Consider the following 72089-nt stretch of genomic DNA (forward strand, 5'->3'; position numbering starts at 1 on the left):
GTTGTTTGAGATTTTAGAGGTTAGCTTCTTGAGTTCTTTATATACTTTAGATATTAGCTGTCTATCAGATTTGGGGTTAGTCAGGATTTTTTTTCCCAATCTGTAGGTTGTAAATTTGTTGTGTTGGCTATGTCCTTTGCTTTACATAAGCTTTTCAGTTTCATGAGGTTCCGTTTGTCAATTTTTGACCTCAGAATTGTGTTTAGGAAATTTTGCCCCATGCCAATGAGTCCAGGGTTCTTTTCCAATTTGTCTTCTAATAGATTCAGTGTATCTTGTTTTATGTTGAGGTCCTTGATCCAGCTGGATATGTGCTGTGTACAACATTACAAATATAGATCTGTTTTCATTTTTCTACATACCGACTACCACTTAAACTAGCACCATTTACTGCAGATGCTTTTTTTTCCATTGTATATTTTTGGCTTCTTTGTCAAAGATCAATGATCCATAAGTGTGTGAAATTATTTCTGTGTCTTCAATTCTATTACATTGATCCATCTGCCTGTCTCTGTACCAATACAATGCTGAGAGAGCCCAGAATTCTACCAGATTTTCAAAGAAGAGATAATTCCAATACTTCTCAAACTATCCCACAAAATATAAACAGAAGGAATAGTGCCAAACTCTATGAGGCCACAGTCACGCCAATACCTAAAACACATAAAGAATCAACAAAGCAAATTTCAGACACATTTCCCTAATGGCCATTAATGCAAAATTATTCAAGAAAATACTTGCAAAGTGTATCTAAGAAAACATCAAAGAAAGCAACCACCATGATCAAGTAGGCTGTGTCCCAAGTATATAGGTGTGATTAAATACATGAAAATCCTTCAATAAATTGTAATCCACTAAAACAATTTGAAAGGAAAGAAACCCACATGATTATCTGCCTAGATGTCTAAAAAGCACCTGACAAACCAACACCCCTTCCTGATAAAAGTCTTGGAGAGAGCAGGAGCAAGGCCCAGAGGGCCAGGAGAATGAATGGAAATACATAGCTGCTGAGCCGGGATGGGGTTTGGGAGAGAGTTCTCTAGGAAGCTCCAGAGACCTGGGATAAGGAAGCTCCCAGGAGTCAGTGTAGGTGACCTTAGCAGAAATCCCCCACAGTAGGAATATGGAACCTGAAGCAACCACTTCCAGTAGCCAGACAGGACCCTCAGTGGAAGGTTGGGGACATCAACCCACTTGTAAAACGTTTGATCCCCAGATTGGTCCTATCTAAAAGAAATGCAGGCACAGAGATGGAGAAGAGATGAAAGGAATGGCTGACCAGTGACCTGCCTATTTTTGGACCCATTCTATGGTCAGGCACACTATTAGTGATGCTACAATGTGCTTGCAGACAGGAGTCTATCCTAGCAGCTCCTCTGAGAGGCTCTCCCCAGCACCTGAGACAGATGCAGATACTCACAAAACATTGGAAAACCTTGGATGGAGGTTGGGGACCCTTTAGAAGTGTTAGGGGAACGACTGCAGGATCTTAATGAAATGGCAACCCCACAGGAAGACGAACAGTGTCAACCAACTTGAACCCCTGGAAACTCCCAGAAGACTGAGCCACCAGCCAGGGTATACAGGGGCTGGTCCAAGGCCCCCAGCTTACATGTAGCAGAGGGCTGCATTATCTGGTCTCAGTGGGAGAGGGTGGGCCTAATCCTGCAGAGACTACAGGGGTGAGGGGATACTGGGACATGGGGGGAGAATGCTGCTGCCTCAAAGGCTAAAGGGAGGGGATGGGGAAGGGACTCTGTGAGCGATGATGGGGGCAGCATTTGGGATAAATAACTGAAAATAAAAAAGTCTTTAGTGTACCTGGGTAGATCTATAGGCTGATCTATAGGCTATTCCAAGACAGAATTATACAGAGAAACCCTGTTTGGGGCCAGGAGGGAGGCAACAGCTGTTTTATAAACACAATGGCAAGTAAGCTGCAGTTTAAAAAGTCAAATCACCCCACCTCAGTCTTCTTCCTCTTCCATCAGCCTGGCCTGGTGCAGCTTCCCTGACCGGCCTTGGCCCTTCAGTACCCGCCGCAGGTTCGGGCGGCCTGGACAATGGCCCTGGAGCAGCAAAGCCTGAGCTTTGCTAAGCTGCTCTGTCAGTGGCAGCAACTAAGTGGGGAGCAAGAAGAAACTGCTGCTCGAACATCTGTGACCACTGGACTCAACAACGAAGTGCTGCACAGGAAATCAACTGCTTGAAGACATAGAACCCTGTCACCTGAGGATCCAACTTCACAGTCTGACCATGCCCCTACAGAACCACCTTCACAGACCTGCCCCCCGCTCTGAGCCCCACCCCAAATAAGAAAGCTCTGCCCACTTGCCAAGTTCTTAAGCTCTGGGATCCTGTGAATAGGTGGTGATCACTAGCCAGGGCAGTGGCTCTGTGAAGGGTCTGCCTCCCAGGGACTATGCCTCCTACTGGAGGCAGACTAGCAATGTACAACTGAAGCTGCACTCCTGCAGGATCAGTTCTCCAGATTCCCAGATCTCAGCTGACAGGTAACTTCAGGCCTGGTGGTCCCAGGAGTCATTCGCCTAGCTGTTTGCCCCACGACTAAAACACATTGGCATCGACCTTTAAAAGCTGGGTTTAACCTGAGAATCTCTAGGCAGCCTCTGCAGCACTGTCTGTTTATTAATCTCCAACTGCAACAGGTCAACTGCTTAAACCACTACAGAAAATTATTCAGATCGCAGCTTAGTCTCATATATACATTAAAAATGAAAATATACTTCTTCTATGGACCACATGAAATATGGAACAGTGGTATACATAGCTATTTACACACACACACACACACAGAGAGAGAGAGAGAGAGAGAGAGAGAGAGAGAGAGAGAGAGAGAGAGAGAGAGAGAGAGAGAGAGGTGTATATGTATGCATATGTATATGTATAGATTTATACAAAATTCAACCTAGACAACACTAACCAAATTCTTAACTCTGGAATCATGTTCCCAAGCAGGAAGGGTTTCTCGTTTTGTTTTTTGTCTGAAGTGTGGCATAATAAATTCCCATTTGGGAGGAACACCAAAGAAATGACATCTCCACAGAGCATGCGTTAAACCCTCCTTGGAGTAAACTGATTGGCTGATTATTTTTTCTCTATCTAAAACAGCCATACAAAGTGTACATTTATCAGAAACAGCATAAATAGAATACCAACAGCATAGTTGTCTTTTGGGGACACACACATACATACAGTGAACATAACTGACAGGAATGTTCTCAAATTTTACCACTTTGACTATATCAGCCCGCTGCCTTCTGGCCTCCCAAATTCCTGATGGCAGGAGGATTTTGAGTTGAGATTTGCCTTCTCTTCATGTTCTTTTGCGTGTAGAGGTTCATGTCTGTGTTTCCAAGCTTTAGGGAGAATAAGTCAGGATTGCAGAAAGTTTTAGTCTAGCCTGCGCTAATAGCAAGTCCTTGTCTCAAATCAACATCAAACAATTCTTTTTGATTCTCCTCTTTCAGAGTTTGAATTTAGAGAGTATCAGGGTAGTGTTAATCCCACAGATGGGAGGAGAAAGACCATTGACCCAAATCATCATGGTTAAATTAATCAAAGCAGGCAATGGATTGGCCTGCGGATCACTAAGATGCCTGTTGCCAGGTGGCCTGCAGGAATGGGCACCTCTCAGTCAGTCACCCTGCACTCCCGAGTCCATCTGCAGCCTGTGAGCAGTGGGGCTCACAAGCTGCTGAGCCGCCTCTGAGGCCTGACTGTCAAGCTGTGCAGCTTTGCTCCCTGTGCCTCAGACAGGGTTCTGAGGAAGAATGAATGTCAGCAATATTGTCTGCCTGTATCTCTTAGGACTCGCCTTAATTATTGAACAAAGTGTTGCTCTTCTTTCCCACCAAATCGCACCTTTATAGTCAGAATGCCGAAGAAGGAATCCCTAAGAGTGCGGGGCTAACCTGGCACTGTGAACAGTGAACTTTGTAAGGAATCCTTAAGATTCCTTTCAATCCTGGCAGACAGTGGCAGGGCCCATCAACGCCTATACTTGAGTGACCTGGAAGGACGAAAGAAATGGGACTGTTGAACTCTAGTTTGGACAAAAACCAATGAGGTTTGTCCAATGTGGCCACCATACAGAGACATGTGACCTCATTTCCTATATGAACCAAGGGTAGGTTAATCCTGAAACTAAGCAATCGAGTGTCAGCCAATCACAGCAAGGAAATTCCAGCTGATCACAGAAATGGAGCCAATCACAGGCTGCCAGGGGATCACATGGAGCCCGGTGGCCCTGATGCCTACAGCCAATCAGGATATATCTGAAAGGTTTGCAGTTCTTCCGCTGTTTAACTGCCGGGTGTGCAGTGAATCTGGAGTAGAACAGATCTGGACCTTGTTAATGTATCTGCTGGAAGCTTTCCTGTAAGGATCCCTACCCAGGAACCAACAGAGAACCTGTGTCCCCCATGGCTTTTGGGGGGAATTCATAGGTGCTGGGGGTGCTGGGACTTGACTGTGGAGCTGACATGCCTGGCAATATTGAAACCATAGCATCCGGGGCAACTATTCTGCTCGAGATGACTTTGCCAACCTGAGAGCCTAGCCTGAGAGTCCTGCAGAGTCTGGCTTAGGAGGAGACAAGGAAGTCTTAGAGCAGGGCTGTGGAGACCAGAAAGGGGAGGCAATTTCTAGGGGAGTGCTGGAGGAATGTTTGGAAGGGGGAGGGAAGTGGGAGGAGCCCCTGGGAACTCAGGTCCTATACTGCTCCCTGTGGGCTAGAACAGGTGCAGGCCTCCAACTTCTCTTCCTCTTCATCCCAGGGACCTGTCTGGAAGAGGAAGGAACTACACCAACACAGGAAATGAAGGATTTCATATCAGAAGCCTCCACAGGTGTTGCAGGTGTGTGACGCACATATAATCAGACAGACAGATATGCATGCATTTGCACCTACATTAGGGGAAAGGTGACCTGTGTTTTCATAGTGGGAATCTCTGGAAGGCTTTAGAGCAGCCAAACAGGCTGCTCTTCTGTTTTGATGCATCTTTATGCCCAAGTGGACAGACCCTAGGACTTGAAGCTTGCCTCGAGTTGAGTGCTGCTTAGCCAGGGCCCTTCCTGACCTGCTCAGTGCCCAGGTAATTCCTGCACTTTGAACAAGCCCCTTCCTTTGTGTGAGCCAGTCCTGTAGGATAGCCATTGCCTGGCCTCCGGCTGGTCTCATGGGACAGCAAGTGCTGGAAATCCAGAAGGACTTGCTGTATGATCCCAGGTCATGCTCTCGATAGCATTAGGTACCCTCCTCTGCCCTGAGTGTAGTGTTAGTGCTTTGTGTATGTATAAACGTCACCAGGGTACAGAGTTCTTAGGTCTGGCTTTCACGTCAATCAGGAATTCATGCTTTCTGGGGTTAAAAGGGCTCTTAGGAAATATTATTTCCTGATTGAAGGGTCTGCTTGCTTTCAGAAGTGTGTGATGGAGCTGAGGTTTCTCCAGACTTATGGTTTAGGCCAAGAGCAAGGGTCACTGGGATGGTGTTAGAGAGAGAAATCTCAGAGCCAGTGGTCCCATCACTAGAGTTAGTGCTATGTCCTGTGAGGGCAGAGGCTTAATGCCCATGGACACCACGACTACACACATAGGCTTGTGAAGATGGAAAGCAGGAGAGCCCTTGTCAGAGTGATGCATCCCTCAAATGCCATTCATAGTCACCACACAGTGCAGGGATACAGGTTCAGTGTGGCATCTCCAAGGGGTCTTGGGGCAGGGAGGCAAACAATGACTGCTATTTCAGTTAGAGACACCATGGCAAAGCTTATAAAAGAAACATTTAATTGGAGCCAGCTTACAGTTGAGAGGGTTCGTCCATTATCCTGGTAAGAAGCATAGCAGCATTTAGGCAGACATGGTGCTGCAATGGTACCTGAGAGTTCTATTTCTGGGTCAGCAGGCAGCATGAAGGAAGACTGAAGTCACTAAGCCTGGCTTCAGCCTATGAGACATCAAAGCCTACCTCCACAGTGACACATTTCCTCTACCAAGGCCACACCTGCTCCAACAAGGACATCCCTCCTCTCCCTATTGGCCTATGGGAGCCATTTTTATTCAAACCACAACTGAGGAGGAAAACACTACTTTGTCACCCAGGCGAGCTGAGGGGCTGCAGGCTCAGCTCCCACAGGCTTCATCATGGAGAACTGGCTTCTGTCCTGGGGATTTCATTTTTTTCCAGGAAGCCTAGGGCACAGGAGACTAGCACAGCCCCAGCATTCCTCAGCCCTCCTTGTGATGGGTGAGATGCTGGGCCTTCTTATGCCTCTGTGTACCCATACCTACACCTGCACAAATGTAGAACCTAGCCAGAGGGTCAAGCTGGGCAAGTCCCTGAGGTGGGGTCCCTGGAGGGATGGTGTTTCTCCTCATATGTGAAGATGTTTTCTCTGGTACTTCGATGCTGAGTCGCACAGTATAGCTACGGAATATGGGTGAGTGTCAGTGTCATTGTCACTTCTCTGTGTGCCCTTTCCTTCTTGAAGCTTTTTCAAGGATGACCAAATCCATACCCTGCCTTGTGCCCAGCTCAGTGCAGAGAGAAGTCACTATACTGAGAGAGAAACATAACCAGGAAGCAGTCCCTGCCCTGAGAAGAAGCAGCCATTAGTACACAGAGGGTATGCTCACATAACAAGTAAAGATTTCCTCTGTGGGATATATTTTTATTGAAAAACATTTTTTCTGCTAACATGCATGAGAAGCATTGGGTTGATCAGATGTGGCACCTTACTGATTGATGCCTGATGGACATGGTAAAGGTGACCCAGAGTCATGTCTCCTATGGACTCTGTGTGAAGAGTCTCCTGGACACAGACTTTTTTCGCAGCAAGGTCTGATTGCTGTCCCTGTTTGTGATCACCTTGTTTTTCACTGGATGTCTGTGGCCTCTGGGGCTGATATGATTGATGGCCATGGCTTATGTCTCTCATCACTCTGCTTTGTTCTTTGCCATAATGACCCCCACTGTTGATAGGAGTAGCTGCCCTCAGAGGGCTGGGCATTCCTCAGCATGGCATCTTCATTATGATGGGCCTCTTTGTGTCAGAGCCTATCTTTTGCACTAGGCTGTCTCTAATGATGTCATGAGCATCCTTCTGTCCCATGTATAGGAAGAGATTCCTTTAGACTTAGATCCAGCTCTGGACAGTAGCTGCAGGGACATAACACTAACCTAAAAGTAATCCATTTCCTAGACAATGTCATTCACATACTTCAGAACATTTCCAATCCTTCCTTTAAAATGCCTTTCTGGGGGAGACTGTCACTTCTCTGATGGGCATAGGGAGGGCGTGCTCCCAACAGTACCCACCTAGTTTCCTGGGCTGAGCCCATGCTGTTTCCTTGCTGTTCTGCTCTGGGCCTCTGGTGGCCACCTCTCTCCTGGTTGTAGAAGTATCCTGCTGGGGCTCCTTCTGAAACCTTCTCTTTGGCAACATGCTCCTTCTGCTCTCTGCTGTACCTCAAGCTCATTCAGAGAGCAGAGAGTCACCAAAGTCTCCATGTTGCTTCTAGATGCTCTGGAAAATGCGGAGAGAGAAGGGGGGGGGAGAGGGGGAGGAGAAGGGGGAGGGGGCAATGAGTCCATCATAGGAAACACCACAGGAAGCTATAGGCACATGTTTGGCAGCAGATGGCATTGTAACAGGAGTAGAAACCATAGGCATTTGAAGCTAAGCTCTAAAAACCCAAACAACCTAATCAAAAAATGGGGTATGCAGCTAAACAGAGTTCAAAACAAAGGGACCTGGAATAGCCGAGAAGCACATAAGGAAATGTTCAAAGTCCTTAGTAATCAGGGAAATGCATATCAAAATGATTCTGAGATTCTGCCTTACACCAATCAGAATGGCTAAGATCATAAACTCGGTTGACAGGACATTCTGGGGAGAATGTGGAGAAAGTGAAAATCTCCACCATTGCTTATGAGATTTCAAACTGGTAGAACCACTCTGGAAATCATTCTGGATGTTCCTCAGAGAATTGGAAATAGATCTTCCTGAAGACCCAGCTATACCACTCTTGGGAATATACCTAAAGATTCCCCACCATGCCACTGGGACACCTCTTCCACTATGTTCATTGCAGCCTTGTTTGTTATACTCAGAAGCTGGAAACAACCCAGATGTCCCACAATGGAAAAATACATATAGAAAATATGGTTCATTTACAAAATGGACTATTATTCAGCTACTAAGAATGAGGACATCATGAGTTTTGCATGCAAATGGATGGAACTAGAAAATGTCATCCTGAATAAAGGAACTCAGACCCAAAAGGACATGCATGGTATATACTCACTAATAACTTGATATTAACCATAAAAGCACAAAATACATAAGTTACAATCCACAGAACTCAATAAGGTTAACAATCAGAAGATGCATCAATCCTGTTTGGAAGGGAGAAGAAAGCAATCTCAGGAATGAAGTGCAGAGAATGAGAGGGACTTGTGTGGGAGAGTAGACAGGGAAGGGAAAATGGAAACATGACCATAATTGAGGTGGGTATCAGGAAAGAGTAGTGAAGCCTAGAGGGCCAGCAGAAAGAATGGAAACAGGCAAACTCAGGAGATAGGAGGTGGGGGAACCCTCCAGAATGTACCAGAGACGTGGTAGATGAAAGACACTCAGGACTCAGATGGAGGGACCTTAGATGAAATTCTCAAAAGTAGGGAGAGGGAATTTGTAGAGTAACCTCTAGTAGCATACACGGCATCAAGTGGAAGAATGGGGTTGCCATCCCACAGTCAAAAACTGTGTCTCAGAATTCTCTCTGTCTAAAAGAAATAAAGGAATAAAAATGGAGAAAAGACTGAGCGAAAGGGCTGCCAGTGACCAGCCCAAATTGGTATACCGCTGAAGGGGACATTCCAAAGCCTGACACTATTACTGATGTTATGGTATGCTTACACACAGAAGAGAGCATGGCTGCCCTCTGAGAGGCCCAACAAGCAACTGAAAGTGTCAGATGCACTTACAGTGAACCAATGGACAGAAGCTGGGGCCCCTGTGGTTGAATTAGGGAAAGGCTGGAAGAAGCTGAGGAAGAGGGTAAGCACATAGGACCCCATAGGAAGACTAGCAGTCTCAAACAAACTGGGCCCCCCAAGATCTCTCAGACAACAAGGCACAAATTAGGCAGCATACACTAACTTATACATATACAGCAGAGGACTGCCTGGTCTGGCCTCAGTGAAAAAGATGTATCTAACCCCTAGACACTTGAGTCCCCATGGAGTGGGGTAGGCTGGGATGTTGTAATATCTTCATGGTGATTTGGAAGGAGGAATGGGGTGAGGAATTGTTAGAGGGCAGACTGAGAAGGGGATAACTACTGAATTGTAAAAATGATTAAGTACTAATACTAATACTTATAATAAATAAAAAACAAAGACACCATTACATTTGCAGGCAAATAGATGAAACTAGAAAATATCAACCTGAGTGATGTAACAGATTCAGAAAGACATGCATAGTTAGTAGTCACTAACAAGTGGACATTAACTACAAAATATAAAATAACTATTCCTCAATTAACAGTCAGAGGGACACTGCAGAACATGGAGGGCCCAAGAGAGGATGATTTAATCACATTCAGAAGAAGCAATCCAATAGACATCAGAGGTAGATGGAAGGAAAGAACTGGGTGGGAGAGGGGTTGGAGGAGCAGCAGACACAACTAGATGCAGACACACATAGCCCAATATTAGGCACGGCTTGGGGAGTATTGTGAAAGAGTTGGGGTAAGGATTGAGGATAAGGGTCAAGTTCACCACCAGATGACCTAGTTGACATAGTCAACTATCTGGGGCACATTGGGGCTCACAGAGATTGAATAACCAAAGAGCTTGCAGAGGTTGGAAATTGGTCCCGTACACATGTAGCAGGTGTGCAGCTTAGAGTACATGCAGGTACCTGAAAATATGAGCAGGAGTTGTCTCTGATTCTGTTGCCAGCTTTTGGATTCCCTTCCCTCAGCTGGACTGCCTGGACTGATTCAGTGGGACAGGATGCACTGCTTCCAGTTGATTGTTGAGGCTGGGTGGTACCCAAGGGGGTGGGGTTGTCTCCCCTCTCTGATGAGAAGGAAAGGGAGTAATGGTTGGAGCGATTTGTGAGGGTGGAACTGGAAGAAGGGACTACAATCAGGATGTAAAGTGAATAAAAATGTAATGGGAAAAAAGGAACTTGAATAGCACAGAAATGAGCCTAAAAACTGAAAACAGAATTACATGAAATTAAAAGGTCCTGTACAGAAAAAGAAGCTGACATCTCAGGTCTAGATGATCAGAGATCATCCCACCAATGAAATTCTGTGTGTGGCCTGAACATTTAGAATCTACAAACAATGGTGTTTACTAAACATCAAAAGTAAACCAATCACTAAAGGACTAAAGAATAGTTTTTAAAATGTAATACACAAAAGATGGTAATTATTCTACCAATATTTCAATATTCTTAGCTTTTCAGGTTAAGGTTTAGAATATATAAAAACTACAAGAAATGAGATAGCAACAGACAAAATAACCAAATCATATAATAAGGTACAGAGCATAATGGAGAATTCTCAACAGGGAATACTTCAGTATTTTTTGCCTTCAGGTAGTGAAGAGTATGGCAACACTGAGATAACATTTTACTTAATGACAATGGCTGACATCAAACAATGAGAAATTTTAGCAAAGATGAGGGAAGGGACATGTCAGAAGCTGCTATTGGGTGTGTAAACTGGTGTTTAAACAGCATGGTGAGAATTGGTACAGAGTCTCCTGAAAATAGAACTACCGTAGGCCCAGGTGTACCATTTCTGAGCATGGGCTCAAAGGATGCAGTCTGCAACCTGCCAAGGACATCCATGCACATCCATGGTGACTGTGGTATACTCCCAATGGCAAGACAATCAGGCATTTTAAAAATACCTAAATGAATTCTATCAGAGTTTGCTAATTTGAAAAAGTGAATATGTAAAGGAAAGTATCCAAACACCACTACTGAGCATTCAAACTATCATAGGTAGTTTAGTTCTTAATTAGCCACATGCATTCTTATGGTTAGGAAATGAATTCCATTTTTCTTACAATTCTGTACCCAAAGACAACAAAGGACATTAGTTTTGATTATATGAAATAATAACAAATCTAAATAAATGACAAAAGGAAGTTTTGTGTCTGACTTGAGACAATCTGTGATCACAGAATGAACAGACTGGGTTCTGCAGACAGAAGACAACCTGACAGTGACAATACCAAAGAAACAACTCAAGTTTCATCTAGAAGCTCACTTTGTCAAAAACTAAAAACCTGATCTACTCAAGTAGGTATCTTCTAGGAGACAAACATACAATGTAACTTTCTGGTTCACACCTGAAAGACTCCAGAAATAATGTTTGGCTGAAGCAGACACAGGTGAAAGAATGTTTCCTAGAAAAAGCAAGAAGGTAATCCCTCAACAAACCTAAAAAAAAGACAGTCACAAGCCCAGAATGCCAACTCTAAAAACAAAATAAAAGGAAGCAACAAATACTTTTCCTTAATATCTCTTAATATCAAAGGACTCAACTCCCCAATAAAAAGACATAGACTAACACGCTGGCTACACAAACAGGACCCAACATTTTGCTGCTTACAGGAAACTCATCTCAGGGAAAAAGACACTACCTCAGAATGAAAGGCTGGAAAACAATTTTCCAAGCAAATGGTAGGAAGAAACAAGCTGGAGTAGCCATCCTAATATCTAATAAAATCGACTTCCAACCCAAAGTCATCAAAAAAAGACAAGGAAGGGCACTTCATACTCATCAAAGGTAAAATCCTCCAAGAGGAACTATCAATTCTGAATATCTATGCTCCAAATACAAGGGCAGTCACATTCATTAAAGATATTTTAGTAAAGCTCAAAGCATACATTACACCTCACACGATAATAGTGGGAGACTTCAACACACCACTTTCACCAATGGACAGATCATGGAAACAGAAACTAAACAGGGACACAGTGAAACTAACAGAGGTCATGAAACAAATGGATCTGACAGATATCTACAGAACATTTCATCCTAAAACAAAAGGATATACCTTCTTCTCAGCACCTCATAGTACCTTCTCCAAAATTGACCACATAATAGGTCACAAAACAGGCCTCAACAGATTCAAAAATATTGAAATTGTCCCATGTATCCTATCAGACAACCATGGACTAAGGCTGATCTTCAATAACAAAATAAATATTAGAAAGCCACCACACACGTGGAAACTAAACAACACTCTTCTCAATGATACATTGGTCAAGGAAGGAATAAAGAAAGAAATTAAGGACTTTTTGGAGTTTAATGAAAATGAAGCCACAACATACCCAAACTTATAGGACACAATGAAAGCATTTCTAAGAGGAAAACTTATAGCCCTTAGTGCCTCCAAAAAGAAACTAGAGAGAATACACATTAGCAGCTTGACAACACACCTAAAAGCTCAAGAACAAAAGGAAGCAAATTCACTCAAGAGGAGTAGACAGCAGGAAATAATCAAACTCAGGGTTGAAATCAACCAAGTGGAAACACCAAGTGGAAACAAGAACTATTCAAACAATCAACCAATGGAGGAGCTGGTTCTTTGAGAAAATCAACAAGATAGATAAACCCTTAGCCAGACTCACTAGAGGGCACAGGGAAAGTATTCTAATTAACAAAATCAGAAATGAAAAGGGAGACATACCAACAGATCCTGAAGAAATCCAAAACACCATCAGATCCTTCTACAAAAGGCTATACTCAACAAAACTGGAGAACCTGGATAAAATGGACAATGTCTAGACAGATACCAGGCACCAAAGTTAAATCAAGATCAGCTTAATAATCTAAACAGTCCCATATCCCCTAAAGAAATACAAGCAGCCATTAATAGTCTCCCAACCAAAAAAAGCCCAGGACAAGATGGGTTTAGTGCAGAGTTCTATCAGACCTTCAAAGAAGATCTAATCCCAGTTCTTCACAAACTATTCCACGAAATAGAAACAGAAGGTACTCTACCCAACTCATTCTATGAAGCCACAATTACTCTGATACCTAAACCACAAAAAGACCCAACAAAGATAGAGAATTTCAGACCAATTTCCCTTATGAATATCGATGCAAAAATCCTCAATAAAGTTCTCCCTAACAGAATTCAGGAACACATCAAAACAATCATCCATCCTGACCAAGTAGGTTTCATCCAGGGATGCAAAGATGGTTCAATATACAGAAATCCATCAATATAATCCAGTATATAAACAAATTCAAAGACAAAAACCACATGATCATCTCGTTAGATGATGAGAAAGCATTTGACAAAATCCAACACCCATTCATGATAAAAGTCTTGGAAAGATCAGGAATTCAAGGCCCATACCTAACCATGATAAAAGCAATCTACAGCAAACCAGTAGCCAACATCAAAGTAAATGGTGAGAAGCTGGAAGAAATTCCACTAAAATCAGGGACTAGACAAGGCTGTTCACTCTCTCCCTACCTATTCAACATTGTACTTGAAGTCCTAGCCAGAGCAATTCGACAACAAAAGGAGATTAAGGGGATACAAATTGGAAAGGAAGAAGTCAAAATATCACTCTTTGCAGATGATATGATGGTACATATAAGTGACCCTAAAAATTCCACCAGAGAACTCTTAAGTCTGATAAACAGCTTCAATGAAGTAGCTGGATATAAAATTAACTCAAGTCAATGGCCTTTCTGTACACAAATGATAAACAGGCTGAGAAAGAAATTAGGGAAACAATACCCTTCCCAATAGTCACAAACAATATAAAATACCTTGGCGTGACTCTAACTAAGGAAGTGAAAGATCTGTATGACAAGAACTTCAAGTCTCTGAAGAAAGAAATTAAAGAAGATCTCAGAAGATGGAAAGATCTCCCATGCTCATGGATTGGCAGGATCAACATTGTAAAAACGGCTATCTTGCCAAAAGCAATCTACAGATTCAATGCAATCTCCATCAAAATTCCAACTCAATTCTTCACGGAATTAGAAAGGGCAATCTGCAAATTCATCTGGTATAACAAAAAACCTAGGATACCAAAACTCTTCTCAAGGATAAAAGAACCTCTGGTGGAATCACCATGCCTGACCTAAAGCTGTACTACAGAGCAATCATGATAAAAACTGAATGGTACTGGTATAACTATAGACAAGTAGACCAATGGAACAGAATTGAAGACCCTGAGATGAACCCACACACATATGGTCACTTGATCTTTGACAAGGGAGCAAAAACCATTCAGTGGAAAAAAGACAGCATTTTCAACAAACGATGCTGGCACAACTGGCGGTTATCATGTAGAAGAATGTGAATTGATCCATTCCTATCTCCTTGTACTAAGGTCAAATCTAAGTGGATTAAAGTACTCCACATAAAACCAGAGACACTGAAACTTATACAGGAGAAAGTAGGGAAAAGCCTCGAAGATATGGGTACAGGGGAAAAATTCCTGAATAGAATAGCAATGGCTTGTGCTGAATCTTAGAGAATCGATAAATGGGACCTCATAAAGTTGCAAAGTTTCTGCAAGGCAAAAGACACCGTCAATAAGACAAAAAGACCACCAACAGATTGGGAAAGGATCTTTACCTATCCTAAATCAGATGGGGGACTAATATCCAATATATATAAAGAACTCAAGAAGGTGGACCCCATAAAATCAAATAACCCCATTAAAAATGGGGCTCAGAACTGAACAAAGAATTCTCACTTGAGGAATACCGAATGGCAGAGAAGCACCTGAAAAAAACGTTCAACATCCTTAATCATCAGGGAAATGCAACACAAAACAACCCTGATATTCCACCTCACACCAGTCAGAATGACTAAGAACAAAAATTCAGGTGACAACAGATGCTGGCGAGGATGTGGAGAAAGAAGAACACTCCTCCATTGTTGGTGGGATTGCAAGCTTGTACAACCACTCTGGAAATCAGTTTGGCGGTTCCTCAGAAAATTGGACATACTACTACCAGAGGATCCAGCAATACCTCTCCTGGGCATATATCCAGAAGATACCCCAACTAGTAAGAAGGACACATGCTCCACTATGTTCATAGCAGCCTTATTTATAATAGCCAGAAGCTGGAAAGAACCCAGATGCCCCTCAACAGAGGAATGGATACAGAAAATGTGCTATATTTACACAATGGAGTACTACTCAGCTATTAAAAGGAATGAATTTATAAAATTCCTAGGCAAATGGATGGACATGGAGGGCATCATCCTGAGTGAGGTAACACAATCACAAAGGAACTCACACAATATGTACTTACTGATAAGTGGATATTAGCCCAAAAACTTAGGATACCCAAGATATAAGATACAATTTGTTAAATGCATGAAACTCAAGAAGAACGAAGACCAAAGTGTGGACACTGTGCCCCTTCTTAGAATTGGGAACCAAACACCCATGGAAAGAGTTACAGAGATAAAGTTTGGAGCTGTGATGAACGGATGGTCCATCCAAAGACTGCCATATCCAGGGATCCATCCCATAATCTGTCGCGTCCACTCTCGACCAGCAAGAACGACACAACCACCAGTCCTTCTAACAGCAGTTTATTCAGTCCTGATTCCTCTTGTTTATATCTCCCCCGAACCCTGGGCCTCTCACTCCTTTTATACTCTCATCCACGCACAGTAGGCCATGCCGCCTCACCAGGCACACAGCTTCAGCTAATCAGGGCAGCAGGGGCATATCTCCATCAAACTGGATTCACTGGTATCCTGGTGCACCTACGCAGCTCTCAAGATGTTTGTGGCTTATATGAGGAAGTCAGGTGCAAGTCATATGACTTAGCTACAGTCCCTGGCGCCTTTGGGACTGCCGCCACACCCGCTCCTAACATCTTTCCCTTTTTTCTTTTCTGGCAGAGAGAATGTCTGTAGATAGCCCCCCACAGCCATGCCCCTTACCCGTCCGTGGGAGACAAACAGCATTGGTTTGATCCCTGTCTTAGGTTGGTGACATGCCCAGGGAGTCTTATCACTGACTACCTCTCTATTATGCCAAGCCACACCTGGGGAGAATGTGTTTTGCTTGCGGCAGGTGCATCAAAAGGCCAGGATGTTGATTAATCTATGGCCAGATCTTAATTGCTGCAAGCAAGCCTCATGGGTGAAGGTAGAGGTCTGATCCCCAGTGTGCAAGCATAAGGGCCCTACACAAAACCATCCCTTAGGCTCATCACCCAGAGAGGTCTTGGCCAGCTCCCGTGTCGTTTTTCCTGGGGGAAGGGAACTAGGACACTGAACCTTCATGCAATCAGACATGCCTTCCACAGGATGCCAACAGCAAGCTATCCTCTGTGCAGTGCTTAGCCTCACACCCCACGGCATAACGCAGCATAATTTCTTTTAGAGCGGCAAACCGAATCTGAGGAGATTGTCCCGCCACCACTGCAGCAAAAGTCTATGCTACCATGGCGAAAGTGCGGGCCTGCACACGCTGCACCTAACACATGTGCCAAACACACAACACACACACACTATAACAAGCATACATCCTAGGGCTCTCATCCCCGCTCATCTTCCCTGAAGCAAGGGATAGATAGCCAGAGGGGCTATCTCTTTAAGGGGAATTCAGGGATCAAAAAACGTGGAAAAATTTGAATGTCATGTCGAGCTGGTATCGGCTTCTGGAATACCGAAAGGATCTCTCATCTCGGCTCCATCCGTTGCGCTTGTGGGAGCATCCACCACATCCACAGGGGCAACTGGATCAGGAGCCTCATTCTTGCAGCGTCTCACCAATCTCTATGGCACCCAAAGAGGTTCCGTCTGGTCCTGTGGAAACACACAAACAGACCCTCTCGCCCACGTCAACACCGGATCTGGTCCTTTCCATGTGCCTGTAAGCACATCTTTCCACCTGGCATATCCTTGTAGGCCAGGTACTCTTTGAACATGTCTATCTGCTGCTGCATGGCCATCTTTATTTAAATTTACAAAATTTAAAGTATAAAGAACTAAAGAAAGTCTTATCTTAGGGGTGCGGCTATAGCCTATTCCCCCCTATTGTTTGTATAACTTCTCTTTGATGGTTCTATGGGTTCTTTCAATAATTCCCTGCCCTTGAGGATTATAGGGCAAGCCATGCTTCACTTCCACTTCCATTTGTTGACAAAAGGACATAAAGGTCTTTGCAGTATAAGCAGGTTTTAAGCTGTTGGGGTTTACCCCAGGCAGCCCAGGCATCGAGACAATGCTGGATAGCATAAATTGCTTTTTCCCCTGACATAGGTGTGGCATGTACGATACCTGAGCAGGTATCCACTGAGACATGAACATATTTAAGCTTTCCAAACTCAGGAACATGAGTAACGTCCATTTGCCACACCTGAAGGGGCAATAGGCCCCGAGGATTCACTCCAAAGAAGGAGGATGTTGGAACACAGCACAATGCCCACAGGAGACAAATATGTCTCGTGCTTCAGCCCTAGAGTTATGAAACCTTTTCTGCAAGGTACTAGAATTAACATGAAACTTATCATGAACGGCTTTGGCCAATTCTAAGGTGGTGGATAGAAACACAAATTGCATTCGCGTGCAGGCATCCACAACATCATTCCCTCTGCTCAAAGGTCCTGGGAGCCCTATATGGGCGCGAATATGATTAATATACACTGGAGTGGAGCGCTGCCAAATGAGCTGCTGCAATGTAGCGGCCAATTCAAATATAGGACTATGCGATCTAATTTGTCCTGCAACTTCTAATCCTTTAACCATATTAACCACATACTGAGAATCAGAAATTAAATTGAAGGAAAAAGGACAATTTTTAAATACTTCTAATACAATTTGTAACTCCCCCAATTGGGGTGCTCCGGGTTGATATTGCCTAAGAACCGGTTGTTGAGATTCAATAAGATAGGCTCCACATCCAGTTTTGGACCCATCTGTAAACACATTCACCGCTCCTGAAATGGGCCTTTCCTGCACTATCTTAGGAAACACAACAGCATGAGCTTTATAAAAGGTAACCAATGAATGTTTTGGATAATGATTATCTATTATGCCATTAAAGCTGCAAAACAGAATGGCCCATTCATCCACTGTGGCTACCAAAACCTTTTGCTGATGACTATCATAGGGAGTAACCAGTATACTCAGTTGACATCCAAAATGCTGCAAACATTGTTGAACTCCTACCAACGCCAAATTTGCTACTGCAGTTGGATAATGTTCCACGGTCTTACCCATGGATATTCTTGGATGAATCCAGAGCAAAGGTCCTTCCTGCCAAACTAAACCAGTGGGCTGCATTTCTGTTTGCAGTATCAAAAGGTTGATGGGCATTCCCTCCTTCTCTTTTGCAACTGCATGACAGCTGCAGCAAGACCAGCATTGGTCAATGGCCCACCAAGCTCTCGGCAAACCTTCATCCATGCCTCGATACCCTTGCTTTTAAAGGGCGTAATGGCAGTCTTTCATTCTTGGGTACATTGTTCATAAACCAACTGCCTTATCAGGGGCATAGCAGTATCAGGGTCACCAAAGATTCTTCCTGCTGCCTCAACCATCCTTGCTACAAAGTCTGAGAACGGCTCAGTGGGACCTTGTATGATCTTGGTTAAGTTTCCACTAACTTCCCCTCTGTTGGACAATGATTTCCATGCCCTTATGGCAATCTGATTCACCTGCTCAAACACCTGCAGTGGATATCCTGTTTGTTGTTGTGCAAACCGACCTTGACCAAGCAGCATATCCCTATCCCACGCTGGATTTCCTGCAACAGCGTTAGCAGCTGCCTGTTCGCTTGCAAATTCGATAAGGAAGGCTTTCCAATCTAAATACTGCCCAGGTGAAAGGCATGCCTTCACCAAGCCTGCCCAATCGGACGGCGTCATGCAGTGTCTATTCAAGGCCTCCACCTGAGCCACAGTATAGGAAGCACTCAGGCTGTATGTCCGCACAGACTCAGCCAAATTCTTAGTTACCTTGAAATCCAGAGGCTCATGATATCTCTGCCGTTTGGTCAGTGAAAACAGGACATCCTAGCAAGGAGAGCCTAACTTCTTTCCAGACCTCCAGACAGAAGGTCTGCCCATAACCGGCTGACGAGGAGGCATAGGGAGGGGGAGCAGAAGCTAATTCACCTTCCTCCTCCGCCTCAACTCTGTTGTCCTGTCCTTTCTGTTCACCTGATAACACTGTGTCTCCTTTCTTTTTCCTTTTTCTTTTTAAGCCCTTCTCCTCTTCCGACATACTTTCTTGTTGCTCTGTAAGGATTTGCTGACCTGTCTTGACTGCCTCTCGATTCAAACAGTAACAGAGTCCATATATCAGAACAAACAAGACCAAAACTATCAGACCTACCCACAAAGGGTCAAGGGGAGAAAAAAGCATAACTACACAGCGAGGATCTATCGATCACTACACTGAGGTTATCATAGTTCCTTAACTTGTCCCCAAACTGGGAACCTTAACTTGTCCCAAACCGGGAACCTTAACTTGTCCCCAAACCGGGAACCTTAACTTGTCCCAAAGCCGGGAACCTTTCGTTACCTTGTGCCTGCTTCCTGGCAACTTTATGCTTGCCTCTATTTTATCCGAGGTCCTTCCCAAACTCCTGGGGTCGCAAGTTTCACTCACCGTGAACTTACCCTGCCTGCAACCATTGACTGCTGAAAGTTCTGAACTCGGTGGGGGAGTCGGTTCCCCATATGGGCCACCAATTGTCGTGTCCTCTCTCGACCAGCAAGAACGACACGACCACCAGTCCTTCTAACAGCAGTTTATTCAGTCCTGATTCTTCTTGTTTATATCTCCCCCGAACCCTGGGCCTCTCACTCCTTTTATACTCTCATCCACGCACAGCAGGCCACGCTGCCTCACCAGGCACACAGCTTCAGCTAATCAGGGCAGCAGGGGCATATCTCCATCAAACTGGATTCACCGGTATACTGGTGCACCTGCGCAGCTCTCAAGATGTTTGTGGCTTATATGAGGAAGTCAGGTTCAAGTCATACGACTTAGCTACAGTCCCTGGCACCTTTGGGACTGCCGCCACACCGGCTCCTAACAATAATCAGCTTCCAAATGCTGACACCATTGCATACACTAGCATGATTTTGCTGAAAGGACCCAGATATAGCTGTCTCTTATGAGACAATGCCGGGGCCTAGCAAACACAGAAGTGGATGCTCACAGTCAGCTATTGGATGGATCACAGGGCCCCCAATAGAGGAGCTAGAGAAAGTACCCAAGGAGCTAAAGGGATCTGCAACCCTTTAGGTGGAACAACATTATGAACTAACCAGTACCCCAGAGCTCTTGACTCTAGCTGCATATGTATCAAAAGATGGCCTACTCGGCCATCACTGGAAAAAGAGGCCCATTGGACTTGCAAACTTTATATGCTCGAGTACAGGGGAACACCAGGTCCAAAAAGAGGGAGTGGGTGGTTAGGGGAGTGGGGGGAGTGTTTTGGGGACTTTTGGATAGTATTGGAAATGTAAATGAGGAAAATACCTAATTTTTTAAAAAGCTGAAAGAAGTATGCAAAAAAAAAGAATGCTTCCTATAGGAAACATATGAAATGACAAATAATGTTTAGATGGAACATTAATATGATCCCACAGACAGTGGGAGCTTGAGGTTTGGTTTGCCTAGCTCCATTTTGCTACTCACTGCAGGTGTAAAGCTTCTATTGATTCACATTACAATTGCTGAGCTTCACCCATAGAGTCCTCTTACAGAGAAACTCACCAAAGAACTTCTAGTGAGATTCCTGAGGATTTTGCTGCTTCCTTGAACTCAGACCTTGTTGGCAGCCTCACAGATTCATCTGCATTCAACTGCCCTCACTGACTATTATGTGGTGTCTGCCCAGTGGACTGGTCTGCAGGAACTGATTCCTGTTTGGTGTTTGCTAGGGAACTGGACTGAGACTAACTAAGTTTGTAATTGCCCAGTAGAACTATTTCTATATAGGTCTGCTTCCCCCATATCCTAACAACCTTTCTTTCCCACTTCATCTAGTGGCTTGTGGGCTAGAGGGAATTTAACCCTTGTTAAAGTAGGCTGAACAAAACAAATGCCTACACAGAGGAGCACTGATACTCAGGGATAAGGAACAAAACATGGCCAGAGGTCTATTTTTGCCTGACTCAGCAGCATGATTTGGGAAAAAGGAAGCAGGAAAAGGACACAGGAGGTGACCTTGTCCTGGAGGCTGGGGAGGGGCAGTGGCAGCCTCTCTACTGCCAGCAGCCCTTTGTGATGAGGAGGCCACACCTGTGTGATGTGCCCTGAGCCCTCTTGACACATCTCACACTGCACTCAAGGACTCAGTAGCCTGAGAGCTGCATTGCAATTCAGAAGATGGAGAATTTTCTCTCTCTGATGAATAGCATTATTGATCCATGGATGAGCAACAGCTCCATGGACATAGCAATGGACATGACCATTGGCTTTATGTGTGGAGTTGGGCTCTTTTTCCTACTTATCCCCTTCCTGAAGGAGTACCCAGTGTCACCAGCATCTGAGAATGAATGGGACAAACCACAGGTGAGGAGAGCCTTGGTTTACACACAATGGGGCAGCAGTCTGTTGTTCATGGCTGTTGCTTTCACATTTTCTAGGAACACTAGTTTAGTGACAATTTTTGTATTTAAAAAAAAACAGTAACATAAGAATATAATGTTTTGTTTTAGTCTCAGGTATGAGATATGTGGCTGCTTCAAAATGTTCACAGCAGCTGAGTATGAATTGCCTCATGTTCAAGACAGGGAATGATTTTGCTAGGAGATGATAGTTTGTTTTAGTTAATTTCAGAATTCTGGAGGTATTTCAGAGAATACATAAATGCTAGTTCCCTGAGAGACATGGTGGGTTGTCCTTTGATCTTGGTTTTTATCGCTTACTTGTGTTTGAGCTTTGATTAGTAGTTATTTGCATAGAAGACAGAAGAAAACAAAATAAGATATATTGACAGAGAAGATGAAATATCCCCAAGGCACTCAACACCCCCAATCAGCAGACAGTACACTTATAATAACGACTCTCCATTTCCCCTGTATGCTTTTCTCCCCACTCCTAACAACAGTTAGGGGATAGAATGAGTGGAAGAAAAGGGTGGAGAAGGTTGGAAGAAAGACGAACATACCAAGTAGCCTATGTCTAGCTACAGACAGTAAGTGGAAATCTCTAGAAAGAGTCTGGAGGGGTTGACAGGCAGGGCAGAGGGGAGAGTGGTCCTGAGGTGTCTGCACGAAGCTCACAGACCATCAGTCCATGATGGCAGAGAGGCCAGTAAGGATCAGTGAGGCTCCATGGACGTACATTTCTGAGTTGGTGGGGACACAGGAGAAGCTCAGAGGAGATCATCTGTCCTCTGTTCAGGTGCTTGCTTTTGTCTGTGCTGAGCTGATATGAAAAAGGTGATGAGAACATGAGCCTCAGATCAGGGCTTGAGTCTCCTCTGCTCTGAGGAAACAGGTATCACCTGACAGCCCAGAGGCAGCTGCAGAGCTCAGCCTTGGGTAGGATCCCATCTGAGAAACATTGACTGAGGACATCTGTGGTAACTGTGAAAAGACAGTGCATTCTCCTGTTTTTTCCAACAAGGTGACAAGGGAAATATGCTTATACACAGTATGAGTGAGTGGAGGATGGATGAGAGAACACCTCCTAGAAAATGCAGATTTCATGTATTTGAGGACCATAGAGAGCAGGAAGTTTGTCTACCAGAAAAATAGTTCTTCAGCTCATTTGTGTTGTTTCTAACTGGCAGGATGTGAAGAGGTGGCAGAGGAAGACCAGTAAGAAAACTGCTACTGGAAAAGGTAGGCTTCTGCTTTCCTGTGGAGAGATATTCCCTCTGGCCTAGCCTTTAATGAAGAGGACATGGTATATAAGAAAAAAGTGGGGGCATGTGGAAATGAAATTAGAATTATGGAATCCCCAGGTATTGGGATGGAAAGGAGCTGTGTTTGGCCTGGGATGGTTGCTACACATGGGAGTGTTGTTCAAGGCACTGGAGTGATGCTGTGACCCTGGTTCAGGGGAAGGACCCAGGTTCACCTGACAGCAGGTAGCTTCAATCCCTCAATGGCATTTATCTTCCAGATCCTGGGCCATTACCATGTTGTAATTGGTATTATAAAGGTTGAGGTAGGGGAAAGGAAAGTGTACATGGAGAGATGAGGCCCCTCCATTCCACTTGCTAACTTTCAGTGTTCGGTCTTTGCACTATGGTGCTTGAGCATTACAGTCCTAGCATGCAGAGTTCCACGTGGATGCCTCACCCCTGTGTGTTCTCATTCTTCATCCTGATCCTACTTAACTATCTCCAGGTTGTACAGATTCAGGAAAAAAATGCAGAAGAGACGAAGACACCATCACAACCTATGGAAATGTAAGAAATCTTTGTCTAATCGAATTTTCATGCTAGGATGTGGGCTCAGGGTCTGGGCATCTTCATTCTGGATATGCTCTGCTGGGAGGGATTTGAAGGCATCTTTGTAGGATGTGAGACTAAGGGGCATAGGATATGTAGCCGATGGGGGTGCCAAATTTACACAGACAGATGGGCCTCTTGATCCTCTGATTGGGGCTGATGCTATTGCCTCCTGTCTTTTGCAGCCCCAATAAGCAACATTACAACAATCATAGTCGATTTTTCTGGGGTACATACTCTATTAACTCTGAATCAGTTGTGGCTACTGTCCATGAGCTCAGAAGCTCTTCCTTGGAAAACATAAATCTGTGAGCTTTATTGATGCCAGTGGCCTGACGAAGCTCCATCCCAGGCTAAAGGACTTCCACAGCATTCCCAGTATCAGCCATTACCTCACCACCATGTGACACCAAACTTGGTAGATGAGAAACAAATCCAAGAAAAGAAAATCCTCACAAGATCTACCCCAAAATAAACACCTCTTTGTTTCAAAAGTAGGACTTATGTGGTGCCATATCCCACCACTGAGAGAAGGATACAGGCATCCCTACCAGCTAGAAGCCTGCCTAAGAAACATGGACCATATTCAAAAGAAGCCAAAGGTTATGAGGGGCAAAAACATCTAAAAGCTATTAGCAAGCCCACTGACAACTTGCCCAGGGGCACCCTGCATTGTAAAGCTATCAGTCCAGCCACCATCCATCCTGAGCATTGCAGGAGGCTCCAGCTCCATAAGGACCCAGAGAATAATGAAAAGATAACTAGAGTCAGAGAACAACAAGGAACCCCATTCAGATTCCTCCCCTACAGGAAACCGACCCAGCCCTCCATCTTCAATGGCAAACCCTACAAATGTAGTAAATGGAAGGGGTCTGTGCCTACAGGGCTGCCCTTAAAGAAGGACATAGCAAAATCTGATGTACATAACACCATCAAGAAGGACCTTGGTGTAGGGGCACAAAGGTGCCTGGCACTGCAAGCAGCAGCCCTGGGAAGGAGGTGAGACCCAGGAAACCTGTGCTGAGGACAGACAGGGTGTCTTCCATGAAACCTACTGAGCACTATTCCCTGCCTGAGGCAAAGAGAGCATCAAATTTCACAGAGCTTCCAGTGGTAGCTCCATAAAGCTCAAGGATACAGCCAGGTCTAGGATAGCATAAAAAGGAGAGGCTACTTCTAAAAGCTCTTGGAAGAACACCTTAAGCAATGATTTATCAGAAAGAAACCTCAGCAAAAAAGACAGTGGTCAAGGAGATTCTTTAAGGATTGATCAACCCACACCAGCTGCTGAGCAGACAAAAGTCTTAACAATTAAAATGGTCATCTACAGAATGATAGCTGCACTGAAATCCCTTGTGGATGTTCTGTTCCAGATCTTGGAGGATAGTGAAGAGGTACAAAGGTTTGAAGTGGAATCACTGACACCACAGCTGACATCCCACTCTTCTGAGAGTCTGTATGGCACAAACTATAGCAGACCAGCAAGCAGGAGGAGCTGTGGCCATTCCAGCCCTGAGATGCATAACTATTCTTTCACATATAGAGGAATGGGAGACAAACTGCAGTAAGGGATTAAAGCCCAGAGAGCCTGTGACCCATATATGAACCAATAGAAGAGAGGGATGTGCTTTGACCAGCTCCTCATGCCCAAGGGGAAAGAACTTCCATGTGAATACAGGAGAATTGGAGCCAAGCAGGAGCCAGGTCTTGCTGCCCAGCAAGCCTCTGACTCTAGGTTTTGGGATAGAAAGGAGCTGTGGTTGGCCTGGGATGGGTGCTACACGTGAGAGTGTTTTTCAAGGCACTGCGGTGATGCTGTGACCCTGGATGAGGGGACCCAAGTTCAACTGGCAACAGGTAGCTTTAATCTCTCAACTGCAATTATCTTTCATATCCTGTACAAATCAAACTTAGTTGACTTTTCTGGGGTACATTGTCTATTATCTCTCAATTAGTTGTGGCTACTGACCATGAGCTCTGAAGCCCTTCCTTGGGAAAACATAAATCTGTGGGGTTTATTGATACCTGTGGCCTTGATGAAGCTCCATCCCAGGCAAAAGGACTTCCAAAGCATTCCTGACATCAGCCATTACCTCACCTACTTGTGACACCAAACCTGTTAGGTGAGAAACAAGTACAAGAAAACAAAATCCTCCCAAGATCTACCACAAAACAGACACCTCCTTGTTTCAAAAGTAGGGCCAATGTAGTGTCATGTCCTACCAGTGAGAAAGGCATACAGGCATGCATACCAGCTGGAAGCCTACCTGGGAAACATGGACTGTATTCAAAAGACACCAAAGGTTATGATGAGCAAAAACATCAAAAAGCTATTAGCAAGCCCACTGAGAACATGCCCTGGGTATCATGTATTCTAAAGGTATCAGGCCAGACACCATCCGTCCTGAGCATGGCTGGAGCATTCAGCACCACAAGGAGCCAGAAAATAACCAAAATACAACAAATATGGAAGAACAACAAGGAAACATATTCAGATTCCTCCACTTCATGAAACCAACCCAGGTTCAGGGACATTTCCCATCATACACTGTTCATTATTGCAAGAACAGGACTCAAGTCTCCCAGCCTGCCCAGCCCTCCATCTTCAATGCCAAACCTTACAAATGCAGCAAATGGAAGGGGTCTGTGCCTACAGGGCTGCCCTTAAAGAAGGACATAGCAAAATCTGATGTGCATAACACCATCAAGAAGGACATTGGTGTTGGGGCACAAATGATGCCTGGCACTGCAAGCAGCAGCCCTGGGAAGGAGCTGAGACCTAGGAAACCTGCACTGAGGACAGAAAAGTTGCCCTACATGAAACCGGCCTAGCACTATTCCCTGCTTGAGGCAAAGACCAAAATTAAGCCAGCATCACACATCACAGAGCTTCCACTGAAACACGGGAGACCCAATCTGCAGATGCTTGTGGCAAGGGATCTGACCCCACCTGGAGTTCCAGCCTCAAACCTCCCCCAGGTTGTGAATCCTGCCTCACCCATCTGTGATTCCAAGGCTGCCAGGGTCCTGCAAAGGTTGCATCACCAGGATCCAGGAGGGGCAAGGACAAAAAGTGCATCAGCTGCCAGGCCAGAGAGAGATGAGTTTATACACTCAACTGCAGAGGCTCAGGAGACCCAAAGAGCCCCTCCACCTGCTGCCAGCCATGGGGCCAAAAAGTCCCATCCAGATCCATTGCCGAGATACCTGAGTGTTCAGAGACCTACTTCCTACTTCCTGGCAGCAAATCCCCAACAGATCAGGACCATCGGAGGCACTGGAAAAGGCAGTCTGAAGCCAAGTACCAATCCCAAAATGGCCAAGCATGCACCACAGAAGAGCTTTCAGGAGGTGGACTTAAGACATCACCCCAGGGTTATGACAATGGAAGGCCTCGGAGAAAGGGTCCGACCTTCAGCAGGCAAACAAACTACAGTGGAGGTGAAAGAAGAGCCACCTCGTGCATGGAGAGTGAGTCTGGGATCCAGTGAGAGTCACAATGGCAAGGACATCAATATCAGTCCCAGGGTCTTTGGGTCTTTATGGGTCAAAAAACTCCCAGCCCATCTACAAATACCTACCTCACAACACATGCAGGACTCAAGTGGGAATATTTTGAGTTCAAACCAGCAGCCAAGAGCCTGGCCTGTGAGTCACCATCCAGTTGGCCCCAGTAGAGTCAACCATGCCAGGGTCAGCCTGCCTTCACAGGACTCTCTGCCCAGCTTCCAGGCTAGTTGCCAAAACACCAAGAGTTCCCAGGGCTTATCTAATGTCTAAACGAAGAGACAGGAAAGGGTGGAATCTAAAGACATCAGTGTTGCAAAGGATCAGATCTAAGTGCTGGATCGCAATGGGTTTCACTTTCATGAAAAGAGGCAGAGTACTCTAAGATCTACAGGCATAAGTCAGGGAGAAAGGAATGCGAGAGTAAGACATTCCATTCAGAGCACCACCGAGCTCAAGGATACAGCCAAGACTTGGATAACAGAAAAAGGAGAGGCTATGTCTAAGACCTCTCAGAAGAAAATTCTAAGTAATGCTTTTCAGTGTCAAAACCTTAGCACAAAATGCAAGGGACAGCAGGATATTCTAAAGAATTCTAGCTCCCCACCAGCTACTGAGCAGACACAGAAGGTTGTGACAACAAAAGAGTCCATCTACCATATGCTAGGTGAAATTACATGCCTAGTGAATATTCTGTTCCAGATCTTAGAGAACACTGAAGGGAAGCAATCAAAGGTAAAGGAATGGTATAAAGTGGAATCACTGAGATCCAAGCTGGGTGCCTCATCCCAGACCTCTGAGGGTCTGTATAACACACACCATAAGAGAGCAGCAAGCAGGATAAGCTGTGGCCATGCCAGCCCAGAGGAGTACAACTGTCCACTTACATAAATGAGAAGTAGAGACAAAGTGCACTCAAGAGTTGATGTCCAGAGAGCCTGTGAACAACATCCAAAGCTAGTGAAGAAAGAAATGGGCTTTAAGCTGTTACCTATTCCCAAAGGGAATGAACATCTATGTAGGTACAGGGTACCTGGAGACAAGCACAAGCCAGGCCTTGCAGTCCAGAGAGCCTGTACACCTGGCAAAATTAGGATCAAGTTTGGATTAGGGCACTGTCCACATAGAAGTCCTGAGGGGCACCACCATTCCTTCAGATACACAAAAATTGGAGAGAAAGAGGAGCCTGGTTTTACCTATAAAGCCTTTGACCTACATCAAAGTACAATGAAAGGAATGGGTGGTGGCTTCCCTATAAGTTCCAAAGAGAACCATCCAGTCAAGATCAAGGAGAACTGGAATCCAGTGGCACTCAGGTGTTGCTGGCCAGAGAGCCTCTGACACCCAGTAGACCAGAATAGGACAAGGAGCAGGTGGCTCAGGCCACCCATGCCTCCACACACCAGGAGGTTCTAAAAGATGTCCCATCTGCCCAGTCATTGTTTCCCCTGTGCTTCCTGGTAATAAACTGGGGTTTTTCCTACAAAGAATCTTTTTCTTTCTCAAGCTCATCCTTCTCTGCTCATGGCTCCTGCCCAGAAAGGAAGTGATCCCTGGTTCACATTCCTGCTTTTGAGCAGAGCTGTTTCTGTCCTACAGTGATGGAGCAGGGGAAGGTTCCTCCATGCATGTTGGTAGTAACAGCTTGTGTACTCCTTGGGCTCCAGCTCAGGAGTACAGGGGCTTCCTCTGGCACATGGCTGGGCTTAGTCTCTGGTCCTTTGAAGCCTGTTTTCCCAAGTCCACTCACTTCAGTAACTAGTATTAGCCAGTGGGGTTAGAAACTTTTAGTATGTTTGAGGACTGTTTATATTTGTGATTTATTACATATGCTGAGCCTTGAGCACTCTCCCAATTTACTAGCAGTCTTTCTCTGCAGTTTAGAAGAGCATATATTTTGGCTATGAACCCTTCATTGCTTGTATATCTTTGAAGGAAATTATCCTATTCAAAGAACTTTCCCCTGGATATTGAGTTACAGGTGGCTGTGTACAACCATGTGAGTGCAGGTAATTGATCCTTGGTCCTGTCTAAGGCAGCCTGTGCTTTTAACTATTGAGCCACCTCTCCAGTCCCATATGTCCTAATATTGTAAGAAATGATTTTACTAGTTCATTCCTCAAAGAATTTCATTTTTCCCTTTATTTTTGCATATCTGTCAATTTCCAAGAAGAAAAAAAACTAAATTTTATCATGATTATTTTGAATCATTTAATAGTATATTGAATTCTTGTTTTCATTACATTACAGTGTGTATCACTTACAATAACCAATATCAGTACAAAACTGATTTTTTTTCAAAGATTTCTTTTTTTATATATAAGTATACTGTAGTGGTCTCCAGACACTCCAGAAGAGTGCATCAGATCTGTCATGGAGTTGTTCTGAGCCACCATGAGGTTGCAGAGATTTTAACTCAGGACCTTTGGAAGAGAAGTCAGTGCTCTTAACCACTGAGCCATCTCTCCAGCACCAAAACTGATTTTTTTCAAAGATGAACATGATGCTACTATTTTAAGTTTAGAACTTTTTTTTTTTTTTGGTTGTCCTGGAACTCACTTTGTTGAGCCTGGCCTAGAACTCAAAATTCCACCAGCCTCTGTTTCCTGATTTCTGGGATTAAAGGTGTGTGCCACAACACCTGGCTCATGCTAGCTCTAAGTTTAGAACTAGTAAATGTATCTTTTCATAATATTGTAAAACTTTCTATGGTTTCCAACTTGCATTATATATTTTTCTAAATGAAAGTTTTGGTTTAGAATTATGGCCACTAGACCACTATAATTTATGTGGATTTGTTTTGTGTTCCTTAAGGTAAAAATATATAAGTAAATGTGTAGTGAGGGAGAATTCTGGGAAAAGGAGTAGGAAGTGAAAGAATATGAATAAAATATCGTATGAAAAACTTACAAACAAAACAAAACAAACAATGCTTTGGAAAGTAAAAATAGATGTACTATTACACCCGGTCAAATGACATTAACTAAGAGTTCTCTCTGCTATATAGAAAAACAACTGACTTCTGCGTATTGAACAGCTAACCAGCTACTTTGCTCATTCTCAGAGCTTTCCTCTCTGCAATTTTCCTATAAGATCTGCTGTTGGGATGGACATGTGCTATCCACTTCCAGCACACTTCTCACTGAAACTCCATTCCCTAGTGTGATATGGGCTTTGGGACGAAACTGGGTCAAAAGCATTGCAGTGAAACCCTTGTACATAGAAATAGAGAAGAACTTCTATGTGCTCTGTCATCTATGTGTAGTGTATATTTGTATGATAGGTGTATTTGTGTATGTGTGGTGTGTATGTGCGTGTATACCTTTACTTTATTTCCTTCTAACAGATTGGTGTACAAATACATGAGGTGAATCTGCAGACCATGAAGGAAGTCCTTACAGCTACCCATTCATGTTGTATGCAACTCCTCCCTTTTTGTACATGGCCTTGCAGAGGGTCTGAAGTGTATATCCCAGAGAAGACTAGGGGAGGGGACCTCCAACTTATATTGATGTATGTAGAAGACATCAAACTCGATGCGTACTAACTTTTCTAGTGCAGTTTTGCAGGAGGAAACACCCACACCTCTGTGGGTAACCACCAACCTAAGCTCTTTAAGTAAACCCTATACACTCATTGGTTCCCAGAGTGGATGCTGTCTGCATGTGTCACTGGGAGCTGAGGAAGGAGGGTAGATATTAAGTCTCCCCAGGGGAAGAAATGCTATTGACACCCAATCTCGTAACTTTTACTTCTTTTAATATGTCAGGGCAGGAGGTGTCCAGGAGGACCTTACTCTACCATGATATGTGGGTCATTACAAGAGGAGGAATATCCAGCAAGACCCTATACCTATCCCTGTACTTCAGGTTACACTGTCATCAGAGGGTTGTCTAGCAGGTTCTGGTACTTGGCATTGTACACGACACAGTAGAAGAGATGCTGTCAAGGCAGGACTTTTATCTACAAATCTATTGAGTGTCCTACATGTCTTAAGCTAGCAAATATCTATAGGGTGTTAAGAGGGAGGTGCATGCTCAATACATATATAAGTCTCTGGGTTATTAGGCCCTGTTGCATACCACATGCAACTGCACCTGCCAACAGAGTGCTATGATCAGTTCCAGCTAGCAAGCTCTTCCCTGCCACACATAATATGCTGGTAATCTGGCCTCACCATACCACACTATCCCACCACAGTACTTGAACTTCTCTCCGCAGGACACTTAATAGCCAGGGTAAATTCACACAATGTGATGTTGCTGTGTGCAACGCTGTTCTCATTGGTTAGTGAACAGAACACATCATCTGTGCGAGGAAGTGCTATGACTGTTCCAACTGTACACAACCTTCCTTCTCAGTGTGGTTCACCAGATCTCCCTCGGCAGCCTTTTCCAGCACCATAAAGATATGGTTTCTGGTTTGGATTATGTGGAACAGCTTCATTATATTTGGATGCCTATCTCAGTCAGGTTGACTGAGTCATTTTTTTATCCCTTTCCTGGATTCTGAAAGTGGCCCACACATCCTTGTTGAGATGGCACAGCTCAGGAAGGTAGCTTTCATCAAGGGTCATGAAAATGAGATGATCTGAAAGGGGCACACTTTTGGAGGACCTGGTCTACATGTTAGCTTCATTGTTGCCTGCTCTGTATATTTGCTTAAATGTTGCTTGACAATTTCCATCCTAACACCAGATGACAAAACACTGAGATGAAAACCATGATATTTCATGCAAGAGAAACAGGTCAGGAAACAAGATTTACTGCTCTCATTTCACACTTGGAAAAGTGAGAGGGAGATGAGATGGTTCCACGGTGCACTTCACGGTCATAGAAAAATAACAGCAAAAACAAAACAAAACACAAAACCCTAAAGCAGTAGCCGAACCTAACCAAACAGACCAAAATGAACAATGAAAAAATTGCATGGTCCTTGGAAAATCATGTGAAACTGAGGAAGAATTACTACAACTAAAATGAGATGATAGAGAACAAAACTCTAGATACTTGGAAGAAATACTGTAGCAGATACAATAAGGCTTTAAGAACCATTAGAACAGATCTAAGAATCTATAGAATAGATAGAGCAAACTTATGACACAATCCCTTGTGAATGAGGTAGAAATGGATAAATTTCCAATTACATATAAAATGCCTCAATAGATCAGTAAAAGGCAATGAAGAAATATTAATAAACAAATACAAATCAACAAGGTGCCCAAGACCACAAATATTCTTGAATGAAAACTCCCAGGTGTTTAAAGAACACCAAAGTTCCTAAAATAATTCCATAAAATGGAAGGGAAGAGACACTTCCCAATGTGTCCCAGAAAGCCAACGTTACCCTGTAACCAAAATCAGATAAAGTGAAAATAGGTGCTGGTTCTTCAATGGATAGAGTTGGTTACCACCAGACCTGATGACCCAAGTTTTATTTCTCATGCCCACATGATGGATTGAGTGATCTGTCCTCACAATTTGTCCTCTGATTTTCACATGTGTGCAGACACACATATGCAATTAAAACTACAATAACCAAATATTATGTCAAATTTTCCATGTAAAAATGTGAAAACCTAACAAGACTGCTTGATACTTCACGATACTTCAACACACATTTAAAAAGTCATATTCATGATCAAGATCATTCATGAATATGGAATGAGTCTTAAATACACAGATCCTTAAATTAAAAACATGTGAAGTATAATCAAGACCAAAAAATGTGTGTAGCCTTAAGAATGTCGTTTTGTCCTTTTCCAGAATGTAGGTCGAAGTACAGATACTGCTCCATGTGATAAGTCAAATCCCTAAAGACAAATGTGCTGTGTTTTTTCTCCTATGAGGAATGTGCATGTTTGGCGGAGCCTGGAAACAAGAGGACATGAAAGAGGGGAGAGTTCTGCTTCTCTAGTGTGTTCCATAGGGCATGTGCTGGCCTGGGGTCTGGTTGTCTCAGTCACTACAGACTGTCCAGGGAGTGCTGCACAGGGTCCTGGGAGCTTCAGAATCCAGACCCTTGCAGCCCCAAAGCGCCATTAGCCAAACACGGGGGAGAGAGACTCAGTGCCTAGGACCCAACCTAATTGATTCAGACAAGATGAGAAGGTATGGCGAGGGACCCACCTCACTAGCAAGCCTGGTGTGGATGCTCATCTTTTTTCCTCTCAGTGGTAGCTCCTTAAAGCCCACCTCTTTGGAGGTTGTTCCATCACCACATGGGTTCACAGAACATAAAGGATACTATCACATGAACCTCAGGGCAAACAAAGTCTGTTCCTCCATTGAGAACAACCCTAGAGCACCTCCCCCACCAAAGAGGGACAGAAACCAAAAAACTGAACAGAACAGAGCTCTCCAGAAATCCTCACCACCCGGGTAATTGAAAATGTCAGACACACTGTCCCCTGAGATAATGCTGTGAAAGAGCTAAAGTGTTTTACACACACACACACACACACACACACACACACACACACACACATACACACACACAAAACCACAGGCACATGCACACACGCACACTGCATAATTCAAGATTCCAAGATGCAATGGCACTTCTCAGTCAGGAGCAATAAACATTTTGTTCCTATTGTGGGATGCATCTGGAACTCCCTTCAGGCTGGCATAACTTTCTGTCTGACCCTCAGGCCTGGGCACACAGTAGACTTAATGTGTATGCACTAGCCAGTGCAGCAGGACCTGTCACTATGTCCTCAGGAGATTCTTATATCTACATATAAACCTGGGATCACACAAGGTAATCAAAGTCTGTTTTCAAAAGCCTTGCCCTGGTTTTTAGGTATCCAGAAAGATACTTAGATAAAATTCCTTCCCAGGCACCTCCTGGTCTGTGGACTCTGAGGAAAGAGTCTCTAACAGGCCTGACTCATAGCCTGGGGCTCTGAGTGTGGGATCTCCAGACCATCAGTGTCAGCCTGCCTTCGTTCATAGGAGAGAATAGGTGTCAAATGTGTCTATGTTGAGAAGTGGGGATTACTAGGAGACCTGGTTCTTCCTCTACTCCTCTTTAGTTAATTGTTGAGAGAAATATGAATTCTTTGCTTGTATGCAAAAGCCTGGGATTCATCAGGAGACATGAACCTGGAAGCAATAGCACCTGGATGCTGGTGTATAGTAGTATTTTGCAACATGTAAGAGCAGAGCGTCCTGGTCCCTTGGCAAGCAAATCTCTGGCACACCTGGCATCACCAGCACGGAAGGTTGGATTCGAATCCACAGCCACACTTTTAGATGAAGAAGTCAGGAGGGAGATGAGTCTGCTACAGGAGGCTAGATACAGACCTGTAATTTAAGAGAGCCTGGGTGAGTGCTTCCCCTTCCCTGAACCTGGTTGCTTTTGATAAATATGGCAGAGGAACAAAGAACAGCCTCTTCCAGAGCATTGATGCTCATGCCAAGCACATGACAGTGGGACCGTGCCAACCCAGGGCTGAGAGCTGCGGTTTACACAGAGATATGCCAGCTTTCAGGTCCAGAAGACATGAGATGAGGGTGACCAGAGGCATGGTGATCCCTACACTAGTACACTTTAAGCATGGCTGACAGCCTGGCTCCACTGCACCTCCCAGCTGGACTTCCTAGGCCTCTGCACATGAAGATGAGGGACAGGCAATTAAGGCCTGTCCTCTTCCCATGCCAGTTACAATAAACTCGGGCTTGCAGGGAATAGGAATAGTGTTTGACACCAACTTAGAGACAAGATAATCAGCATTTGGATGAGCGCATAGCCTGCTGCAACAGCTGTGTAGGCCACCACATCTAGCAGAGCAGCTGACAACAGGGTGTAGAGGCTGTCCTTCATGCTTCCCATATAAACAACCTCTCTGCAAGCTCCTCTCCCTGAATGCACCCAAGGACAGCACCCACCACTTATCAAAGAGCCTCCTGGTCTTTTTTAGTTACTAGTCAGCAAACAAGTCACAGGAATGCTGTTTCTCAAATCCCGTCTATGGCAGAATGCTCCAGCCAGGCCAGCTCTCACCTCCCAACCTCATTGTTATGATGTTCAGACTCATAGAATGTGAGAATAAAGCAGAGGTTGACTTCATTCCACTCTCCTGAGAGAAAAAAGAAGGCATATGATTCTTTTTTTGTTTTTTTGTTTTTCAAGGCAGGGTTTCTTTGTATAGCCCTGGCTGTCCTGGACCTCACTCTGTAGACCAGGCTGGCCTTGAATTCAGAAATCTGCCTTCCTCTACCTCCCAAGTGCTGGGATTAAAGGCCTGGGCCACACTTCCTGGCAAGGTAGATAATTCTTAAAAGAATCTCCACGAAAGCACGTTCCATAAACTGAGCTCACATGTCCAAGAAGCCAGCTGTTTAAGGATTGCAGGGGACATACAGCTGACCCCAGCACTGAAAACTGGTGTTTGCAAAAATGCATAACAGAGCTCACACTTTCAAAAACATTATCTAGAGAAAATTGCTAACTACCCCATACTGCCCCTGCAACCCCCCCTTTCCCAATTAATGAACATTAGCTGCAAAAATCCTGCTTTGTGTGCAGGCTAAATCATCTCAGTCTTATATGCCCTGCCATCTTGTAGCAGCATATACTATCCTAAGCATCCACACGCCCCACCCACAGAATTTATTAAATATCAGGACCTATTACACACACCACTGGCGGCAGCCAGCAGCCAGGTGTTTCATCAGACTCTCATGGACACCTCCATATCAGTACCACGTACTGACATGCCTCCATGGCACAGACACAGACTCTTAACATTGTAGTAAAACAGTGCCAGGCTGATGGCATCCAGGAGGGCCTGTTACATAGCAGTATATGACTGATGTGCTGCATTGAGTATGAAACATATCAGGTTCAGCTTGTCCCCCCTGCAATCCAAAAAAAAAAAAAAGTCTGGGTATAGAGTATTGTTACACACCTCACACCTCACATAAGCATCTAGCTATCAGACCCTCTGGTCTTCTACACATTCTGCAGGCACTGCTCATGAACAGCCCTGGTATAACCACATTGCTTTTGAAAACACTCGACAGGCACTGATGCTTGGCAAGCCACCCCTGAGCCTGCACTCACTGATAATTGCTGAACTTCTTCACAGAACTATCACTGGACTCTCAAACCTCTAGCTACTGAATAATGACACAGAAACTTATATTTGTTTATTGTAGCTTGGGCCTTAGCTTGCTACCCCACAACAAGCATGTATAACTTCATTAACCCATTTATTCTAATTCACATTTCTCACATATCTCAAAACCTCATGTTCATTACATCTGACTTCCTGCATTTCTGGCTGGAAAATCCCTCCCACCTCAGATTTCTTCCCACAGTTCCTCTCTCATCCCATAAGTTCCAACTTCTGTACTCTGCACAGATATAGGCTTGCAGCTCTTTATTAAAGCCAGAGAATGCCTTAGGCTACTAAGGAGGACAGAGATAACCTACACTCAGTGCACAGAAATGCTACTCCAGTAAAGTCCCAAGAGGGTGCCAGTCACTCTAGCAGACCCCATCACCACCACAACCCCTGCTGGAAATCATCCCCTGCCTGACATCCCCTCCATGCTGTCCATCACCACAGGGTCTAATTTTAAGGATGGGTTGCTCAATACTCTAGAACGGTACATATACAACTATGTGCTAGGCTCCAGTGATCTATGACCCCTAACAAATCAAACATATGGTCATTGGTGTTAGCTCCTCACCATTGCCATCCAAACTACACTGGCCTCCCATGTACTACTGGCTGGCCATGTACTTCCCTCCAACCAAATTTTTTAGAAATCAGGCTTTGTTGGACAACACTTCCAGGTTGTCCTTTCAAATACAATGCTGGATATTAGAGCCTTCTACACAAATGTTCTTCTTGCACCCCACATAGATCACAAAACATCATGCCCAACTGAACAATGGGGGTTATGGCCACATATACACATCTAGGTATCAGGCCATTCTTACCCACAAACACTGTTAGAAGCAGACCTTGCAAAATATCCCCCTCTGTTGAAGCCAAAGCCACCTGTGTTTTCCTGGGCTCACTATCCCTAGACTCTGCAAATTCAAACATACCTCTTGGTATCAGGTACTCTCCCTCCTTCATCCCAAACCAACATTTATTCTTATGTGTTTTCCCATGATGGTAGTACTCTACCATGTTTCAGGTACACATTAGGTTACATGACAACAGTATACACGCACACACACACACACACACACACAAAGACTGCTAGGAATCAGGTCCTCCTGGATACTTCCCCTGTCTCTGACACAACATACACATTGTTATGCACTGGGCTCTCTTGGACAACTTTCATCAACCCTCCATACAAGGTTACCTTGGACTCTACCCAATTGAAATTAAAAACAGTATTGTGTGACTATTGAACTCTACCCAGCATACTGTGATAGGAGCAAGGTTTTCTTGAACATGGTCCCTACAACACTGACAGCAAAATATTTATTTTTAAGCCATACTAACTAGACTTAGAATTTTTGCCATCATTTCTAAACTTACAGGTGTCAGGCCTCCTAGACAACTCTGTCAACTGACAACCTACATATAATTCAAGGTATCAGGCCCTACTGGACACCCTTCTACCACAAGTGCCATCCTACTATATAACCCTAAATCTCAGCTGTCACTCACAGCCACCATGGATATACTAACAGGTGTCAGACCATGCCTGGCACAGCCTCAGACCCTGACTGGATACCCGCATAGCTTCACCATCTATAAACTTGTAGGTATCAAGGATCCTTGTCAAACATTCATCCAACATTTCATTATTTATGTAAAAATGAATCAGAGTATGCATCTCACTTGTGTGAAGATGGTTTTCATCTTTAACAAATACTACAGCAATATTCACACAATACTGTTTTCAAACAAATGAAGGATTATTTGAAGTAAATATTGATGGACACATCAGTATTACAAATAGAGACACAGTTTAGGTCCTGTGAAAATGTTCTCAATTGAAAACTTTGGTGATGAATGGATGAAGTTTAAAGGACCCTTGCTCTTCACCACAAAGACTGACAGCCTCCTGCTGTGTGGGTGACAGAGAAACCCTGATAATCTCATGATGGTCTGGGTGATCCTAACCACTAAAAGATCATTGGCACTGAGGTCCCAGGGTTCCCAAGGTCAGAATATGTGACTAGGTAAATGTCTCAGGAAGACACACACAGCCCTGAGCTCACCAATACTCAAGTTATAAGATATCCTGGTAGACCACCATCTCTACTACACTGTCATCTATCAGGATTTGTTAGATACCCCACCCTCCTAACATCAAATCCCCAGATAATATTAGTCAGAATGGCTAAGATAAAAAATTCAGGTGACAGCAGATGCTGGCAAGGATGTGGAGAAAGAGGAACACTCCTCCATTGTTGGTGGGATTGCAGGCTTGTACAACCACTCTGGAAATCAGTCTGGCGTTTCCTAAGAAAATTGGACATAGTACTACCGGAGGATCCAGCAATACCTCTCCTGGGCATATATCCAGAAGATACCCCAACTAGTAAGAAGGACACATGCTCCACTATATTCATAGCAGCCTTATTTATAATAGCCAGAAGCTGGAAAGAACCCAGATGCCCCTCAACAGAGGAATGGATACAGAAAATGTGGTACATCTACACAATGGAGTACTACTCAGCTATTAAAAAGAATGAATTTATGAAATTCCTAGCCAAATGGATGGACCTGGAGGGCATCATCCTGAGTGAGGTAACACATTCACAAAGAAACTCACACAATATGTACTCACTGATAAGTGGATATTAGCCCAAACCTAGGATACCCAAGATATAAGATACAATTTGCTAAACACATGAAACTCAAGAAAAATGAAGACTGAAGTGTGGACACTATGCCCCTCTTTAGAAGTGGGAACAAAACACCCTTGGAAGGAGTTACAGAGACAAAGTTTGGAGCTGAGATGAAAGGATGGACCATGTAGAGACTACCATATCCAGGGATCCACCCCATAATCAGCATCCAAACGCTGACACCATTACATACACTAGCAAGATTTTATCGAAAGGACCCAGATGTAGCTGTCTCTTGTGATACTATGCCGGGGCCTAGCAAACACAGAAGTGGATGCTCACAGTCAGCTAATGGATGGATCACAGGGCTCCCAGTGGAGGAGCTAGAGAAAGTACCCAAAGAGCTAAAGGGATCTGCAACCCTATAGATGGAACAACATTATGAACTAAGCAGTACCCCGGAGCTCTTGACTCTAGCTGCATATGTATCAAAAGATGGCCTAGTCGGCCATCACTGGAAAGAGAGGCCTATTGGACAAGCAAACTTTATATGCCCCAGTACAGTGGAATGCCAGGGCCAAAAAGGGAGAGTGGGTGGGTAGGCGAGTGGGGGTGGGTGGGTATGGGGGACTTTTGGTATAGCATTGGAAATGTAAATGAGCTAAATACCTAATAAAAAATGGAAAAGGAAAAAAAAATAAAGAGCGTCAGCACAGACAACGTGCACCTAGCAATCTGGGCTCTGTGCGAAGATCGCTACAGTAATAATGGGAAAATGGCAAATCGAACGTGGGCGCTGCTGCAGTCACTGCCGTTTCCTCCTTTATGTGTTCTCCTTAATTGCCAGAAGATATTATTTTTCACCACTTAAAAAAAAAAAAAAAAGGACACATGCTCCACTATGTTCATAGCAGCCTTATTTATAATAGCCAGAAGCTGGAAAGAACCCAGATGCCCCTCAACAGAGGAATGGATACAGAAAATGTGGTACATATACACAATGGAGTACTACTCAGCTATTAAAAACAATGAATTTATGAAATTCCTAGGCAAATGAATGAACCTGGAGGACATCATCCTGAGTGAGGTTACCTAATCAGAAAAGGAACTCACACAATATGTACTCACTGATAAGTGGATATTAGCCCAGAGACTTAGGATACCCAAGATAAAAGATATAATTTGCTAAAAACATTAAACTCAAGAGAACGAAGACCAAAGTGTGGACACTTTGCCCCTTCTCAGAATAGGAAACAAAACACCCATGGAAGGATTTACAGAGACAAAATTTGGAAGTGTGACAAAAGGATGGACCATCTAGTGATTGCCATATCCAGAGATCCATCCCATGATCAGCTTCCAAACGCTGACACCATTGCATACACTAGCAAGATTTTGCTGAAAGGACCCAGATATAGCTGTCTCTTGTGAGACTATGCCAGGGCCTAGCAAACACAGAAGTGGATGCTCACAGTCAGCTATTGAATGGACCACAGGGCCCCCAATGGAGGAACTAAAGAAAGCACCCAAGGAACTAAAGGGAACTGCAACCCTATAGGTGGAACAACAATATGAACTAAGCAGTACCCCAGAGCTCTTGTCTCTAGCTCCATATGTATCAAAAGATGGCCTAGTCGGCCATCACTGCAAAGAGAGGCCCATTGGACTTGCAAACTTTATATGCCCCAGTACAGGGGAATGCCAGGGCCAAAAAGGGGGAGTGGGTGGGTAGGGTGGGTAGGGGAGTGGGGGTGGGTGGGTATGGGGGACTTTTGGTATAGCATTGGAAATGTAAATGAGCTAAATACCTAATAAAAAATGGAAAAAAAGAGAAGGGGATCAAAATACCCATGGGAGGAGATACTGAGACAAAGCATAGAACAGAAACTGAAGGAAAGGCCATCCAGAGACTGTCCCACTGGGGATCCATCCCATATACAGACAACAAACCCAGACACTATTGTGGATTCCAACGAGTGCTTGCTGACAGGACCCTGATATAGTTGTCTCCTGAGAGGATCTGCTAGTGCCTGACAAAGAAGTGAATGCTCACAGCCATCCACTGGACTGAGCACAGGGTCCCCAGTGGAGGAGCTAGAGAAAGGACCAAAAGAGCTAAAGGGGTTTGCAGGCCCATAGGAGAAACTACAATATGAACCAACCAGTATCTCCAGAACTCCCAGGGACTAAACCACCAACCAAAGGGTACCCATGGCTCCAGATACTTATGTAGTAGAGGATGGCCTTGTGGGACATCAATGAGAGGAGAGGCCCTTGATCATCCTGTGACAGCTTGATTCCCCAGTGTATTGTAATGCCAGGACAGAGAAGCAGGAGAGCATGGGTTTCTGGTGGGGGGAGGGGAGGAGGATAGAGGGTTTTTCAGAGGGGAAATGAGGAAAGGGGATTTGAAATGTAAATAAAGAAAATATCTAATAAAGAATTAAAAAACAAAACAAGTGGCCTAGCGGAATGAACTAACACCTCTCCTGTCACTGTACCCTTTTCCTGGGCCTCCCTCAGAGTGGGCACATGAAGGACAGGGGTGTTCGTGTCTTGAAAGCACATTTTACCATGAATTAAGTCTGTTATATAGTGTCATTTATATTGTTAGGCCCCATTTTGGCCCTGGTTTGGGCCTTGAGGACCAATCCCGAACCTGGCTTGAATTTTGAGGCCTGTCTCACTCACTTCCATATAAGGATGACTCTGCAAGACCTCTTTGGTGTTGCCTCTGGCCTACCATTGTTGATGTAAAGCTATGCCATTGGCCCTGTCAGTCACTCCATACCCTCCATCACCCTTCCCCTACCTCCTACATCATCTTACCCCACCAAAAATACCCCTATGTTCTGAACTTTATAAGTGAGAGGCTGATATCATATAATTGAGTGTCTGCTTCAACAAGACTCCAGGCTGTGTGTGGTTTTTTTTTTTTGGTTCATCAACACATACCACCCTCCTCAGCCCTGTAGTGTCCAGGCAGGACCTCTCTTCTCTTGCCTGGACCTGCCCGAAAGGAGCCAGATAGATATAGATAGATGTAGATGTAGATGATGTAGATGTAGATGCAGATGCAGATGCAGATGCAGATGCAGATGCAGATGCAGATGCAGATGCAGATGCAGATGCAGATACAGATACAGACACAGATATAGATGGATATAGATAGATAACAAAATTATGCACAAGGGTCTAAATATACCCATAGGTGAAAAGTTAATTGGAGGAAAGGGGAACCAGAAAGCACCTGAGGGGTACTGGGGCTGTCCATCACCATTTTTTGCATCCTGTTTGGACACGAGCTGATGAACCTGGGGTCTAACACTGCACTGCCATTCAATCTTGGCCATCAGTCGACTGAAACCCCTAATTTAGGTCCTGTTCTGAGGGCCCTGAGTAGGCCCAACTGTTTCCGTTTAGGTTCTATTCAGGGGCCTTGTTTGTAGCGCCTTCCTGGAAGTAGCCTCCTATCTAACACAAGAACAGTGTGTCTTAGCTAAGGAAAGCCTGAGTACACAGGCTGGATAAAGTCCTCTAAACACAATCTGTCCACCACAAGAATGGAGGATCCACCCTTGGAAAAAGAGGAGGTAGACCTGGGATTATCCCTGCACCATCACACTTCAGCAGTGTAGGTGGCTCATCACAGAGAATGGAGCCTTGTGGCAGGAGATGTGCTCAACCATTGGACATCAGGCCCTCTCAGGTTTCAGGGCCAAGCTGATATCCCTGCCAGAGATGCTTATAGTGGTAATTCTCAACCTGAGGGTCATAACCACTTTGGAGGTTGTAGATCAGATATCCTGCATATCAGATATTTAAATTATGATTCAAAACAGTAAAATATTTACAGGTTGGAGGTAGAAATAAAGTAATTTTATGGTTGAAGTGTCACCACATCATGAGGAACTGTATTAAAATGTTGCAGAGCCAGGAAGGTTGAAAGCCACTGGCTTATAGGAAGGAGATGAGGCAGGAAGGCCAAAAGGACAAGGAACTCTGTAATGCTATAGTGTTTTGATCAGTGACTCCTGCTTACACTGAGTGAATTGTACATAGAATCCCAACATTACTTGAACATGACATCTATAAGAAACAGCTTCAAACTTCAAACGGGTCCATGTGTGCCCTGTGCCCAGGAACTGGCAACAAGTCTCAGTGTCCATTGTGGTGTTCTTAGCCATGGTCAGTGGTATTATTAGCCACCCTGCAAGGAAGGCACCATCTGGAATCTGCTAAAAGGTAATGTCTTCTCTTTTGTCTGTCATTTATGTTTTAGGGTATGTGCTCCATGAACATAAAATGAATAAGCCCAGGAGTGGGGTGCAACATAGGAGTTTAGTGAAGTCACATACTGAGCATGATCAGTGCACTAGTGTCTTCCTGCATGGAGCATGTGCAGGGAGAGAGCCACACTTCTACCCATATGCACAGGCTCATGGGGTGAAGTGCCCTGCTTTACTTGCTGGAGCAGGATGTGGCTTCCCAAATAGGATGCCAATGCTCTCCTCATCCCCTTCAGGTAATAAACCTTCCTCCTCTCTTTTGTCTCATCTCTGCTTGGTTTCTCTTTCACTCACTGCCAGGAGGACCCTTGGTGTTTGTCTTGCATTTAGACAATCAGTGTAGCCCACACAGCAGGCATCTGCCATGCTGCTCTCTACATTTCTTCTGCATCAGTGACATGACCTGCTGGGCCTACACAGTTGTGCCTACTTCAGGACAGTGAAAACCCTTCAGGGATAGAGAGTTAGTGGTGGACTTACTCCTCATATGCACATTAGCAGTGTCCTGGGTAGGGAACAGGAATATTGATGGCCCTTCCTCAAGTTGTCCCATCCAGGGGACAGGTGCCAAGGTACGTTCACCTCTCAAGGCTCAGCTGAAACACTTTCGCATCCTGTTCAGGAATTTTGTTGCAGCTTCAGCTGGAAAAGATAAGACATGACCTTTCAGCCTAATAATTGTACAAATGGAGGACCAGCAGGGTAAATCTGCCAACACACACACATACACACACACAAACAAACACACATGCTGCTAGCTATGATACCATGCTGCTGCTGCCCCTCCCCCTACACTGCTAGGAAAGGAACTATGAAAGAAGGAGGGAAGGATTGTCAGAAGATGCATAACAAATCCTGAAACACAACAGTAAAGTAACAGAGGGTGGAAGTGTGCATCAGAATTCCCAGTATGTTATGAGAACTGGCAGAAGATGTGCGTTAGCTACAGGGATCAAGGGAATCCAATAGGCTCTGATATACTAGTATACATGGGACAAGCTGGGCACTGGGGGAAAGGCTGGATACCTAGGAGTTCCTATGGGATAACAGCAGGGCAGTGTCCACCATGGCTTGACAATGTGCAATGTGTGCAGATGGAAATGACTGGGTAAAGGGGAGCATGACTCCCTAGGTCCTGTCCCTCCACACTTTGTGTATTGGGTATGTCCAGTAGGACCTGACACACAGCACAGTGGTGGCAGGAGGAGGGGCTCCTGATTCTTCAGAGTGCCTTGAGTTTGGTAGTTGAATTCCTAACAAGACCAAATCTTAGCAGTGAACACAGGAGGTTAGGAACAGCAGGGTCTGATTCCTAGCAAGGTATGTGAGGTAGGGTGGGTCTCACAGGGTATAAGACTTAGTATTGTGGGGTGAGGTACAGTGGATTTACAGGCATAGACCAAAACATAGCAGCATCTTTTGAGTGATGGGGACAGGGAGGGAATGTGTCCAGCTGGGTCGGATAAAAAACCCAATACCCAATAGTGCGGCTAGGGTTCCAGCAGCATCAGTTTTTTGACAGTATATATAGGGCTCTAAGTGAAGGTCAGCAGCTTCTACCAGTTTATGTGGGGTAGGGCCCATTAGGTCTTGAGTTATGGAAGATTGTATTCACCCAGGAATATGCAGCTGGCGTTGATAGCTTCCAGTGTATATGGTGTATCTGTGAAGGAGGTGTCAGCAAGGCCTGATACCTAAAACTTTATAATATTCACTCTCCCTTGCTGCTGCCCCAAATACAATGATAATTTTCAGGCAGGGTTGGACACACTCATCTAGAACCCATGTAATGTTTAAGGTGTCAGGACTCAAAGGACAACACACCAGACTGGCTACACCACTTACTATACCAGATGACAGATGCTACTGGACCACACCAACTCCCTGCTGCTATCTGAAAAACACAAGCAAGCTATCAGGCCCTACAGCTTGTACCCTGATGAAGCCCCACATATAGTGCCATATTGAGATCCTTCTGGACACTCTCCACAATCCACATGACACACACTGAGGTTAAAGCCCTCTAGGAATTCCGCTCCACTAGCAGGGACAACTTCTAGGCCCTAGATCCTGCTGCACTCGCCTTTCCCCTTTCCCACAGCCCTAAATACACTGCTTTTATCACTCCATGCTGGGTGCCCACACACACAGTGCTATTTTCAGGCAAGGATGTCCATTCAGGCAAGGATGGACACCCAAAGCCACCTTCCCACATAGTATTCAGGTGTCTAGGCCTTCCTAAATACCCCTTCCCTGAGGATACCACCCCAACCACAGTGCTAGCTATCTGACATTACTAGAAATTCCATTGACACTGCCACATAGCTTGGCCTAGGGGACAGCGTGCTGGCATTGTACACACACAGACTCTTGAGGGCATGTCCATCACAACTGATGCCCTAAGTTTATCCAGCAGAGCCTATGACATACTAGATTATAGACTGTGACAGGAGTACAGGAGTCTCCATCTAGGCCTGATAACTAATGTAGTAGGTACAGATTGGTGCTGATGTCTAAGAGGGTCCTGACACCGAGAAGGACATGTGAACTTCATTAATGTGAGACTGTCAAGCAGGGCCCGGGACATAGCAGTGAGTTGATGGTACAGTGGCAGGGAGTGTCCATCAAGGTCTGATGACTATCAGTCAATATGAAGTTTTGTCAGGCATCAGGACCAGATACACAGAACTAATGTGCTGCATATGTTGGTGACCTGTTCAGCATGCTTCAACACCCAGCAGTCAGTGTGGTGTTTGGTGGGAAGTAGTGCATGGCCCAATACTTGGGAATGTATTCAAGGCAATGGGGAGGTTGTACAGTAATTCCTGGTGCCTCCAAGTACAAGTGCTATTTAACAGTGTATTACACCTGGGGTATATGCCAGGACAGGAGGTGTCCTGCAAGATGTGAATCTAAGAGTATATGTTGGTTAATGGCAGGGGGTGGAATGACAAGCAAGTCCTGATACCTGTCCCTGTATCTCTGGTGGCAATGTGGTTAGGGGAATGCCTAACAGGTTCTGGCACCTCGCATTGTATATGAGATATCAAAACAGCTGCTGTTTAGCCAGGACAGATGTCCAGAAATCTATATGTTAATTGACCTTCAGGTACTTGAAGTAACAATGTATATAGGGTGTTAATGTAAAGCTGTAGGAGATCAAGTCTTGTTGCTCACCCCATCCCACACTACCTGACAAAACAGTGCTATGATCAGATCCAGTAGAGAGTCCCTCTCTGCCACACATAATATGTTGGGAATCTGGTATAACCTCACCACACACTATACCACTACCACCCTTGAACTATTGCCCAGAGGGACCTTTGATGGCCAGGCCTAATACATACAATTTCATGTCTCTGTGTGCAATGGTGTTCTCATGGCATAGTGAAATGAACACAATATCTGCGTGGGGATGTGCTAAGCCTGTTCCTCCTGAAAACTGTCAACCTTCTGTGACTCAAAACATCTCCCTCTGCTGTACATTCTATCACCATAAAGATGCATTTTGTGATGTGGAGCAGCTTCATGATGTTTGGATTGTCCAGAAGCTTAATTTGTCAATTTCAGTCCTGTTGTCTGTGTCATTTTTCTCACCCCATTCAGAAGATCCTGACAGCAGACCACACCTCTTTGAGGAGGTGGCAGAGCCATGTAAAGCTGCCTTTACTGAGGCTCCTGAGGTGACCCAACATTGTCTCACTTTCAGAGGGCCTGACCTCCAGGTCCATCTGCATCACTGCCAGCTCTCTTCACTTCCCTGAAAGCTGCTTGACAATTTCCACCCTAATATCAGCTGACAAACAATGAGATGAAAACCATGGTACTACAAACAAGAGAAACAGGATTTGAAGAAGCCTTACTGTTCTAAATTCCAACATAGAAAAGTAAGAGAGAGTTGAGATGGCCCCATAGTGCACTTCTGGTTCAGAGAAAACTAACAACACAACACTGGACGTTACTGGGACCAACAGAATCTAGGCACCCAGGAACTCCACCTGACCAGTGGCATAGGTACCTTCTGGTCTGCATCCGTGCCCTGAGCAGACCTTGAGCATTAACTCCACAGTCAGTCCCACAACACCCAGAGTAAGCACCACTCCAAGGCTTTCTAACAACCCCAGGATTGCAGGTTCACAGAATCACAGGATAGCAGGTTTGCAGGATCTCAGAATCCCAGGATCCCAGGATCCCAGAGGCAGCTTGACTCCCAGAAGCTCTGACACACCCAGGATCCCAGATTCACAGGATTTCACAATCACAGGATCCCAGAGACAGCTGACCTCTGAGTAGTTGTGACACAACCAGGATCACAGGAAGGACAGGCTCCAGTCAGACATAGCCAGGGTAGGTAGCACTAGAGATAACCAATGGAGGGAAGGCAAGCATAAGAACATAAGCAACAGAAACCTAAGTTACTTGGTAGCATGAGAACCCAATTCTCCCACCAGAGCAAGTCCTGGATACATCATCACATCAGAAAAGCAAGATTTGAATCTAAAATCACTTTTCATGATAATGATAGAAAACTTTAAGAAGGACATAAATAACTTCCTTGAATTATAGCAGAACACAGGTAAACAGCTAAAAACCTTTAAAGAGGAAACACAAAAATCCCTTAAAGTACAGAAAACACAATCAAACAGGTGAAGGAAATTAACAAAACCATGGAAGATCTAAAAATGGAATTAGAAACAATAAAGAAATCACAAAGGGTGACAAACCTTGGGGTTAGAAAACCTAGGAGAGATATCAGGAGTCATAGATGCAAGCATCACCGTCAGAATACAAGAAGAGAGAATCTCAGGTGCAGAAGATACCATAGAAATCATTGACACAACAGTCAAAGAAAATGCAAAATTCACAAAGATCCTAACCCAAAACATCCAGGAAATCCAGGACACAATAAGAAGACCAAACCTAAGGATAATAGGTATAGAACAGAGCGAAGATTCCCAACTTAAAGGGCCAGTAAAAATCTTCAACAAAATTGTAGAAGAAAACTTCCCTAACCTGAAGAAAGAGATGCCCATAGACATACAAGAAGCCTACAGAACTCAAAATAGACTGGACCAGGAAAGAAATTTCTCCAGTAACATAATAATCAAAACACCAAATGCACTAAATAAAGAATGTTAAAAGCAGTAAGGGAAAAAGGTCAAGTAACATAGAAAGGCAGACCTATCAGAATTACACCAGACTTCTCACCAGAGACTATGAAAGCTAGAAGATCCTGGGCAGGTGTCATACAGACCCTAAGTAATCACAAATTCCAGCCTAGGCTACTATATCCAGCAAAACTGTCAATTATCATAGCTGGAAAAAACAAGATGTTCCATGACAAAACCAAATTTTACACAATATCTTCCCATAGATATGGCCTTACAAAGGATAACAGATGAAAAACACCAACACAAGGAGGGATACTACACCCTAGGGAAAAGCAAGAAAGCAATCTTTCAACAAACTTAAAAGAAGATAGCCACAGAAGCATAATTCTACCTCTAAATACAAAAATAACAAGAAATAACAATCACGTTTCCTTAATATCTCTTAACACCAATGGACTCAATTCCCCAATAAAAGACATAGCATAACAGACTGGCTATGTAAACAGAGCCCAGCATTTTGCTGCATACAGGAAATCCATCTCAGTGACAAAGACAGACAATACCTCAGAGTGAAACGTTGGAAAACAATTTTCCAAGCAAATGGTTCCAAGAAACAAGCTGGAGTAGCCATTCTAATATCGAATAAAATCAACTTTCAACCAAAAGTTTTCAAAAAAGATAAGGAAGAACACTTCATACTGATTTTTCAAAGGAAAAATCTACCGAGATGAACTCTCAATTCTTAACATCTATGCTCCAAATGCAGGGCACTCACATTCATAAAAGAAACTTTACTAAAGCTTAAAGCACACATTGTAACCCTTACAGTAATAGTGGGAGACTTCAACACCCCACTCTCAGCAATGGACACATCATGGAAACAAACTAAACAGAAACACAGTGAAGCTAACAAGTTATGAATCAAATGAATCTAACAGATATTTATAGAACATTTCATCCTAAAGCAAAAGAATATACTTTCTTCTCAGGCCTCATGGTACCTTCGAGTAAACTGACCATATAATCAATCACAAAACAGACCTCAATATATACAAGAAGAGTGAAATAATCTCATGCACCCTATCAGATTACCACAGACTAAGGCTGGTCTTAAATACCAACAAAAACAATGGAAAACACACATACACATGGAAACTGAACAACACTGAACTCAATCACAACTTGATCAAGGAAGAAATAAAGAAAAATTAAAGGCTTTTTAGAATGTAGAGAAAATGAAGACACACCATACTCAAACTTATGGGACACAATGAAAGCATTGCTAAGAGGAAAACTCATAGCACTGAGTGCCTCCCAAAAAAACTGGAGAGAGCTTACACTAGCAGCTTGACAGCACACCAGAAAGCTCTAGAACAAACAGAAGCAAATACACCCAAGAGGAGTAGATGGCAGGAAATAGTCAAACTCAGGGCTGAAATCAACCAAAAAGAAACAAAAAGAACTATACAAGAATCAACAAAACCAGGATCTGCTTCTTTGAAAAAAATCACCAAGATAGATACACTTTTAGCCAGACTAACCGAGGGCACAAAGACAGAATTCAAATTAATAGAATCAGAAATGAAAAGGGAGACATAATGAAATATTTCTTAAAATAATTGTTCTATTTATGGAATATTAACAGTTGGAAATATTAAAATCATGTTTTACAAACATCATGGAATTATTATTGATAATTTTTGATCACTGTGCTTGAAATTAGCATTTTCTTAATGTTTAACTTCAAAGAGTTTTTTCCACTTTAAAATTTTTTAACTATATTTACCGATGAAATAATTTCTCTCCTAGAAACACTGATAATCTTATTTAAGCAAACTTATAGTTAGATACTGTACACAGACATATAGTGTGTTTTCAATACCTATGTCAGGTGGTATCACATGAAGGCTTTTGAATATATTTCTTAATGATTCATTTTTCATATTTTATGCTCTTATAATATGCTTAATTCCTAAAGAATATTTTGTATGTTTTGAAACAATTTAATATTTAATATTAGATAGTGGATCTCAGATACGGGCAGTATTATATGTTCATTAATGATATTTTTAGGGTATGGAAGGCTATGAATATAAAAGTTGAACAAAATTTTTGTATTTGATTCTCAAAATACTCAATATTAATATGTTTGATATATATAACACATTTAAGTAAAAATAAATTTAAGATTAAAAAAAAAAAAAACACAACCCCAAACCAGTAGCTGATAAAACAGGCTGAAAGTGAGAGCTGAGACTAACCAAACAGAAAATAATGAACATTGAAAAAAAATCCTGGTCCTTGGAAAGGAGAGAAACTGAGGAAGCATTCCCACATCTAAGGATATGAGTAGATACAGAGTAAAACTAGAGACAAATGAATGAGATACAGTAGCAGATACAGCAAGGCTCTAAAAAGCTTTAGAACAGGGCTGGAGAGATCGCTTGGGCTTTAAGAGCACTGACTGATCTTACAGAGGTCCTGATTTTAATTCCCAGCGACCACATGGTGGCTCACAACCACCTGTAATGGGATCTGATGACCTCTTCTGGTGTGTCTGAGGACACCAACAGTGTACTAACTCACCACAAAAAAAAATGTATAGATCTTAAAAAGAAAAAAAGAAAAAAGAAACATTAGAACATATCTAAAAATCTTTGAAACTGATATAGGAAACCTATACTGCAACCAATTGTGAAACAGGGAGTAATGGACAAATTTCAAAATATATATAAAATGCTTGAATAGATCAATAACAATCAATGAAGTTAAACTATTAACAGGAAAAAAATCAACAAAACTCCAAGGCTTGACATATTCATAAATGAATTCTACCAGACTTTCAAAGAACACCAATGTTCCTAAGATAATTCCATGAAATAAAAGGGAAGGGACATTTTCCACTGTGTTCCAGAAAGCCAACGTTACCCTGTAACCACAACCAGACAAACAGAAAGCACAGTGCCTCTGTGGACAGAGTTACTTACCACCAGACCAGATGATCCAAGCTTTCTTCCTGGAGCCCACATGGTGGAATGAGAAAACTGGCCTCACAACTGGTCCTCTGTGCTTCCCATGTGTGCAGACACACATAAACAATTAAAACTAGAGTAAACCACACACTATTACTAATATTTTCATGTAAAAGATGTGATAAACCTGAAGGATAGTCCGTGATACTTCACGATAAACAACACATTTTTAAGCTCATGTTCATGAACATCAGTTCACTCAGGAATACAAGGTGAGTCTAACATACACGAATCCACAAATAAAATCATGTGAAGAGTGTATGAGATGAAAAAGGACTTAGTTTTAAGAATATAAAGTGTCAGCCAGGTGTGGCGACTTATGTCTTTAATCTTAGCACCTGAGAGGCAGAGGCAGGCATATTTCTGAGTTCGAGGCCAGCCTACAAAGTGAGTTCCAGGACAACCAGGACTACCCAGAGTAAACCCTGTCTCGAAAATGAACAAACAAACAAAAGCAAAGAATCAAAAGTTTCATTTCCAGAAAATAGGTGGAACTAAGGATAATGCTTCATGTGACAAGCCAAGTCCCTAAAGCAACTGTGGTATGTTCTCATTTCTATGCATAATGTGCCGTTTTGGAGGAACCTGGACATAAAAGGGGGACATGAAAGAGGGCAAGGCTCTGCTTCCCTGTGATGGTCCACAGGGCTTGTGCTGGGCAGGAGACTGCTTGTCTCAGCCACCCCGAACTGTCCAGGGAGTGCTGCACAGAGTCCTGGGACGTTCAGCATCTATATTCTGCAGCCCCAAGGCCTCCAATCGCCAGGCAGTGGGAAGAAAGGGTCAGTGCCTACAACACAACTAAAGTGGTTCTGACAAGATGAGAAGGCGGGTTAGGGAGTCACATCAGCAGCAAGACTAGGAAAACTAGGCTGTACCTGGGTGTTGGGGGAGTAGACAGGAGCAGCTCTCCTGAAATCATGCCTGAGCACACTGTCTCTACCTCTGTAGCCCCGGAGTGAAAACTTAACCTCAGTTATAACAGGTCAGTTACCAACTGTCTCAGCAACCTCGCACCAACTGTAACTCCTGGTCAAGACCTAGTTGGTCACATGTCCAGAACTTGGCCAATCAAACTGGCTAGTGATCCAGGACTCTCCTGATTGGTCACCCTGAGGTCATGTGACTCCTGTATGCACAGGAGAAGGTAAATGTCCCTACCAAAATCAGACTGTCTTATTACAGCAGGGTTAAGGAGAGAGGCTTTGCATGCTCTGTGCTTCCTTTCCAGGACTGTGCCAGCTAGGGTGCACCTTCCCATCCCATTGCCTCTGTCCACAGGAGAGCTCGCTAGCTATTACACTTCCTTTCTCAGGTCCGGAAATACAGACCTATTTCTGAAGAGCAGATTTTTGGTTTGCTCTCAGCTGCAGGTCGTCCCTGAGTACAAAAGCCTTCAGTTGTGTATTCAGTCAGTGATCCTTCACCTTTCACTAGGGATCACCTCCTGGGTCCAGAGGGCAACAAGACTAAAGGAATTCCTGTCTTCAAAAGAACTCACAATATAAAAGAAATAGTGCGACACATTTAAACATAGTCTATGTCTACAGTGTGTACTGTCCTTTGTCTCAGAGAAGGGGATCTTAATGCCTGCCCTATCATGTGTGCTAATAACATTAAATAGTGAACTCCAAAGGTTTATCATAAAATAGTCATGGCTTGTCATACTTGGTTTTTGCTCTCAAAGTGTCTCAAAATTAAATGTTATTTTCCACTGCCTTTTCTGATCATTCATTGCACTGCTATAGTGATGGATAATTTTAATCCACAATTTTTTTCTCAGCTGTAGAAACTTCCCCAATTTTTTCATGAGTTATCCAGTACTTTTGGAAAATAGTTTCAATCTCTTGCTAACTAGCCCTCATGGTCCATGAGGACTTTCTATGTTTCCTCCAAACCTTCCATTTTTGAATTAATTTAATGATTTCATATATTTTTGAGAACTCTGTACAGGAGAACTGTGTCCACTTCAGTCATGCCCCAGCCTCTCAGCTCTTCCCATCCCCCCCACCAACTCATGGTTTCTTCATTGTTGCACATTTATGTGTGTATAATAAGTTCAGGGTCTGAGATGCAAGTTCTGGAAGAGAGCAAAGAGCAATAGTGACATCTCATCTTGTTGGTGGAGACTCTTGAGATCTGGGAAAGGGAGATTTCCCAGGCATCAGGACTGTTTTAACTGTAGCCCTTGGAAGAATCATTATTAATCCAAGTGTTACAAGTTCATTTAAATTAAGTTCACACTTGGACACAAAAATGTCTATGTGTGTTGTCAATGATTCCTTTTAATAGCCCCCATCGCTCTGAAAGGGGAGTGTCTTAGAGCTTCCATTGCTGTAAAGAGACAACATGAACAAGGCAAGTTATAAAATATAAATGGGGACTGGCTTACAGGTTCAGAAGTTCAGCCCATTATCACCACAGCCAGAAACATGACATCTTTCAGACAGGCATGGTACTAGAAAAAAATGCTAAGAGTTTTATGCCTTGATCAGAAGCCAGCCAGGAAAAGATTAGTTCATGCAGGTAGGAGGATCTCAAGGCCCACCCATAAAGTGATACAATTCCTCTGACAAGACCACTTATTCCAACAAGACAAACTTCTTAATAATGTCACTCCCTGTGGGCCAAGCATTCAACCACAAGAGTATAAGGGGGCAAATCTATTTACAAGACCACACTGAGTATAAATGGCACTGCAATTGCAAGAGATTTTCACATGATAATGTTGCCTTGATTTAAGGCTATGCCCAAACTTTCAAAGACCCTTTCCCACAAAAATGACTCTTAAAGCAGTCTTGTTGTTCTGTGATGCCAGACTCCATTGTCTGTTATATAAATGATCCATGTTCCACATGTCAATCTAGACTCAGCAGAAAGACAATCTCTCACCCTTGGAAGGCCCGAACCTAGAAATGAAGCTGCTGTTGTTGATTGCAGAGAATACTGGCAAAGTATTGGTGGGGAGTCATTCATGGCCCAGTACTTAGGAATGTATTTGACACAGTGCATAAGTTTTAAAGCCAGGCCTGTCAACTAGCAATGCAAGTGCTGTCTATCAGTGTACTACACCTGGTGGTATATGTACCTCCTCAGTTTCTCCGGGAGCTCAAACAAGGCAGTGATGAGGTTGCAACTCATGGAGATCTGGGAAGTTCTTTAGGGTAGCAGTCTTCAGCTTCCACACGGACCAGCCATCCTTACCAAGGTGATGCCAAAATATGGCAATGCCACACAGGATGACCTCAGGGGAGTGTTTGCACTTAAACTCATCCAGAAGAAACTTACACTTGGGATTAGAGTAAACCTTAGGCTGAGCTGTCAGTGCAGACTTTCCTTTCTCCAACCTCTTAGTAGGTGGGAAATTAGCCATCTTTCCTCTTTCCACTCACTCTGGGGATTCTGCTTATTATCTTTTCTACCTTGCTCTTTCCATGGGGTAGCCATTGTAGATTGGCTCCCTACAAGCTCCCTAGCATCAAACTGCAGATTCATCTCAAGACATCCCTGAAATGAAATTGCTTAATAACGATGAGGAAACATCATTTGGTACCGTACAGAAGGCCTGGAGAAAAGAAGGGCCCTGACCTGTCATGGAGTGCCACAGGCTGGCTCAGTTGGCTTCTCAGCCCTCTGGAGAAATCAGTGTCCTAGTACTCAGGTGGGAAAGGAGTTGGTGAGTGACAAACAGACACGAACACCAGAGAGTGTTGGAACTGAATGTAATTTTCCAAAGCGAGCATCAGATTTACATTACAGAAGAAAATAAGGAAGTTAGGTGATAGATACATTGAGGTGATCTGATGCATCATGATTCTTTACACAAAACAGAGTAATGCATACATAAAGACTGAAAGGAACCAGTCAGTGGCTACAATTGAGATAAAAGTGGCCCTATCTAAAGTCAGCTATTCTAGGAGCCTGCTGAGGATTTCATACCCTAGTCACAATTCTAGTCTATTGTATAAGCCACCAACAGGGGGCTTCTTCTCTTGCTAAACTTTTCCTGAATAATGCAATACTCTAGTTCCTCCTAAACCACAACCCTCCTACTTCCTAGACCATTGAAAATTCCAGCATATGAGAGTGACTTGGCTGTTATTCTAAGTTTACTTTGTAGAACTTGCCCTGAGATTTCTACTCTTACCCAGTAAACTGCAATGCCTGATTTGTTTCACTATCTCTTTCAACACTGAAGGCATTTTTGTCTGAATAAGTCAAATCATTCCTTCGGGGCACCTATAATGAAACAATCCTGAAAGAAAGCACTCTAAGCCCATCACTGACCATGGCCAGGACCTATCTGGACCACATCCCTGTTATGGAATGACAAAGACTCTCCAGGAGACCAGTTTCTGTGAAACTTTGTATCTCAGGACTACAGCCAAGCTATTGGACTTGTCATGCACACTCCACTGGAATGGGTGTGGCAATGGAGCCAGACCAGGATTCAGAATATCATGATGCCAACCAGTGCTACTTGCCTGTGCACCTGGAAAGTCCTCAACTTATCTCAGTGACCAGCTGACCTAGGTTTCCCCTCGACAGCTCTCCTGCCACTTGAGTGGACTGTATGTCATGCATGATGCTCAAGGTGAGGGCACCCAGGTGCTCCCCGGAGAAATGATGTCACAGAAATAATCATTTCTGATAGGTTGCTTCAAACATACCCTACTCTTTCACCAGTATCCCTAAAGTTTTTCCTGAATTTTCTTTTAATTTTTTATCCTGTTTTGCCTTACTTGCATTCTTCTTATGTCACCAGGTCTAAATCTCACTGCCATCTTTGGCTAGTGTCACTCTAACTGTTCGAGCCCCTTCCTGCCCAGAAGGATGTAGGAAAATCTCAAAAAAGGAGAAGAAAAAGGAGTATGAAGAGGAGGATAATGAGAAGGAGATGAAGAACAGGAAGACAAAGTACAAAACCACACTTCAAGGGACAAGGCTGTCCAGAAATCATTATCACCAGGGTCACTGCACACACACAGCCCCCACTCCCACACAAAACAAACAAACACACCATAAATTTAAAGATCCAAAAGATGCAATGATAGTAACCAGGAAGGAGCAATATACATTTCATTCCTGTTCTTGGATGGAACTGGAGCACCCTTCAGGTTGGAATATCTTTCTGCATGATACTTAGGTCTGGACAAAGAGTGGAGTTAATGTGCATACACTATCAAAAGCAGCAGGAGCTGTCACTTTGGCCCAAGGATTTTCTGATAACTGTTTATATGCCTGGGGTCACACATGAAGTCCAACTCTGCTTTCAATAGGTGTACCCCTCAATTTTAGAAACTCAGCAAGGTGCATATATAGAATTCCTTCCCAGGAAAAGTATAGACTATGGACTCTAAGGAAAAGCTCTCTAACAGACCTGGTTCTTAGCCTGGTGCTCTGAGTATGGGAAGCCTAGACCATCACAGACTCAGAGTGATTTCTGTCAGGGCAGAGATTATGCCTCCAATGTGTCTTGTGTTGGAAAGAAGGGAATTACTAGGAGACCTGAGTCTTCCTGTATTTCCCTTTAATTGAGGGTTGGGTGGAGTATAATCTCTTTGTGACTGTACAGGAGCCTCAGTTAGACCAGGAGAGATGGAGCTGGAAGCAGACCTACCTGGATGTTGCTGTATACAAGAGTATTGCAACATGTAAGAGCAGAGCCTCCTGCTACCATGGTAAGCAGAACTCTGGTGCCCCTGGGATTGGCAGCACTATATGCTTGTTTGGAACCCACAGCCCCATTAGTACACCATGAAGTCAAGAGTGAGATGAATCTCCTACAGGAGACTTGAAATTTAAGAGACCTGGGGTGAGTCCTGTTCTGGACTTGGTTATTTTTAATAAATGTGGCAAAGTTAGGAAGACCAGGTTCTTGACCAAGACTTGACTTGGGGCTCCTGGCTAATCCAGGAAAGAGAGCTGGAGTTTCCCCAGAGCTATGATAAATTTCAGGTCCAAAGGACAAACAGGATTCCTTGAGGATAAGTGTGACCAGAGGCAAAGTGCTCCCTTCATGAGTACACTTCAAGTCTCTTCTTCATATTTCACTTCATGAAGACAGATGTCTACATCATTGACAATGAACTCACAGAGGCCATACCTTTGTTCATAAGAGCACAAGTATATTTACCAAAGAGGTGGGTCAGGAAAATGTTACTAAATATTTAGGTGTAATAATCCAGGGTGTGCTCTACTTCCTGGCTCCGGAGGAACTCTGATAAATTCGAGAAGTCCATGAAGAGGGAGGGATGACAACATTGCCCACTGACATCTTCTCCCCATGAATGTATGCTCTTCCTGTTCTCATTGGCAGACCTTGGTCCCTCTAAGACTAGAGAGCAAACTCTCTCCTTAGGCTGCCTAGGCTCAGTTCACAGTTGAGGAGGATCCAGCAGGGACACCTGTGAAACACAGGACAGCACAGCTTACACATGGTCTCGGCTCTAGCCCATGAGGGTTTGGTTTAGAGTAGGGCTCCATGCAACCCAGGAGGACACAGCTTACAGGAGGCATCCACTGCAGTGCAGAAGAGCATGGGTTATAGCCTGGGTCCACTGCAGCCTCCCAGCTGGACTTCCCACCCTTCTGCTCATGACGATGAAGAACAGGAAGATTGAGACCTCTTTTTCTCCCAGGAAACGTAAGGAAATATTGGGCTTGCAGGGAACTGAAGATGTAGTCTTGACACCTCCTAGGAGCTGAGAATAATCAGCATTTGGGTAAGTGCATAGCCTGCTGCAACAGCTGTTTGTGCCATCACATCTCCCAGAACAGCTAAGACCTCTCTGCAGGCTCCTCCCCCTTCATTTATTCTATGAAGCCACAGTCACTTTGATACCCAAAACACACAAAGATACCACAAAGAAGGAGAACAGTTTTGCTCATGAATATTGATTCAAACATACTCAAAAATTTCTAGAAAACTGAGTTCAAGAACACATGAGAACCATCATTCACCAGAAACAAACAGGCTTCATTCTAGAGATGCAAGGTTGCTTCAATATACAAAAATCCATTAATGTAATGCATTATATAAACAAACACAAAAGGAAAAAAATCACATGATCATCTAATTCAATGCAGAAAAAGAATTTGACAAAATACAATACCTCTTTGAGGGAAGCCATTCCGGGCTCCCTGGCCAGCTGGACAGAAATCTACTCCAGGCTGTAAACAAGCCCATGTTTGGTGCATGGCCCGCCCTTAATTCCTGATTGGCTGAGCAAGCCTGCCTGGTGAGGTGATGTGACCTGTGGTGATTGGTGGGGGTGTGGTTGTGGCTGGAGTGGAGAAAAACACTTGTAACTAGAGAGGCAGGGGATTTGAAGAAAGAAGCTGCCTGAGTAAACTGCTTTAAGTAGAAGCGGTGGTTGTGTTTTGCTTGCTTGCCGTGTTGGACGCGACACCTCTTCATGTTAAAAGTACTAGAAAGATGAGGAATTCATGGTCCATACCTAAATATAGTAAAAGCAATATACAGCAAACCAACAGCCAATATCAAATTAAATGGAGCGATACTTGAAGAAATTCCACTAAAATCAGGAATGAGACATGGCTGACCACTCTCCTTGTATCTATTCAATATAGTTCTTGAAGTTGTAGCTAGAGTAATAAGACAACAAAAGGATATCAAGGGGATAAAAAACAGCAAGGAAAATGTCAAGGTATTATTTGCAGATGATAACATAGAATACATAAGCAACCCTAAAAATTCTACCAATGAACTTTTACAGCTGAGAAACATCTTCAGCAAAATGGCTGCATGTAAAATTAACTTGAATCAGTAACTTGCATTTATACCAATGATAAAAGAACTGAGAAAGAAATTAGGGAAACAACATACATTATAATAGTCACAAATACTATAAAATATCTTGGAGTAACTCTAATCAAACAGGGGAAATATCTATATGACAAGAACTTCAAGTCTCTCAAAAAAGAAATCAAAGAAAACCTCAGAAAAAGGATTGATATTTCATGGTAATGGATTGGTAAGATTAACAGTCAAAATGGCCATTCTACCAAAAGCAATCCACAGATTCAATGCAATGGCCATCAATATTCCAACACAGTTCTTCACAGACATGGAAAGAACAATTCTCAATTTGATATGGAAATACAAAAACAAAAACAAAAACAAAAACAAGTATAACTTAAACAATTCCTTTTTTAAAATATTTTTATTAGGTATTTTCCTCAATTACATTTCCAATGCTATCCCAAAAGTCCCCCATACCCTCCCCTCTACTCCCCTACCCACCCATTTCCACTTTTTGGCCCAGGTGTTCCCCTGTACTGGGGCATAAAAAGCTTGCATGTCCAATGGGCCTCTCTTTCCAGTGGTGGCCAACTAGGCCATCTTTTGATACATATGCAGCTAGAGTCAAGAGCTCTGGGGTACTGGTTAGTTCATAATGTTGTTGCACCTACAGGGTTGCAGATCTCTTTAGCTCCTTGGATACTTTCTCTAGCTTCTCCTTTTGGGGCCCTGTGATCCATCCAATAGCTGACTGTGAGCATCCACGTATGTGTTTGGTAGGCCCCGGCATAGTCTCACAAGAGACAGCTACATCTCGGTCCTTTTGATAAAATCTTGCTAGTGTATGCAATGGTGTCATCGAACTTAAACAATTCTTAACAATAAAAGAACGTCTAGGGGAATCACCATCCCTGTCCTCAAGCAATACCACAGAGCAATAGTGAGAATAACTGCAACAGAGACAGCCAGGTTGATCAATGTAATAGAACGATTGAGCAGCAAGCTCCATCCAGGTGTAAACAGTGGAACCATTAAGGCTGGAGGAGGGGAGGCTACATCTCCTCCCTGTTGTTAATAAAAAAATAAAATAAAATAAAAGGCTGGCCTGAGGCAAAAAAAAATATGTATGCGCAATAGTTCTGCCTGAACTGAATTCTAAAGGCTAAAGAGAAAGCCCACCTCAGTAGGATTTCCTAACTATTCTTATGGAAAACCGTATCTGGATGAGACTGCCCTTTCTGTCCTAGTAAACAACAGAAAAGCCCTGAGCAGTATGCTCAGAATTTATAATGCTAATTAGTATTGAGTAGGTAACTTCCTAGTTGAATTTTAAGTAGGTTGTTGGAACCCTGGCAAGGGTTGACTGTACAAATTTGAAATGCACTTTATTAAGAATAACACTGAGTTGATATTCCTCTGAATTTTTGGATGACAGGCGGGAAACAGGGAGGAGGCGGTAACAACTGGCTCCGTAGTACAAGGCCAATTTGCTTTTTTAGGGTGGGAGGCTGGGAAGGGTTTGCCAACCTCTTCCCCCCCTCCCCCCATTAATTAAGTTTAATAAGGCCATGCTTAACTGAGGTGATCAAATGATTTTCTCATCCGTAAATGAGTGGGCTTTTAACCTTGGCTTGGGTTGGACATTGACCCAATTCCTCCCTCCCGTGTATGCTGTCAAGACCCACACCTGTGGCTCTTGGTATCTTTTGGGGAGGGGAGGCAGAGTCTTAGATATTTTTGGTTTTAGCTGGAAGTAGATACCAACATCCATCCAAACCAGGTATATTGCACAGGGAACTCAGAAATGGTCAAGTTGGACTTCTTCCTGAAGTAATTCTCTGCACCAAGCGATACCCATACTGTATTTGTATGATCACGAAACAGTATGCACAATTCTGAGTATTGTGCAGCTCCTAAAGGAGAATTGTCAACCTCAGATTTAGCAAGGCCTAGACAAGAACTATGTCATTAGTAACACCACGATTCGTGGCTGAAATAGGAGCTGGAAGTCATCCTCCTCATCTCTGTTATTTCCACAGCCTGAGGAACTAATGGGACCTTGCAGTAACAGCAAGGGTGAAAAGCCAGAGGCCAGCAAAGGGACTAAGCCCGTCTATCAAAATAAAAACCAATCTCTTTTAATATTTGAAATATCTCCTTTTCTTTTACCCTCTTGGTAAACCTAAATTTCAACTCAGGCCGAAAGCCACGTGCTAGAACGTCCTTGGAATGAAGATAGCAGTTGCCACCTCTTGGGGGCGGGGGGGGGGGGGGGAATACATGCCCGCTGGTCCGGCTGGAGAATGTTGATTGACCTGATTGAAAAACAACATCTAGACAATGAGAAAGTAGCAAAGCAAATCTTCTTTTGGGGAAGTCCAGGTACTTTATTCAGTTGCAAATTGTAAAGCTAAGTCTAGTCTCTGACCTCCTGTCGGGGAGCTGGTTCAGAGAGTAGCAGGAAAACAGCTTTTCTGGGAGCCTCAGTTCCCAGCTGAATTTTAAGCGAAAGAGGAATTTTAGTCCTCAGAATGATACTTACGAGAAGATTTAGAATCTGTGTTCATCTGACGAATTAATCTCTCTGGCAGCCACCGCACTCCATCTTCATCTCGTGAAAAAACACAAACCGAGCTACTTCCCCAGATTAGAACCGGATCTGGAACCTTCCATTCGTTAGTCAGCGGGTCCTTCCATTTTACCAATGCATAAGAATTAGAAGTAACTGGATGCCAGTGGCGATCTGCTGCAGACTGACCTTTAATATCAGTTTGCAAAAAATTTAGAACAAATAAAGGCAAGATGAGCCTTTGGTGACCTTGGGGTATATAACTATCCCTGTTTTGTTTTAAAAAGCCAATTCTTTAAGGTGCGATGAGCATGTTCAACTATTCTTTGTCCCATGGGGTTATAAAGAATTCCAGTTTTATGTTTGATACCGAATTCCTTGCAGAATGAAATAAAATTCTTACTAGAATAGGATGGCCCGTTATCTGTCTTAATAAGTTTAGGCAATCCCATGGCATTAAAGGCTTGCAGGCAATGATCAATTACGTTTTTAGAAGCCTCTCCTGTATGAAGAGAAGCAAAAAGAAATCTTGAACAGGTATCGATACAAACATGTATATATTTTAGTTTTCCAAATTCTGCATAATGGGTTATATCCATTTGCCAAATATGATTAGGCATAAGGCCTCTAGGATTGACTCCTAAATGTGGCACTGGAGATAATTTAATACATTTAGGACATTGTTTTACAATCATTCTTGCTTGCTCCTTAGTGATCTTATGTCGGAGCCTTAGGGTATGGCTAGAGAGATGAAACCTTTCATGATCACGTTGGGCCAAAGCAACAGGATCTGAAATTAACGTTTCTCCTATTAGACCTCTGTCAATGTGATCATTGCCTTTAGCTAGAGGCCCAGAAAGACCAGAGTGAGACCGTATGTGGCCAATATAAAATGGATTTTTCCGGGCGAGAATGATGTTTTGCAATTCTGAAAATAAAGATCCTGACGGCATATTGAAGTTAAACATACCACAGGTCTCCAATAAGGGTACTGATTGTGCAACATATAAACTGTCAGTAAAGATATTAAAAGCCTCATGTACAGACTGAAAGACCATTAGTACTGCTGTTAACTCGGCTAACTGAGCCGAAAGGCCAGGAGTCTCTATGATAACTTGTTGATTATTATTAAGATATCTAGCTTGCCCTTTAGAGGAGCCATCAGTAAAAATCAATAGAGCATTATATAAAGGCTGTAAGGAAGTCATTTTAGGAAATATCACATCATGTACATTTGAAAATTTTATCAACCTATCTTGGGGGTAGTGGCTGTCTATAGTTTTGTTAAAAGGCTGAACAATGATATCTGTCTCTTTGTCGAAATAAGTTAATGCCTGCCTTCTTTTAGTGATCATCATCTGTGCCACTGCTTTGTGATATGGCAAGATATTACATTTAGGAGAAATCTTTGAGTGTATCAACATAATAGGAAATTTTTGCCATAGCAGTCCCATAGGCACATGAGTTGTATTGAAAATTAACAGATGTAGGGGCAAGGAGTAATCTATATAAGTGAGAAATTTCTCTTTAATAGCTTTTTCCACTAGCTGTAAGGCCAGCAATCCTTCTGAGGCTAGGGATCTAGGGGAAGTGGGGGATGTGCTCTGACTTAACTTTGCTAGGTAATTTAGAATATAGGCATCTCTAATATTGGACTGAATATTAGACCAGTCTAAGATTGAGTTAGAATGACTGGTCACACTGAAGAAAAGAGAAAAATCATTATGACTCTATTAAATGACTAATTTCATGAAGTCAGAATATACAGTCTCTGATGTACTATTGCCATAAAGTTAAAAGGCTAGAAGCTAGTCTAAGCTGGAAAAATGGCAAGCAAGGATGGATCTAAAACATGAATTTAATTTAATTTCTTAGTCATTATAATCAGGACACTGAGTCAACTTACCTGCCAGCTCATCACATGAATTAACCAATATGCTTTTGCAGCGTTTTGTGGAGAGAACCTGTTTTTCTCTTTCCTAATTAGGTAGCTGTTTAGGATCAATATATAAGCCAATAAGTAGATATTTTTAAGATACTATAAAGCATTTATTAAATTCATTTTCCTTTAAATTTTAAATTTTGAAAATAAAGGTATGATTTAAATAGTGTGCATGGGAATGCACTAAATAGTATGTACGGGGATACAATTTTTCTCTTTTTTGTCTTTTAAGAAGTTAAAGTTTTAAAGTTTCACAATATCTAATCTTTTGAATTAATAACTTGTTGACAAAATATTTTAAATACTTGTCTGTAGAGGGGCAGTGACTAATTGCACTTTTAATCATTTTTGTTAAGGAGCGGTTGTAACTAGAAAGCTTGAAAAGTTATTAAGAGTCACATGTGCATAATTTATTTATTTATAAACTAGAAATATGCATAAGCAATTGCAAATTTGAGAATTAATAGTATCTGAGGGATGAACAATTTTAAGCAATTGTGAGCTCAGAGATATTGCATTGACTATTAATATACAAATTAAGGTTTGATTGTTCAGCATTTTAAAACACCATCTACAGCACACAACTAGATTATATGTGCTGGAACAGGGGAAACTGTGTGTCTTAAGACTCTACCCAGGAGCAGCTAGATGGGCCCACGTGGGCCACAACGATTGGCTGGGAGGATGAGAAAAATGACTTTACAATGTGTTTTCTGGCCAAAGAATTGTCTTGGGCACAACTAATATTTAATTACCAATGAATATAATTAATAACAATAATAAAAGCTTTCTTTATTTTTTGTAAAACCTTTTGTAGTAAACTAAAACCCTAAGTAATAAAAGGATATTGTCTCTGAATCTTTTGGGTGAGAGCAAGGATTTAAGGTAAACTTCCCTTGAGAAGCATTAGTTAATAAAATACTTTCTACTTAGGAAACAATATACACTGAAAGATTCAAACTCTTAGCTTCTTGAATAGAAGCAGAGACAATAAAATTTTTCTTACATAATGTAAAGCTATATTAGCCATATCTAGAGGCAAAATTTTCTAGTGACTACCAGTTCACTAGAAGCAAATCTCTTTGAATTTAAGCATTATTCTAAACATCTGAATAGATCTGCAACACTGTTAAAAAGAAATTTTTTGAACACAGGGAAAAACTTTCTCAGGCACTGTTTGCAAAACACAAGAGGACCACAAGCTGCTCTGGGACTGCCCAGAGCCCTGCATTGACTCAAATGTAAAATATTTTTTAATCTGAGCATCTTGGCCCTCCTGTAATAAGGACCGATTCTAGAGGAACAGTTTAACTGTCTACGCCTATAATTTGTGATATTCTTTTTTAAGATGACTTACAGTTAAAACGTTCTTCACAACTTTAGTGTTGTGAAAAAATTGCCCATACTGCAGTTTCCTTCCAGGCAGCAACTATAGCCAAACTGATTGTTTGAGGGTCTAATCTATGCACAAAGACAAACATAGCTAGATAACTGTCCCAGTTTTGTATGAAATGAGCTGTATTAGCGCTATCAAAAGATGATTACTCTTATAATTATCTTAATTAACAACATATGGGTGAGTAGAAAATCTTAAAATTGTAATCAAACTGCAAGCTGCAGTCAATGGAACACGGGCAGTTTTAACCATAATTTTCAAGTTTCTTTTGTAATGTTAGGATAATATTTACAACCTTGGAAGGCAAAATCCAAGTTTAAAACAATTTATCATCTTTAAAATCAATATTAGAAGCACTACTATCATATTACGAAGTTTGGCTGCCAATTAATACCTATGAATACATGCAAGCTTTAATGCTTTAATAAAGAGGCATTGCTTTAAATCTTATCTTAAATTTTACTTTTTAGGATAGGAACCACATTAATTATTATCTAAACTAGAAATATCTTTAGAGATCCAGCCTCTTGGCCTGCCTTATGCCACGTGTGGGAAGACATTAAACTTGAGTTATCAATTTTAAGACTAACCATCTGTAGCAATGTAACAATTATTCACCTTAACCAACAACTTATGAGCTGATTGTGAAAACACACAGAGCACATTACCAATAAAAAGGAACCAAATGATGTAGTTACATTTAGACCAATCAGAAAAAATTAACTTTTCTAGCTACAATCATAGAATAAATGCACTTTATCATTTGTCAAACACATTAATCATGAACCATTTATCAGCTTTTTTACCCCGAAACTAAGAGGCTGTGCACTCGCCCTTTTTTCCTAAAACGAACAGTTTTTCCAGCAGGGACCCTCCTGCCATGTGTCTGATTTTTGGTTGAAGCACATGGCAGCTCTCAGCTTTGATGATAAAGTTTTTTATTCCATCTTTTTTATCTAACATAAAACATAGAACATTCATTCATACAGACTGGACACAAACATACATGAATTGAACACGTGAACAGATTGGTGCACCAGACATTAGACAAGACACAAAAGGGGGCAGAGTACTTCTGCTATAAGGCCCAGAGAGAACAAAGCATGGCACTTCTGAAATTACTCCCTGCTTTTTGGGACATTTTCCTCCCTCATGATGAAGTTTTTTTTTTTTTTTTTTTTAACTGTGGCAATCTACCTGATTATTAATTTCCTTTTAATAAACCTTTTCTTTTCTCATGCCTAAGAATGTAGCTTCTGAGAGCTAAGGCCAACCGCCTATTACATTTCTTAGTTCCTGTTAAGCTTCACTGCTGAACCTAAGTGAATTAGCGCTCAGGTTGAACGACGCTGTTTCAGCTTAGCCCATACCCCTTCTCCGGTATGAATTTCATTTAATTATTTTCTTCTTCTATGGAGCTCCAAACCAGCAGTGTGTCTTCCAAAAGTCCTTTGCCCTTTCTCTGTCCTGAGTTGGTTCGTCAAATGTTGTGTCTGGCTAGCCGACCACATGTTTTGAGTCCTAGGTTGGAAATGCATGTTGGAAACCTGGAAGAGAAGAAGGGCTAGGCTGCGAGAGATAAGGAAGGAACCAAGACAAAGCTCTCTCTGCTCAAGGTTCAATTTTTACTATTCCAGCACTCTGTTATGAAGGAAGAGGGAGGGGCCTGATTCTCGCCAAATAATCTTGGGGTCTAGTAGCAGGATGACCACATGATGCCTTTGGAACAGCAAAGCGGTGGGATCCAGCAGTGGGCATGGAAGAATGATTGAGCAGCAAGCTCCATCCACGTGTAAACAGTAGAAACATTAAGGCTGGGGGAGGGGAGGCTATAGGCTGGAAGAAGCTGAAGAAGAGGGTGACCCCATAGGAAGACTAGCAGTCTCAAACAAACTGGGCCCCCAAGATCTCTCAGACGACAAGCCACAAATTAGGCAGCATACACTAACTGATATGAGTTTCCCAACACATATACAGCAGAGGATTGCCTGGTCTGGCCTCAGTGAAGAAGATGTATCTAACCCCGAGACACTTGACTCCCTATGGAGTGGGGTGGGCTGGGATGTTGCAATATCTTCATGGAGATGTGGAAGGAGGAATGGGGTGAGGAACTTTCAGAGGGCAGACTGAGAAGAGGATAACAACTGGATTGTAAAAATTATTAAGTACTAACACTAATACTTCTAATAAATAAGAAACAAAATCACCATTACAATTACAAGCAAATAGATGAAACTAGAAAATATCAACCTGAGTGATGTAACACAGATTCAGAAAGACATGCATAGTAAGTAGTCACTAACAAGTGGACATTAACTACAAAATATAAAATAACTATTCCTCAATTAACAGTCAGAGAGACAAGGCAGAACATGGAGTGCCCAAGAGAGGATGATTGAATCACATTCAGAAGAAGCAATCCAATAGACATCAGAGGTAGATGGAAGGAAAGAACTGGCTGGGAGAGGGGCTGGAGGAGCAGCAGACACAACTAGATGCAGACACACAAAGCCCAACATTAGGCAGGGCATGGGGAGTATTGTGAAAGAGTTGGGGTAAGGATTGAGGGAACAATAAGGGTCAAGGACACCACCAGATGACCTAGTTGACATAGTCAACTATCTGGGGCATATGGGGGCTCACAGAGACTGTATCACCACCCAAAGAGCTTGCAGAGGTTTGAAATTGGCCCCCTACACATTTGTAGCAGGTGTGCAGCTTAGAGTTCACGCAGGTCCCTGAAAATTTGAGCAGGAGTTGTCTCTGATTCTGTTGCCAGCTTTTGGATTCCCTTCCCTTAGCTGGACTGCCTGGGTGAGCTTCAGTGGCACAGGATGTACTGCTTCCAGTTGATTGATGAGGCTGGGTGGTACCCAAGGCAGGGGGTGTCTCCCCTCTCTGATGAGAAGGAAAGGGAGTAATGGCTGGGGAGATTTGTGAGGGTGGGATTGGAAGAAGGGACTACAATCAGGATGTAAAGTGATTAAAAATTTAATGGGACTAAAGGAACTGAAATAGCACAGAAAAGAGCCTAAAAATTGAAAATAAAATGACATGAAAATAAAAGGTCTTGTACAGCAAGGGTCCACACGGGACTCCCCACGGGACCCTAAGACCTCTGGTGAGTGGATCACAGTGCCTGCCCCAATCCAATCGCGCGGAACTTGAGACTGCAGTACATAGGGAAGCAGGCTACCCGGGCCTGATCTGGGGCACAAGTCCCTTCCACTCGACTCGTGACTCGAGCCCCGGGCTACCTTGCCAGCAGAGTCTTGCCCAACACACGCAACGGTCCACACAGGACTCCCCACGGGACCCTAAGACCTCTGGTGAGTGGATCACAGTGCCTGCCCCAATCCAATCGCGCGGAACTTGAGACTGCGGTACATAGGGAAGCAGGCTACCCGGGCCTGATCTGGGGCACAAGTTCCTTCCGCTCGACTCGAGACTCGAGCCCCGGGCTACCTTGCCAGCAGAGTCTTGCCCAACACCCGCAAGGGTCCACACGGGACTCCCCACGGGACCCTAAGACCTCTGGTGAGTGGATCACAGTGCCTGCCCCAATCCAATCGCGCGGAACTTGAGACTGCGGTACATAGGGAAGCAGGCTACCCGGGCTTGATCTGGGGCACAAACCCCTTCCACTCCACTCCAGCCCCGGCTACCTTGCCAGCTGAGTCGCCTGACACCCGCAAGGGCCCACACAGGATTCCACACGTGATCCTAAGACCTCTAGTGAGTGGAACACAACTTCTGCCAGGAGTCTGGTTCGAACACCAGATATCTGGGTACCTGCCTTGCAAGAAGAGAGCTTGCCTGCAGAGAATACTCTGCCCACTGAAACTAAGGAGAGTGCTACCCTCCAGGTCTGCTCATAGAGGCTAACAGAGTCACCTGAAGAACAAGCTCTTAACAGAGACAACTATAACAGCTAGCTTCAGAGATTACCAGATGGCGAAAGGCAAACGTAAGAATCCTACTAACAGAAATCAAGACCACTCACCATCATCAGAACGCAGCACTCCCACCCCACCTAGTCCTGGGCACCCCAACACAACCGAAAATCTAGACCCAGATTTAAAAACATTTCTCATGATGATGATAGAGGACATCAAGAAGGACTTTCATAAGTCACTTAAAGATTTACAGGAGAGCACTGCTAAAGAGTTACAGGCTCTTAAAGAAAAGCAGAAAAACACAGCCAAACAGGTGATGGAAATGAACAAAACCATACTAGAACTAAAAGGGGAAGTAGACACAATAAAGAAAACCCAAAGCGAGGCAACGCTGGAGATAGAAACCCTAGGAAAGAGATCTGGAACCATAGATGCGAGCATCAGCAACAGAATACAAGAAATGGAAGAGAGAATCTCAGGTGCAGAAGATTCCATAGAGAACATCGACACAACAGTCAAAGAAAATACAAAATGCAAAAGGATCCTAACTCAAAACATCCAGGTAATCCAGGACACAATGAGAAGACCAAACCTACGGATAATAGGAATTGATGAGAATGAAGATTTTCAACTTAAAGGGACAGCTAATATCTTCAACAAAATAATAGAAGAAAACTTCCCAAACATAAAAAAAGAGATGCCCATGATCATACAAGAAGCATACAGAACTCCAAATAGACTGGACCAGAAAAGAAATTCCTCCCGACACATAATAATCAGAACAACAAATGCACTAAATAAAGATAGAATATTAAAAGCAGTAAGGGAGAAAGGTCAAGTAACATATAAAGGAAGGCCTATCAGAATTACACCAGACTTTTCACCAGAGACTATGAAAGCCAGAAGAGCCTGGACAGATGTTATACAGACACTAAGAGAACACAAATGCCAGCCCAGGCTACTATACCCGGCCAAACTCTCAATTACCATAGATGGAGAAACCAAAGTATTCCACGACAAAACCAAGTTCACACAATATCTTTCCACGAATCCAGCCCTTCAAAGGATAATAACAGAAAAGAAGCAATACAAGGACGGAAATCACGCCCTAGAACAACCAAGAAAGTAATCATTCAACAAACCAAAAAGAAGACAGCCACAAGAACAGAATGCCAACTCTAACAACAAAAATAAAAGGGAGCAACAATTACTTTTCCTTAATATCTCTTAATATCAATGGACTCAATTCCCCAATAAAAAGACATAGACTAACAGACTGGCTACACAAACAGGACCCAACATTCTGCTGCTTACAGGAAACCCATCTCAGGGAAAAAGACAGACACTACCTCAGAGTGAAAGGCTGGAAAACAATTTTCCAAGCAAATGGACTGAAGAAACAAGCTGGAGTAGCCATTTTAATATCGGATAAAATCGACTTCCAACCCAAAGTTATCAAAAAAGACAAGGAGGGACACTTCATACTCATCAAAGGTAAAATCCTCCAAGAGGAACTCTCAATTCTGAATATATACGCACCAAATGCAAGGGCAGCCACATTCATTAGAGACACTTTAGTAAAGCTCAAAGCATACATTGCACCTCACACAATAATAGTGGGAGACTTCAACACACCACTTTCTTCAAAGGACAGATCGTGGAAACAGAAACTAAACAGGGACACAGTGAAACTAACAGAAGTTATGAAACAAATGGACCTGACAGATATCTACAGAACATTTTATCCTAAAACAAAAGGATATACCTTCTTCTCAGCACCTCACGGGACATTCTCCAAAATTGACCATATAATTGGTCACAAAACAGGCCTCAATAGATACAAAAATATTGAAATTGTCCCATGTACCCTATCAGACCACCATGGCCTAAGACTGATCTTCAATAACAACATAAATAATGGAAAGCCAACATTCACGTGGAAACTGAATAACACTCTTCTCAATGATACCTTGGTCAAGGAAGGAATAAAGAAAGAAATTAAAGACTTTTTAGAGTTTAATGAAAATGAAGCCACAACGTACCCAAACCTATGGGACACAATGAAAGCATTTCTAAGAGGGAAACTCATAGCGCTGAGTGCCTCCAAGAAGAAACGGGAGACAGCACATACTAGCAGCTTGACAACACATCTAAAAGCCCTAGAAAAAAAGGAAGCAAATTCACCCAAGAGGAGTAGACGGCAGGAAATAATCAAACTCAGGGGTGAAATCAACCAAGTGGAAACAAGAAGAACTATTCAAAGAATTAACCAAACGAGGAGTTGGTTCTTTGAGAAAATCAACAAGATAGATAAACCCTTAGCTAGACTCACTAAAGGGCACAGGGACAAAATCCTAATTAACAAAATCAGAAATGAAAAGGGAGACATAACTACAGATCCGGAAGAAATCCAAAACACCATCAGATCCTTCTACAAAAGGCTATACTCAACAAAACTGGAAAACCTGGACGAAATGGACAAATTTCTGGACAGATACCAGGTACCAAAGTTGAATCAGGATCAAGTTGACCATCTAAACAGTCCCATATCACCTAAAGAAATAGAAGCAGTTATTAATAGTCTCCCAACCAAAAAAAGCCCAGGACCAGATGGGTTTAGTGCAGAGTTCTATCAGACCTTCAAAGAAGATCTAATTCCAATTCTGCACAAACTATTTCACAAAATAGAAGTAGAAGGTACTCTACCCAACTCATTTTATGAAGCCACTATTACTCTGATACCTAAACCACAGAAAGATCCAACAAAGATAGAGAACTTCAGACCAATTTCTCTTATGAATATCGATGCAAAAATCCTCAATAAAATTCTCGCTAACCGAATCCAAGAACACATTAAAGCAATCATCCATCCTGACCAAGTAGGTTTTATTCCAGGGATGCAGGGATGGTTTAATATACGAAAATCCATCAATGTAATCCATTATATAAACAAACTCAAAGACAAAAACCACATGATCATCTCGTTAGATGCAGAAAAAGCATTTGACAAGATCCAACACCCATTCATGATAAAAGTTTTGGAAAGATCAGGAATTCAAGGCCCATACCTAAACATGATAAAAGCAATCTACAGCAAACCAGTAGCCAACATCAAAGTAAATGGAGAGAAGCTGGAAGCAATCCCACTAAAATCAGGGACTAGACAAGGCTGCCCACTTTCTCCCTACCTTTTCAACATAGTACTTGAAGTATTAGCCAGAGCAATTCGACAACAAAAGGAGATCAAGGGGATACAAATTGGAAAAGAGGAAGTCAAAATATCACTTTTTGCAGATGATATGATAGTATATATAAGTGACCCTAAAAATTCTACCAGAG

General features: G+C 43.1%; 1 protein-coding gene, 2 long non-coding RNA genes and 1 pseudogene across 5 annotated transcripts; 2 read left to right on the forward strand and 2 right to left on the reverse strand.

Annotated features, from left to right (window-relative positions):
• The first annotated feature begins 21321 nt into the window (after nt 1–21321).
• Nucleotides 21322–23961, forward strand: Gm904 (predicted gene 904). 2 transcript variants are annotated; one of them, NM_001033770.2, is made up of 4 exons: nt 21351–21580; nt 22806–22857; nt 23368–23429; nt 23657–23961. In NM_001033770.2, the coding sequence occupies exons 1-4, from the start codon at nt 21395–21397 to the stop codon at nt 23663–23665; spliced, it is 309 nt and encodes a 102-aa protein (NP_001028942.1). In that variant the 5' UTR covers nt 21351–21394; the 3' UTR covers nt 23666–23961. The 2 variants fall into 2 exon arrangements, with proteins under 2 accessions (XP_017171024.1, NP_001028942.1); XM_017315535.2 differs by lacking the exon at nt 23657–23961 and having other exon boundaries at nt 21322–21580; nt 23368–23465.
• Nucleotides 23962–25398: 1437 nt separating this feature from the next.
• Gm19663 lies at nt 25399–27934 on the forward strand (annotated as a pseudogene).
• A 1893-nt stretch (nt 27935–29827) lies between these two features.
• Nucleotides 29828–51524, reverse strand: Gm32038. 2 transcript variants are annotated; one of them, XR_873390.2, is made up of 3 exons: nt 51138–51522; nt 43520–43681; nt 29828–34285 (listed from the first exon to the last, which is right to left on the reverse strand). It is a non-coding gene; the product is annotated as a predicted gene, 32038 (long non-coding RNA). The 2 variants fall into 2 exon arrangements; XR_001780944.2 differs by lacking the exon at nt 29828–34285 and adding an exon at nt 34976–35061 and having other exon boundaries at nt 51138–51524.
• Nucleotides 51525–54735: 3211 nt separating this feature from the next.
• On the reverse strand, nt 54736–58407 carry Gm23952. The gene is made up of 3 exons (XR_382356.2): nt 58298–58407; nt 57693–57886; nt 54736–57589 (listed from the first exon to the last, which is right to left on the reverse strand). It is a non-coding gene; the product is annotated as a predicted gene, 23952 (long non-coding RNA).
• Between the last annotated feature and the right edge of the window lie 13682 nt (nt 58408–72089).

Source organism: Mus musculus, chromosome 13, assembly GCF_000001635.26.
Source record: "Mus musculus strain C57BL/6J chromosome 13, GRCm38.p6 C57BL/6J".
Lineage (NCBI taxonomy): Eukaryota > Metazoa > Chordata > Mammalia > Rodentia > Muridae > Mus > Mus musculus.

Bases quoted from the DNA above. Each gene is read 5' to 3' on its own strand.
- Gm904 (XM_017315535.2), top strand. From the start codon at position 21,395: ATGGAGAATTTTCTCTCTCTGATGAATAGCATTATTGATCCATGGATG. The intron at 21,581-22,805 runs GTGAGGAGAGCC...TCTAACTGGCAG, and splicing joins ATGAATGGGACAAACCACAG to GATGTGAAGAGGTGGCAGAG. The intron at 22,858-23,367 runs GTAGGCTTCTGC...AACTATCTCCAG, and splicing joins GAAAACTGCTACTGGAAAAG to GTTGTACAGATTCAGGAAAA.